This window comes from Sus scrofa, chromosome 2 (assembly GCF_054392235.1).
Source record: "Sus scrofa isolate SSC_HxYL_T2T_F1_AM1 chromosome 2, Sscrofa_HxYL_maternal_Yorkshire_Landrace_v2.0, whole genome shotgun sequence".
Lineage (NCBI taxonomy): Eukaryota > Metazoa > Chordata > Mammalia > Artiodactyla > Suidae > Sus > Sus scrofa.
In genome coordinates this window covers 10,637,785-10,707,755 of record NC_139384.1, presented here as the reverse complement: position 1 = coordinate 10,707,755, position 69,971 = coordinate 10,637,785, and the positions used below count along the sequence as shown (strand labels likewise).

General features: G+C 50.4%; 3 protein-coding genes across 34 annotated transcripts in view; 2 read left to right on the top strand and 1 right to left on the bottom strand.

The window, feature by feature from the left end:
• Nucleotides 1-7,910, top strand: part of CD5 (CD5 molecule) — a 23,617-nt gene extending 15,707 nt beyond the window's left edge. Inside the window, 7 exon segments of the mRNA NM_001244800.1 lie at nt 1-77; nt 2,615-2,908; nt 3,839-3,964; nt 4,525-4,578; nt 5,682-5,801; nt 6,328-6,419; nt 7,481-7,910. The exon segment at nt 1-77 is cut by the window's left edge and continues 259 nt beyond it. Coding sequence (NP_001231729.1) covers nt 1-77; nt 2,615-2,908; nt 3,839-3,964; nt 4,525-4,578; nt 5,682-5,801; nt 6,328-6,416 — 760 coding nt within the window. The 3' untranslated portion in view covers nt 6,417-6,419; nt 7,481-7,910.
• A 5,467-nt stretch (nt 7,911-13,377) lies between these two features.
• Nucleotides 13,378-42,628, bottom strand: VPS37C (VPS37C subunit of ESCRT-I). Of its 31 annotated transcripts, none has more exons than XM_085010027.1 (9): nt 42,572-42,628; nt 34,008-34,114; nt 24,625-24,734; nt 23,879-24,093; nt 23,590-23,788; nt 21,608-21,706; nt 17,758-17,929; nt 16,913-16,995; nt 13,378-15,717 (listed from the first exon to the last, which is right to left on the bottom strand). In XM_085010027.1, the coding sequence occupies exons 6-9, from the start codon at nt 21,698-21,700 to the stop codon at nt 14,989-14,991; spliced, it is 1,077 nt and encodes a 358-aa protein (XP_084866153.1). In that variant the 5' UTR covers nt 21,701-21,706; nt 23,590-23,788; nt 23,879-24,093; nt 24,625-24,734; nt 34,008-34,114; nt 42,572-42,628; the 3' UTR covers nt 13,378-14,988. The 31 variants fall into 31 exon arrangements, with proteins under 31 accessions (XP_084866153.1, XP_084866147.1, XP_084866142.1 ...); XM_085010021.1 differs by having other exon boundaries at nt 23,731-23,788; XM_085010016.1 differs by lacking the exon at nt 24,625-24,734 and having other exon boundaries at nt 23,731-23,788; nt 23,879-24,106.
• Nucleotides 42,629-56,630: 14,002 nt separating this feature from the next.
• LOC100524300 (pregnancy-associated glycoprotein 1-like) lies at nt 56,631-64,478 on the top strand. Of its 2 annotated transcripts, none has more exons than XM_003122659.4 (9): nt 56,631-56,784; nt 57,892-58,057; nt 58,863-58,980; nt 59,071-59,189; nt 59,590-59,789; nt 60,710-60,826; nt 62,577-62,718; nt 62,806-62,904; nt 64,145-64,478. In XM_003122659.4, exons 1-9 carry the CDS (start codon nt 56,732-56,734, stop codon nt 64,295-64,297), a joined length of 1,167 nt encoding a protein of 388 aa, XP_003122707.1. In that variant the 5' UTR covers nt 56,631-56,731; the 3' UTR covers nt 64,298-64,478. The 2 variants fall into 2 exon arrangements, with proteins under 2 accessions (XP_003122707.1, XP_084866137.1); XM_085010011.1 differs by having other exon boundaries at nt 56,662-56,784; nt 60,710-60,778; nt 64,145-64,477.
• The last annotated feature ends 5,493 nt before the right edge of the window (nt 64,479-69,971 follow it).

Sequence of the window (69,971 nt, the reverse complement as noted above, 5' to 3'; positions counted from 1 at the left end):
GTGTGTCACCCTGGAGGAGTGCTTCAGGAAAGTCCAGCCCCAGGCGGGTGGCCAAGTTCTTGGCCTTGTCTGTTCCGGTGAGTGGAACCGGGTAGAGCCCCGGGGTGGCTGGGGGAGGCGGGGGGCGCCCCCAGAGGGTCACTGCACGTTCCTGAAAAGCCTGCACACAGCACAGGACACTAGTGATTCGGAGAACACTGGGGAAGTGGGCCGGGGGTGCTGAGCGCTGGTGTATGAGAGGGAGGGCAGCCGGCAGGTGGCAAGGCCCCACCCCTGCCCAGTGCATCAGGAATCTCTGCAGAGTCATGCAGAACAAGCCCAGAGCCCCCCTTGCTCGGCAGCCACGAGGGCAGGCGGCATCAGGAGGGTGCTTACAGGGGAAGGCATGGCCTCAGGGTGGGTTTGGTGGCGCAAAGCAGAGAAGGCTTTTAGGTGAGAATCGTGGCTTGGGGCAAGGGCCTGAGCAGGATGGAGCATTTAGAGGGGACTAGCTTTGCAGGACGGAAGTTCAGACATCCCGGAGCTGGATGAGGTTGGAGCGATGGTGGCACATAGGAGGTCCCCGAGGCACAGCGCAGAGGGAGAGGCCAGAGGGGTTTCCTGCAGAGGCTCCCTGGTCACAGGCCGCCAGCCTGAAGAGACTGGCGATGCCGGTGTGGTTGAGAGCAAGAGCCTAGAGGCTGGTCGGGGGGACCCCAAAAGCAGGATCAGTGGAGTGCAGGGAAAGGGGCCACAGGTCAAAATAAGAACAACTGCAGCCAGTCTTGGAGGTAGTGGGCTCTTATGACCAAATGTTCTAATGAAGCCCACACTGAAGTCACACTCCGGGCGTTCCCGTCTCGGCTCAGTGGTGACAAACCCGACTAAGATCTGTGAGGACACAGGTTCCACCCCTGGCCTCGCTCAGTGGGTTAAGGATCCGGTGTTGCTATGAGGCTGGGGTGTGAGTCACAGATGCGGCTCGGACCCCACGTTGCCGTGGCTGTGGTGTAGGCCAGCAGCTGTAGCTCCAGTTTCACCCCTAGCCTGGGGATCTCCATATGCTGTAGGTACGGGCCTAAGAAACAGCAAAGAAAGAAAGAAAGAAAGAAAGAAAGAAAGAAAGAAAGAAAGAAAGAAAGAAAGAAAGAAAGAAAGAAAGAAAGAAAGAAAGAAAGAAAAAGAAATCATATTTAGGGTTCTCTGGTGGCTCAGTGAGTTAAAGATCCAGCTTTGTCACTGCTGTGGCATGGGTTTGATCCCTGGTCCAGGAATTGCATGTCATGGGCATGGCAAAAAAAAAAAAAAAAAAAAAAAGTCATATTCAGTGCTTATATCATGCTGGGGACCATACAGGGTATTCTGTCATTTTCATAGCAAGCTTGAGAGGTGGGTGCTATTACCCCCATTGCACAGCTAAGCTGAGGCTCAGAGAGGTTGCATTTCTCAGCATCGTAGAGCACTAGCTGGGATTTCCACTCAAGCAGCTTCCCTCCAGAGCTGGTCATGTCAGCCTCAGCTGCTCCACGTGTGGTCTTGCACCAGCAGCACCAGCTTCATCTGGCTGGTTTGAAATGCACAGTCTCGGGCCCCACCCTCCACCTACCAACCAAGCTCTGCATTGCAGCGCAGTCTCAGGGATTCATGTGCACAAAGCTGGGAAGCCTTACTCTGGATCACCCGACTCTCCTACAAGCAATGATGCCCTCAAACCGTTGGATACATGGTGCAAATTAGTAAAATGCTGCCCCCTCCAGGCAGAAGCAGCCCCCAAGGGTCTCTTGGCCTGAGGAGGGGAAAACCTGGCTGGCTCTCAGGCCCACCCACTGCTCTGCTGGGAGCCCTCCTGGAGGCTACAACCTGCAAAACCATACCCAGAGGTCTTGCCTTTGAGTTTTTTTTTTTTTTTTTTTTTTTCCTAAAGAGAAGACTGACTGGGGCTTTGAAGATGGATGTTGCCATAGAAACTGGCCAAAGCTGATGAGATCACAGCTCCCTCTCACCTGAGCACACGGGGGCCTCCAGGCTCAACCCTGACAAGCAGAAATGAATTCAGTCTCTGTTGGGCCAGGCCCTTTTATGAAAGCTGGTCCCTCCAGGTTCAAGGCCTGGGCAGCAGGATTCCTGGGTTCGATCCCACCTGTGACTCTCTAGGGCTCAGAGGAGAAGGTACTTCCCATCTCTGGGCCTCAGCCTCCCCTTTCTGCAAAGCCCTGCCACCTCCCAAAGAGCAGCCGGAGAATGAGAGGATGTTCAAAGAGAGAAGTGGACCCAGGTAGAGCCTAGTCTTACCCTTCTTTCTGCCAGCTGGGTGGGGACCAATTTGCTGGCGGCTGCTGACCGGCACTGCCAGCTTGCCAACCTCTTCGGTGAAAGTACCCAAGCTGTTGCAACTGCCCAGAGGTGCCAGGGACAGAGCTTGATGGTGAAAATGGCAGAGAGGATGCAAGAAGAAGGGAAAAGCAGAAAGGACGGTGGTCCTGCATGATACCCAAACCCCCAAGAACTGGGCTCTGCCGGGATCCCCACTTTGCCAGCCTCACTAGGTCCCGGTGGCCAGGCATGCAGCCTGGGGCACCCAGGGAGCCCCTGCCGAGCCGGCCACCTCACCTCCCTTTGCTTCCCCTACCCCTAGATTTCCAGCCCAAGGTGCAGAGCCGCCTGGTGGGGCACAGTGGCACATGTGAAGGCTCCGTGGAGGTGCGCCAGGGCAAGCAGTGGGACACCCTATGTGACAGCTCCTCAGCCAAGAGCATGGCGAGGTGGGAGGAGGTGTGCCGGGAGCAGCAGTGCGGCAACGTCAGCTCCTACCAGATCCTGGACGATGGGGAAAAGACCTCCCGGGGGCTCTTCTGTCCCCCAGGGAAACTGTCCCAGTGCCACCAGCTTCTGGAGAGAAAATCCCACTGCAAGAGAGTGTTTGTCACATGTGAGTTGGCCACAGCCCACGGTGGGTGGAGGGCACCTCTGGATTTTCCTTCTAGGACTCGGTCAATGAGCACATTTCTGAAGAACAGTCCCCAGGAACTAAACAGAGAGCCTTAGGAAAGGATGGAGAGATGACAAATCAGGGGAGAGGGTGCAAGAATGAGCAGAAGCCATAAATAGGAGCCTGGCCATAACAATTAGGCAGCTAATGAATGATGGCTGTCTTCTGCTCTTCTGGACGGAAGAAAGAAAAGCAAGGGATAGAGGCTATACTAATGGTAACTGACTAACAGAAAAGGGAGAAATGGGAGTTCCCATTGTCGCTCAGTGGGTTAAGAACCCGACTAGTAATCCATGAGGATGCAGGTTCGATACCTGGCCTTGCTCAGTGGGTTAAAGGGTCCAGCATTGCTGTGAGCTGTAAGTCACAGATGCGGCTCAGATCTGGTGTTGCTGTGGCTGTGGCGTAGGCCAGCAGCTGCAGCTCTGATTCAACCCCTAGCCTGGGAACTTCCGTATGCTGCAAGTATGGCACTAAAAAACAAAAGCAAAAACAAAATTTTTTTAAAGAGAGAAATGGATGGGTGGATGGATGGATAGATGGATGGATGGACAGATGATGGTTGGATGGCTATTTGTATGTGATTGCAAGGTGATCACTTATAAGTAACTGGAAACTGGTGGAAAGTTAGATAGCTAATAACAGGAGCGGCAAATGACAGCCAGATGATCAATTGTTAGAGAGTAAATGGTGGATAAACGAATGGGTAGCGGAGAATTTCAGAGAGTAGAGAGACAGCCAGGTGGAAAATTGCCTTCTGCACATGCTGGCGAATTACTGGGAAGCCAACCAGCCAGCGGGTAGCTTCCCTCTTCAGGGACCGTTTTCATGCCTCCTGGGCTGAGACTGACCGAACTCTGCCTCCCGCAGGCCAGAAGTCCAGCCCAGCGGGCCTGGGCGCAGGCACCGTGGTGAGCATCATCCTGGCCCTGGTGCTCCTGGCAGTGCTGCTGGTCGTGTGTGGCCCTCTTGCCTACAAGAAGTTGGTGAAGAAATGTAGGTGCCGGTGCCCTGAACCACCTCCCTTTCACGTGCCTGAGTGGGCAGACTGGACGGGCTGCCCGCGAGCCCCGCAAAGGAGGCGCCTCTGCTTCACCACCCAGCTCCACCCCTCTCCTGCCCACCAGCTTTTCTCTGCTCCAATCAGCAGAAAGTCAGGGAAGCCACCGATTCGCACACCTCCAAAGCCCAAAGCAAGGGTGAGACCATTCCTTAGATCGTAGTGGGTCCAGAAGGTCATGGGCTCCACCTATGACCTCAGAAGACAGGTGTCTCAGACCTGGCTCCACCACTTAGCAGCTGGGAACGTAGGGGGTATTATCCTGACCCTGCAGAACTCGGCAGAAAATCACTCAAAGACAAGGGCAGTGATAAGAGAGGCTGGAAAGAGAGGCCCCGGAGGTGGGCAGTGGCCACAGGTCCCTAGCACCCTTCCGGGTCTTAATTCTGGTTCTAAACACCCTGTGGTGGCTTCTCCTGGAGAACCAGCCCCTCAGCATGAACCTGCCGCCTTCTCCCTCCCCGCCCCTGACATTCCTTTCCTGTCTGTCACCCAGTCCGCCAGAAGAAGCAGCGTCAGTGGATTGGCCCAACGGGAATGAACCAGAACAGTAAGTAACCCCGGAGGTCAAGGTCCTCCCTTGACCCCAGCCAGTGTCCACGGGGCTCCAGAAGAAGGCCGGGGAGCTGATCACGGGTCACGGCTGACCACGGATGGCACCCGTGGCTGCTTGAGGCCTCTGATCTCCACTGTACTTATCTAAGCTGGGACTGTGGCCACTGGCGTCCACAAGCGGTTCTCAGAAAGGAGGTGGCCATTACCAAATAGACTCAGAAATCAATGAGTTAAGCAAAGCCATTCTTTACATCAGGACTTGTCAGAACCTTAATGGGCATTTTTTCATTGTTCATCTCCAAAGCAGACACACACATTAAGAAGGGTTGTCCAAGCTATAGATTTATCATGGGATGTCTTTATCATGGAACAGCTTTAGGTGACCAGCCTTTAAGACATTTTAAGGCAGCCAGCCCAGCCCTCACCCCTGGTTTCTGTCCTCCCTCCTTCTGACCATGGCCAGAGCCCTCTTCATGGGTAGAACCACAGCCCTCCTCCTGCCTCCGCTCCTTATTCTCTTCCTCCCAAACCCACCCTGTGCATGTCAAGGGCCAAATCCTTCAAGAAGTGTCTGTGTTGTCAAGTCTTTCTTACAATATAAAGACTGGAGTTCTCCTGCAGTGCAATGGTTAAGGACCTGGCATTATCACTTCAGTGGCTTGGGCCACTGCTGTGGTGCAGGTTCCATCCCTGCCCTGGGAAGTTCTGCACGCCACAGGCACAGCTAGAAAAACAATCAACCAACAAACAAACATCCCTCAGCTCTGGGAGGGAAGCGACCATATCTGCCCTGTCACTGGTGTTCTGGTTCCCTGCTTGATAAATGTTTGATGACTGACTGACTGACCGACTGACTAAAGGCCTGACCGCCAATCAACGTGCCAGCCAACCCAGAGCTGCTTGAAAAGTCTGAGCCTGGCTGGAATGAACCTCCCCAGGAAGAAAGGAAAAGAGGGACACGCTGAAGGAGCTCTGGGGACCCCTGCTCCCACCCCATTACATAGTGGGAACAGGGAATTTGAGTTCTGGGCCTCTTTGGGAGAGGAGGAGGGGCACAGAACAGCACCTCTGACCACACCATCTCCTGCATCTTCTCAGTGTCTTTCCATCGAAACCACACAGTGACTGTCAGGTCCCATGTTGAGAACCCCACGGCCTCCCACGTGGAGAATGAATACAGTCAGCCTCCCAGGAACTCCCAGATCTCAGCCTATCCAGGTAAGCGCGGGCTGGCCTCCGATGAATGGGGCAGAGGGCCACGTGACTGCCCCGAGAGAAAAGGGAGGCCCCACAGGGACGAGGAGGATCAAACTGGCCCTTTGACAGCCAGTCCCAGCAGGTATGGAAGGGATACAGCTCTAACAGGCCTCTCAGCTAGAGAGAAGAATGCGCGGGGGTGCCATTAGCCCAGCACCGCTGTGCCGGAAAGGACCCGTTTCTCAATAAATGAGGCCCCATGGATTCCTTCGAGGCAGAACAGAACCATCCATCAGTGGCCCGCAGAGCCCTGTATCGAGCGCTCCCTGACTGGCACTGACAATTAAGCCCCAGGGAGCCGGGTGTCCAGCATCATTAGTGGACGCTAGCTGGTTTGATCACAACGGAGACGGGGCGGTGGAGCCACCAGCTCAGAAAGTCCCTGTGATCTTCCGAGCCCCCGAGGGGCTCTCGGCTCTGAAGGGCTCTCTATCGGTGTAGCCAGGAGGAATAACCCTGCTGCACACAGCCTGCTTTCTTTCCGCAGCTCTGGAAGGGGCCCTGCATCGCATCTCCACCCAGCCTGATAACTCCTCCGACAGCGATTATGATTTGCACGGGGCTCAGAGGCTGTAAGAGGTGAGCCTGGCCCCCAGTTCTGCGCCTCTGCTCCCCTTGAACTCGCACGGGGGGAGGGATGGGGTGGGCCTGAGCATCTTGACTCTCGTAAAGGCCAGGAATAAGCACCAGCAGTTTAGGTGATGGGAGCTGATGTGGCTGTTTGAGCAGAGGGATCTCGGACCTTAAACTCCACCTCGGAAAACCACATAAATGAGCCCCTAAGAGCAGGGGAAGATTAAGAGGAACAAACTGCTCTGTCTAAAATAAATAAGCTGTGAGGACATGTGGTACAGCACAGGGAATATAGCCAATGCTTTATAATAACTATAAATGGAGGATAATCTAGAAACATTTTTTCAAATTTTTTTCATTTTTATTATTATTATTTTTAATGGCTACACCTGCAGCATATGGAGGTTCCCAGGCTAGGGGTCAAATCGGAGCTGCAGCTGCCGGCCTACACCACAGCCACAGCAACGCGGGATCCTTAATCCACTGAGAGAAGCCAGAGATCGAACCTGAATCCTCACAGATTCTAGTCGGCTGAGCCACAGTGGGAACTCCTAATCTATGAACATTATGAATCGCTATGTTGTACACCTGAAACTAATATAACGCTGTAAATCAACCATGCCCCAGCTTTTTTTTTTTTTTTTTTTTTTTTTTGTCTTTTTTGTGTGTGTGTGTGTGGTTTTTTGGGCTGCTCCTGCGGCTTATGGAGATTCCCAGGCTAGGGGTTGAATCGGAGCTGTAGCCACTGGCCTATGCCAGAGCCACAGCAACTCCAGATCCGAGCCACATCTGTAGTCTAAACCACAGCACACGGCAATGTCAGATCCTTAACCCACTGAGCAAGGCCAGGGATCGAACCCATAACCTCATGGTTCCTAGTCGGATTCGTTAACCACTGAGCCACAACGGGAACTCCTGCCACAGCTTTTTAAAAAGCACCGCTAAGAGCATCCTGATGGACTTAGGAAGAAGACACCCCTGTCCCTGTCATTAAGCTAGGCCTTTGGGCCTGTCCCCCACCCCTCTGAACCTCCTCCAGAATGTGACGTTTCCTTCTCACCCCACAGAGCTGGGAACAAACCAGGAACAAACGTCAAGAGCCAGACCCTCTGTCCCCAGAGCTGCCTGCAGTCACCGCTTGGAAACGATGTCCTGCCCAGCGGGACCACGGATGTGACCTTCTAACACGGCCCACTGCCAGCTCTGCCATCTCCCCACTGAGCCCAGCCCGGGTGGAGACCCCACCCTGGCTCAGTTGGCTGTTCCAAGTGCAGACGCTGTGAAAGGACCGAGCTCGGAAATGAGCAGCACCCCCAGCAGAGACGTTCGGGGTCCTGACCCAGGCAGCCCCTCCCCCATCAACAGGATCGGCTCTCTTCTCAGACTCTGGCCCCGTGAGAACCCACGAGGAAGCTCACACCTGGGGGTGGGGAGGGCTGATTTCTCTCATGTCTTTTTAATATGCTCTTTGTAAATAATGCTTTTTCTGCTGCCTGAGAACTAGAGGGCCCTGCCTCCTCAGTCCAGGGTCCCTGCCCACCCCCCCATGGATCCCTCGGCACGGGGTGGGGGGGTGTCAATGAGAAGGGGGACCCAAGGGGGGGACAGGGACCTCTGCAGCCTCATGGTCAGAGGGCTGCACATCTGACACAGGACGGCCTAGCACAGCACATGTGGGCGCCCAGAGCCTCGTCACCAGCCCCCTCCCCATGTCCCTTGCTCGACAGAGAGAGAGCGGGGACCGCTGGCCGTCAATCTCACCTCAGGGCCCTGCACAAAGTGCTACCGGGTACATCCCAGCCAGCTTGGGGTTTAGGTCCACACAGCAGCTAAAATTCCGAAGCTAGAGCAGTTCCAACTGATCCATTAACCTTCTTTTTATTTATTTATTTATTTATTTATTTATTTATTTATTTATTTATTTATGTCTTTTTGCCATTTCTAGGGCCACTCCCGCGGCATATGGAGGTTCCCAGGCTAGGCGTCGAATCGGAGCTGTAGCCACAGGCCTACACCAGAGCCACAGCAATGTGGGATCCGAGCCGCCTCTGCGACCTACACCACAGCTCATGGCAACGCCGGATCCTTAACCCACTGAGCGAGGCCAGGGATCGAACCTGCAACCTCATGGTTCCTAGTCGGATTCGTTAACCACTGCGCCACGACGGGAACTCTGATCCATGAACCTTCCAACCCGAGAGTCAGAGAACGAGGCTGAACATCCTGTGGGTTGAGTCGTTCCCTTAACTGAGACCATCTCCTCTGCTCCCCTAGGAGCCCAGACACAGACCTAATCCTGCAGGGCCTGGGTTCCCTCAACGACGAGCCAGATGAAGACTTTTGACTGGAACCTAAGAGTGTAGTTAAGGGAGAGGCCTCACCGGGCCTCTCTGCGCCCCAGGTGTGGGACAGTCCCCTGGGAAGACGCCCTGGGCTGGGGCCCGCTCCACACGACTTGATACCATATCCACTGGGAGCTGCCCACATCAAACGTCCAAGCCTCAGGAGCCAACTCTGGAAGAGCAAAGGGAAGTTACGAGAAGGATACGGCCGGGGTGGGGGGTGGTACTCACAGAATAGGGGAGCTGGGGGGGGGCTCGAGCTTGCCAGAAGGGCCTGGCCAGCACTCTGCCCCTGCCAGCACCCTCCAACCAGACCTCCCACACGCACCCCTGCTCAGGACTCAGTCCCGAGAGAGCGAGAGCCCAGGGCCTCGCTCTGCCCCTGAGCGTGCCGGGAATCCAGCAACAGAGGCACCCAGTCCCTTTCTATACTTAAGAGGCCCCTCCAAAGGGAACTGGGAGGCTGCTCTCAGGGAGGGGCAAAGGGCCTGAGGAAGCAGGTGTCTCTGACCAGCACCCTTCTGGATGAAAACTCTTTCATCTCTATTTTGGTCACCACTCAGTGGCCTCACAGCCACCATGGCCTGCTTTAAAAACACATGGCCCCAGGAGTTCCCAGGAGTTGGGGCTCAGTGGGTTCAGAACCCGACTAGAATCCATGAGGACACGGGTTCGATCCCTGCTCTCACTCAGCGGATTAAGAATCTGGTGCTGCCGTGAGCTACAGTGTAGGTCACAGATGTGGCTCGGATCCCACGTCACTGTGACTGTGGGGCAGGCCGGCAGCTGCAGGTCTGATTTGACCCCTAGCCTGGGAACTTCCATATGCCGTAGGTCCTACCCTAAAAAAGAAAAAAGAAATAAATTTAAAAAAATATTAAAAACACACCTCCCCCAGAAGAGCTGCGTTGAGCAGAAAGTCTCTTTCTAACACTGTTTCCCAAGTGAGCACTTCCAAAAAGATTGGTGTGACTAAGCAACTTAATAGGAACTATGTCAAGTTCCAGCTTTGGTGGGGAGACACCAGCCCTCAGGCCACTGGTCAGCGCTGCTGCCTCTGTCTCCCTCAGCCCGAGAGGATGCCCTGCTGTGACCGGGGCCCACCCTGCATCCACATTCTGGAGCAGAGGACACCCCCTCTACCTCAGCTGGTACCTGGGTATCCCCACACCCCGGTTCACTCCCCAGAATCATGCTATCCACCTGACCCTCAAGAGCAACCTGATTCTAGCACATTCTCCTCATGTTAAGCCAAGGAAACTGGGATGGCCCCAAAGGAAACCTCACTCAGACGACCAAGGCCTCTTCAAACTGTCAGGCCTCTAGGGTCTGAGAGTACTGAGCAGAACAAACTTGAAAGGCCATTTCAAACGGCCTCATCACAGCTAACAAAGCTTCTCACCGATTCTCTGTGAGGCTCTGAACTTGACACTTTGGGTCTGTCCCCGTGTAGCCCATATTGTGGCAAGAGGCCCACTGTGGTCTGACAGAGGATGCCCAGTGATTTTATGCAGCGGATGTGGGGCGAGAGAGAGGCGTGGGGAGGGCCTGGGGAGAAGGCAGCTGCAGAGCCGCGGGGGCGGCGTGCACTGAGTGACCAGCTCCAGCAGCTCTCCACCAAGCTGCTTAGAAAGTGGCGCTTCCTCCCTTCAGCCCCTGGGGGCTCCCTGCCACCATTCTGGAACCAAGTCCCCCAAAGCTCAGGACTTAACTGTGCCCCCTGCCCCCACTCTGAGATCCTCAGCATCTTCCTACAAAGCTGAGTGGTCTCCGAGCTGTCCCTGGTGTCCTGCGTCCTCGGCCTCCGACACACTTGCAAGGTAAGGTTAGAATTCAGGAGGGGGCGAAGGGCAGTAATCCTTTAACTGGAGCCCAGGAGGATTCCCAGATTAGAGTCCTCAAGCTGTTCTTGAGACTGTGACCTCTCGAAGCCTGATGACTTCTGGTGCCACAAAGGCATCTCGGAGAAACCCCTGCAGCCAGATGGGAGGTGGGTGCCAGTCTGGTCCCCACCCCTCCGGCTGTAAGACCTGGTCACTGAACCACCCACCCTGCGGTCTCCTCCTCTTGTTTAAACTTGGGGGTCGAAGGGCTGATGAGGGGACCCTGTGAACTAATGCACCTCAAAGGTTAATACAAGTTGCATCGCCATTGACTCTTCAATACTGGTGATTCTCAGCATCTCTGGGCCTCATCCACAAGCAACCTGCCCTTGGCACCTTGAAGGAAAGGAAAAGCAGAAGGGCTGACTCGAGTGTCCTTTAGAGACCTGGTCTCTTGATTCCCCTGAAGCTGCCCTTCCTGCTGAAGGCAGAAGATGCCCTCCCAGCAGTGAAGAGCTGAGCTCAGGGGAAGCCAGCGAGGGAAGCAGGCTGGGTGATGGCTGGAGAGCACTTGGCTCCACAGCTAGTTTAGCAGCCTCTATCCCAATTTACAAACCAGGTGAGACGACCCGGACCCCAGCAGGAGGTCCTGGACAGACTAACAAGCTGCAGGTCTTGGCCAGTCCAGCAGGTGGCAGGAGGGAGCCCAGCTGGTGCTCGGCTGAGGCCTGCACGCCCCCTAGTGGGAATCTGTGGCCTTGCATGGCCCAAGCTCTGCACCCAGGACGGGGCAAGATGCAGGCTCCAGAGTGAAAATGCTTCAGATGGAAAGAAATCCAGGGCAGGGGAGGAAAGGAAAACGCTGTAAGAGCCAGGCCCAAGGGGTGAAGGAGCAGGGGAGGACCACAGCTCAAGAGACAATATCCAGAAAGATGGGACTTTGTGAACACAAATCAGAGGCCTTTCAGCAGAGCAGGACCCCGAAGGCTGTGGAAGAAAAGGCAAAATGGAGAACTGCTGCCCATCATCCAGATCTACCAGGATCAAGTCATTAGCCAGTGTAGTCGCTGACCAACAGTGCACCGTAAAAGTTATTCGGGACAAAAAGTGGGCTACGGCGCTCTGTGCTTTGGAAAAACAGGCTCCTTGAATAGAGACACCTCAGGAAAAAATGTTAGTGATGCCAGATTCTTGCACTATCCCCTAAGGAGAAAAGCACTAAAATCACTAAGATATCTGATCCTTGCAACTAGCAGTCACTTTTTACCGGGATGGATGCTTGACTACATACATTCCTCAGCCAAAATCACATATGTACTGGCTTCTCAGAACTACTGACAGGCTGTTTTTCTTTCACTGACCACAAAGGGACCCAGAGCAGACCTCTCTCTTTTACCTGAACCCTCCAAGGATCTGGAGCCCTGGTACCAACAAGGGCCCCTTGTGCCCATCTGCCTCCCCAGTTGGCCCAGATGACTGGGTGAGTCTCCTTCGGGTCTTGGCTCTCCCATCTTAGTTGATAATCCTGGGTTCAGTTTGGTGGTGGATTAAAAACATACTGGACTTCTCTGTTGAAAGATACTGAGAAAGTACTCATTCGAAAGACATTGAGAAAACTGCTGTTGAAAGACAATGGGCAGGTTTGGGCTGGGTGACTGGGTAGGAGACTGGCCTGAGAGCCATCCTCAAATTGGCAGTTTAACAGAGTTTGTCAGAATAAAACTAAAGATACCATATGAGAGCTTTCTGCTCCAAAAATAAGGGATACAGTCACAACTTCCTCAGGCAACTGAGAAATTACATGAGTGGTGGAGGCGACTCCTCATAACGTGTAGCCATCCCATAGGGAAGCCCACTCATTCTTTTTAAAAACTAGCTTGTCTGGGAACCCGCACATAGGGATTGGCCATCTACGGCTCTGTGTGTCCACAGCGTTTAGACCGCCAGAGGGAGACACTGAGACAAAAAAAAAAAAAAAAAAAAAAAAAAAAAAAAAAAGAGCTGAGAAGACTCTAGGGCGACATCTAGAGGTGCCTTCCTGCACATACGCCGCAGCCAAAATCCTGCATATACAGGCTTCTCCACAACTATTTGGAGCAGGTTTCCAGAGCTATTGAAAGGCTGTTCCCCCGGCTATAACCCTGCCTAAGGTCTCAGAGTAAAACCGAAATCCACGGGAGTTCCTGCTGTGGTGCAGGGAGTTAAGAATTCAACTGCTGCTGCTCTGCTTGCTGCTGCAGTGCAGGTTTGATCCCCAGCACAGAACAGTGGGTTAAAGGATCCAACATTGCCACAGCTGCAGCATAGGTCACAGCTGAAGCTCAGGTTCAGTCCCTAGCCCAGGAACTTCCATACACCACAGGTGCAGCCATTAAAACAAAAACAAACAGGAGTTCCCGTCGTGGTTCAGTGGTTAACGAATCCAACTAGGAACCATGAGGTTGCTGGTTCAATCCCTGGCCTTGCTCAGTGGGTTAAGGATCCGGCATTGCCGTGAGCTGTGGTGTAGGTTGCAGACATGGCTCGGATCCCATGTTGCTGTGGCTCTGCCGTAGGCCGGTGGCTACAGGCTCCAATTAGATCCCTAGCCTGGGAACCTCTATATGCAGCAGGAGCAGCCCTAGAAAAAGGCAAAAAGACAAAAAAACAAAAAACAAAAACAAAAACAAACAAAAACAAAAAACCCCCTGAAATCCACAACTCTTGTGTTTTTTTCTTTCAGTTGAAAAAGATCGATGCCCCACCCCACCCCTCAGGCAGCCACATCATCAGTTCTCACATTCACCAGGGCCGCAACACTGCTTGTAACTCAAGTTTATTATGGCAATTAATTATACAAACACACTAGCGATAGTTCATCCAGTTCAGAAGCACTCAAACCAGTAGAGTCCATTAGTGATTTCTCTGTATAAATAACTTATGTGAAGCAAGCACAACTGGTCAGGGCTAGTCGAGCTTCGCGTCGCACGCTCCCACTGATGGCACACAGGCCGGGGAGGGGGGCAGGCACCAGAAGGTCGAGTTTCCTCGTTGGCCCCCGACACCCCAGATGCTGGGTACTCGAGTAGTGGACATTTCAAGGCACATATGACTTCCTAACCAATAGCAGCTCCAGAGTCTGCCCTTGAGACCTGGTTCACACCTGGGACAACCAAGTTGATGCTTTGTTCATCACGCCCTGCTTTGGTCTATTGTCGTTTTTTATCACTGAAGGTGCTGAAAACCCCCATGTGCTGGGGGCTGCATGTGGCACAGAGTCACGATCCCTGTCCTATACATTCCGAAGACAAGAGAGATGCAAAGAAACAGACTCTGCCATGGTGATGGTGTTTTGGAAAGCACCACGGTAGGGTATCTTTTGATGTCTGTCTTAGGAGGGCTCTGGGGACTGGGGGAGAGTTACATCTAGGAGTCAGAGGCAGGGGATGAAGGGAGAGGGCTGCTGTGGATGAGATTCAAGGCACTAAAGGAGTGGACGGATGGGGTGGGCCTCAGAAGTCAACCAGAAGCGGAGGGCCCCAGACAAGAGGTCAGGGAGGTGGCGCAGCCCTCCGCTCCTAAAGGAGCCCCTGATGTGACCACAGTCTGCGGGGCCAGGGCTGCTCCCTCACCTCGAGCCGGAGGGTCCAGGCAGCCCCCGGATTCTCCAGCCAGGCGAGCAAGGTCTGGGGTCCACCTGCACGGTCCCCAGTCTGCTCGCCAAGCTGGCTCTGCTGCCGTCATTCCAACAGGACAAGCTTACCTGACGTCAGCCTATCAGAGTTCAATTATGGCTTTTAGGTCACTTAAAAATCGGTAAATGTACGTGTTTTTCCTAATTCTGCTCTCTCCCCCTGATCCAACCCTGCCATGGAGTGTGGAGCAGGCCATCTTTGAATGGACCAGAGAGACAGAAAAACCTAATACATCCCTCCCCGTAGAGTGGGGACCACGTGGAAAGTGCCAGATCCCAGAGAGGGAGGGGCTGGGCGGGGCCAGAGACCCGGGCAGCCCATCCCCAGGATAACTCCGCCTTCTGTTCAGATGTCCTCGAGGGAGTACAGCCACAAGGAGCTGTCCACAAACGCACGCATCCGCTCCTTCACCAGGCACCCACGGAGAGGAATGGCTACCCCGCCTGGCGAGCACCAGAAAAGCCGAAGCCAGTCACTGAAACCAGGCGCTCCCTTCCCCGGGGAGGCCGGCAAGCGCTGGGACCATCGGGTGCGGCCCAGCTGGCCACACCGCCCTGCCCGGTGCCTTTCCCAGCGTGTGCACTCCCAGCCAGGTCCCTACACCAGTCCCCCGAGGGGGACACAAGTCCACGGGGAGCCAACTCCACTTCCAATTTAACCTCGAATCTCAGCAGGAGGTGGGCCGGAGGTTGTGGTACAGGTGGACGTAGGGACGGGCCAAGGGCCAAGACCGTGTCTAATAGCCCGGCCAGGTGGGTCCCTGAGGCGGTGGAAACCCATAGGGAGGGGCGGGCCCAGGGGGGTAGGGAGGCTGAGGCTGGCCTGCGAAGCCCGGGGGCTGGGGCTGCGTTGGGTATGGCGGTTTTCCTCCTGGCGAGAGGTAGGGGGGCTGTTGAGGATAACCAGGACTGGGGGCCCGGCCCCCCGCCACGGGGTACCCAGGGCCAGAGGCACCAGTGGGGGCCACGGGGTAGCCCGGCCGGGGTGGCGTGCTCCTCTGCGGGGACCAGGAGTAGCCCGCGGAAGCCCTGGGTCCCGGCTGGGCTGATGGGTACGGGGGCCCCAGAGGCCCACTGTAGGAAAAGGAGGGCTGGGAGACCACGGGGAAGGGGGCCGGCTGGAGCGCTCCGTGGGCGGTGGGGCCCACGGACATGCCCGGAGAGGGGCTGTAGGGCAGAGGGTAGGGAGGGACCACTGATGGCTGGGGCGGCGGTGGCAGCGGTGGTGGTGGCTGCCGATCTTCAGCCACAGGGGGTGTCGCCTGGGGGCTGGGACGAGGTGGGGGAGGTGGGCGGGGAGGAGGGGCGTCGCCAGCCGGCTCCAGGGACGCCCTGGGTTTCCTCATTATATCCTGGAGCTTCTCCACGCGAACCCGGCGCAGGTGGGACAGCATCCTCATGGAGGAGAAGGTCTCCAGAAACGTCTCCAAGGGCACCTCGCCCTCCAGGAACTTCTCAGCCATGGCCTGGAAGACAGAGGCCGCAGTGGCAACAGGGGTCTGCCGGGATCCAGGTCACCTGAATACCCCCGGGTCAGAGGTCAGCTGTGGCCCTTGCACCCCGTCAGGCTCAGGAACTGCCTGCCTTCGTGGCCCCCCGTGGCAGGAATTTCTCTCTACGGCCCTCATCACTGCTGATGTGTTTTTGTTTCTTTGCTTTTGGCTGCACTCAAAGCATATGGAAGTTCCCAGGCCAGGGAGCGAATCGGAGCCACAGCTCTGCAACCTACACCATAGCTGTGGCAACACTGGATCCTTGGGCCACTGTGCCAGGCTGGGGATTGGACCCGATCCTCTGAAGTGACCCAAACCACTGCAGTCGGATCTTTTACCCATTGCACCACAGCAAGAACTCCAATTTTTTTTTTTTTTCTTTTTTTTGGCCATACCCGTGGCATGTGGAAGTTCCCAGGCCAGGGACTGAACTCAAGCCACAGCAGTAACAAGGCCGTGTTTATTTATTCTGTCTCCCTCACAAGGATGTAGCTCCCACAGGGCGGGGTCACCTGTCATGGCCACCAGTGTCCTGACCTCAGCATCGTGCCAAGCTCATAGCAGCTACTGCACGGATGTGCTGAATAACTGAATGAACACTGGCTCCCCAGCCCAGGGGCTGTAAGACCTGGCAGCATCTTCCACCCAGAGCACAGACATGTGGAGAGAGCCAGTCTGCCCACAGAGAATGAACAGAGGGAAGTGGAAGGGAGAGACCGGGCAGCCTGGCAGAGGGGAGGGGCGGGGGGCCTGGTTCAGTCCTCGAGGGCCCCTGCTGCACCACTGCCCATCCAGGCCTGCCAGCTGCCCCGTGGCCGTGCCCTCGTCGGCCACGTCTGCTTCAGCCAGCCACACGGGGTGACTGTTCTCTGCATCCAAAAGCCTCTGTTGGGGATAACGTGAGAAAAAGAATGTCTATGTGTGTGACGGGGTCACTTTGTGGTACATGAGAAAATCGACAGAACACTGTAAGCCAACTATAATTGAAAAAATAAAAATCATTAAAAAAAAAAAAAAAGCCTCCACTGGGACTGCGGCCGAGGCGTCATTCGCCTTCGCCACCTGCCAGAGCCCTACTCCCCGCCCCGCAGACATCTGTACTCAGGACCAGGGTCCCAGCTCCAGGGGCCGAGTCCTCAAGGAAGGGGGGTGTCAGTGGCCATCTCACCTCAGATTCCTCTTCGATCTTCATGCCTTCGATCTGCAGGAGGTCCAACAAGGTCCCTAGCTGCAGTGCTGAAGAAAATTTCTCTGGAAGGGAGGGCAGAAAGGGTGACATTTCCAAAGTGTCTCTCAATCCGGTGTCAGAGGCTGAGGTTTTCACGAGGCTCTCAGAGGGTCCTGCGTGCTTGGGGTCTGTGGCAGAGCCCCTTTCTGTCCCCTGAGGTCACCTTCCTGAGCAGAGAGGAGTTCGCCCGAGCCCAGCCCAGCCCAGCCGCTGGCTTCCCGCCTCGCCTTGCCAGCCTGGGAGGAAAAAGGCCTCGAGGCCCCCCCCACCCCCCAACCTCCCTGATCCTGTTCTTCCCTCCAGGGAGTTACTGCCGCTGCCTGAGTGTCAAGTCCTCTACCTGCAAGACCAGGGCAGCCCCTCACCTTCGCAGATGGCAGGCTGGGACACAGAGAGCCTGGACCAGGTCCACGACGCGCTGGCTAAGTGGCCAGCAGCAGCGCGGGGTGCGGGTTCTCTGGATTCAAAGCCCAGCCCTGCCTCTGTGCAGCCGAGGCGCCCAGGCCAAGTTCCTGCACCTCTCTGAGCCTCGCTCCTCTCATTGCTGACACGAGAGTGATGCTGTGCCTACCCTTAGATGGCTGTTAAAGCACTTAGCCCAGGGCTGGGGACATGGTGACCCTCAGTAACTGCTGGCCCCGTCCTGTCCTGAGGAGGGAGAGGGAATCTGTCCTTCCACACAATTCCAGCAGCTCCCCCCAGTGCCCCCCCACCGCCCCCAGGGACCGGGACCCTGAGTGAACAGAGGCGCACCCCCCGCATACATTCCCAGCCCGGCCGCCTACCCAGCTTCGCCTTCTGCTCCTGGCAGCGCTCCACCAGCTTACGAAGCTCCTGGTACTTGTCCGAGAGGTTGGAGCGGCTGATCTCCAGGGGCCCCTGGAACTCCAGGTTCTGCTCAGCCAGGCTCCGGTTGGTGGCCAGTGCCATCTCGCGCTCCAGCTGCAGGTCCTGGACCTAAAAGCACAGGACACTTGACCGGCAGGCCCACCCCAGCACCACTCAGCTGGCAGCGGGCTGGACCAAGGGCTTCTGGGACATGTCACTCACGGTGGGAACCAGGCCATGCTCGGTTCCCAGACAGACCCGAGTTCACACCCGGAGCAAAGCCTTCCAACCCAGATACTTTGCCGAATCCTTAACCCCACAGCCTATAAGACAGACACATGGGGGAAACGGGCAGCGAAGGGCCACGTGACGAGCGGGCAGAGACCTGCCCAGGCTGTGCAGAGCTCCTGGGAGCGGGCGGAAGGAGTCAGAGGCTTTCTAGGAGGGAAGGGACCCAACATCCCAATCACCTGTCGCCAGGATTCAGAGTTAAGGGACCTACGCTGAGGTGCCCAGGCCAGACCGCAGGCCGACACACAATGAGGGCCCCAAATAAAGTCAGTCTGAGGAGTGAGAGAGCCAAGGCCAGACTGTGACACCTGAGAGACCTGTCCTTGCTTCTTCCACAGGTGTGTCCTGCAGAGAAGCTGCACAGGTGAGCTGAGGGTCCCCATAGCCAGCAGAGGACTCCCAGAAGCACAGGTGACCCCCCCCTCCCCCGGCCCCAAGGCCCTGATGCCATCCTTTGCGCCTGGACGTGCCCCTGGATGTGACCCAGCTGAAAGCAGGTCCCCAAGCTGAGCGGTGCTCTGCCCCTCAGCCAGGCCCTTTGTTGTCACCAGCCAGCGAGATGGCAGCCTGGGGAACCCGTCCCAGACCTGCTCTGACCTGAAGCCTCCATCTGCCAGGGAGGCCTCTTCAGTGACAGGGGGGCGGAGAGTCAGACCCACACGCTGAAAGAGTGGGGACAACACGCCAGCAGCACCATGTGGCACCAGCAGCTACTGTAGGGCTCAGGACACAGCCTGGCAAGACCGGCTTCCACACGGGAGCCACTGGGCAGCTTCGCCACCATGGTCAGCACGTGGCGAACCAGCCTGACTGGCTCATCCCCGACCAGACCCAGGAAGGCCATGGGCTTCCTGGAAGAGGGGGATTCGGGGGGCCTGCCCTCTTGCCGACCACCAGGCACAGGGCCTGCGCTCTGGAGTAGGTCTGGGCCTGCTCTTTGTGCTCCGGACTGGAAAGAACGATGCCACAGCTTCCAGAAATCGTGGGGCCTGGCCGCGGCCTCTCAGGTCTGCCCCACTTCTGGGCCGGCCGGCTTGCTGCCACAACCCCCTCGGGAGCCACCCAGCAAGCGCCCTGGCTCAGGGACGCCTGCAGTGCAGTTTCAATCTCATTTTCACCAGCTGTGAAAGCTTTTCTTTCCTTATGTGCTGACACAGAGCAGGGGGCCTGAAGCCCTCTACTCAGCTGCCCTGTAAGGATCTGGATCCCCAGATCCTCAGCAGACAGGTCCCCTCTCCACCTCCCCTGCCTTTTCCCTGGGGCTGAGCCGGTCAACCTAGGACATATTACTGTCCCCGAAACCTGGTCCCGCCTGTTTCTGCTCCTGCTCCCCAGAGCCTCCCCAAACCTTTCCCCACTAGGGGTTCACCATGAAGCCCTTGACTACCATCGTAAGACATCGACACCCAGACGGGCTCGCCCACACGCCTGGACCCCACCATTCACACTCTTCCACGTGGAGAAAGCCCCCCCCCGCCACTCTTGTCTCCAAGCAGCGTCTGCATCCCAAACCCAATCGGCTCCCATCCCTTCTCCCAATCCTGCAGAGACTCAATTACGGTTTTTGAGCCCGGGGTAGACACCCAGTCCAGGGGCTCCGAAAGCCTACAGAGCTCTCCCTCCTTCATCTCCCCTGGATCCCATCAGTGTTCCTCCCCTCAGAGAATTCAAAGGGTTTAGTCGGATGAGACGGCACAACACTCAACTTGCCTTTTGCCCACGAGGTAGCTTCTGCCTACATTTCCTGTGAGTCTGTGCTTCGCCATGGCTTCCGTCAGCCCGCCCGGCTCGGAAGTCCACTGTAATTATGCAATTCGGCCTGCTTCTACAAAGTTCCGTGCGCTTGAGAGCAGGCCTTGGGGTTCCCAGCACACCGCGCTCGGGGCGCACTCAAGAAGCGCCTGGTGCTTAACACGTGGAAGGCGAGAAAGTGAAGGCCGGCATGGAGCCAGCTCAGGGCGGCCCCTGGCACAGGTCACGGCCTCACCAGCCACGGAAGCCGGCCTTGGCGCTTGACCGAGATGAGCTTTGCACATGTCCTGGCTGAACAAGCTCGGATGCACCACACCCTGCCCCATACTCTACGCCCCCGGCCCCAGCAAAGACTGCTCCTGCAGGCAGAGGGGCAGTGGGGACAGCCCGAGCACAAGCCAGGGAGGAGCGAGGGACCATGCCTGGGCTGCCCTGCCCCTTGGGGAGAGGCAGGTGGTGGGACGTGGAGAAGCTGGATGGCAAGTCTTCCCTTTCAGATACTGGGAATTCACAGAAGAGACAGGCCATCCCCGTTCATCAGCAAAGATCAGAACATCCCAGAGGCCACTCAGTGCGCTTGGCATTACTTGTGTCCGTGTCTCCCGAGCATTAGGGGCAGGAGGTGGCGGCTTGCAGAGCTGAGCACAGGCTGCAGCCGCACAAGGCGTGGCTGTGGGTGCGCCCAGCTCTGAGGGGAGTGCCAGGGTCAAGGTGGGAGGGCAGGGAGAGCCCTTTCTAAAGTGTGCGGCTCTGTACATTCAGAAGGAATGTTTTATTCCTGCAAGGGCCGTGATCGGGCGCTGAGATGGTTGGGTGCCTGATACAACAGGAAAGGGGTTTGACAGGAGATGAGCAGACATCACAGCCCCAGAACGGCTCCTTCCTGGAGAGGCAGGGCCGGACAGGCCGGCTGGGGAATGGCAGCTTGAAAACAGTACCGGTGCTTTTAGAAACTGCCTCCAAATCCAGGCTGGAACAACAGTGGGGGGATCCTGGGGCACGCAGGTCCCTGCAGATGCCCTGACTCGCCAGCACTGCCCCCTCAGAACTCCCAGAGGGCCCAGGTACTGGACTGAGACCCCAGAGGCTTCTCTGGCTGGGTCCAAACCTGAGTGGAGGCCACGGCAAAGGGGGATACTCTTGACCCGAACTCCCAAAAAGCCAGCGCCCTTAAGAATTGTCTCAGTCCCAGAAGTTCCCACTGTGGCTCAGCAATCATGAGCCCAACTAATATCCGTTAGGATGTGGGTTGGAGCCCTGGCCTCGCTCAGTGGGTTAAGGATCCAGCATTTCCGTGAGTGTGGTGTAGGTCACAGACGTGGCTCAGATCTGGTATGGCTATGGCTCTGGGGTAAGCCAGCAGCTACAGCTCTGACTGGACCCCTAGCCTGGGAACCTCCATAAGCCACAGGTGTGGCCCTAAAAAGACAAAAAGACCCAAAATAATAATAATAATAATATCTCGGGAGTTCCTGTTTTGGCTCAGTGGGTTACGAACCGGTCTAGTGTCCATGGGGACGCAGGTTCGATCCCTGGCCTCACTCAGTGGGTTAAGCATCTGGAGTTGCCATGAGCTGTGGTAGGTCGCAGAGTGCTCGGATCCCACGTTGCTGCGGCTATGGTGTAGGCTGGCAGCTACAGCTCTGATTCAACCCCTAGCCTGGGAACTTCCATATGCTGCGGGTGTGGCCCTAAAAAGCCAAAAAAAAAGAAGGGTCTCAGTCCCATCTGCCATCTTTGGCCCCCATGACAGCCTTCCTCTACCTCAGGGGACTCCTGGGCCAGCCGATCAATGGCCTCCGGGTCATTCTGCATCTTCTCCAGCTCCTCCAGGCTCTTGTCTTTCAGCGTCTCCATCTTTTCCTGGGAACACAGAGAACAACTGTGAAGTGAGGAGGGGGTGGGGGGGGGTCAGGGGGAAAGGGACCCCCGAGCCCACGGTCATTATCTGTCAAAGCCCGACTGGAGTTTTCCGGCGATGCTTCCACTCCACAGGGAGGGGCTCATTCCGGCCCCCCTGCCCATCCCTGTCTCCGGGGAGACCAAGAAGCCACCCCCAACCCCAAACCTGGAACAGCAGGATGCACAAAGGCCCTTTGCAGCCAGAGGCAAAACCCAGATTCCTGGCAGTGGTGCCGGAAGTAACTCCCCAGGGAGCAGATGGGAAAGGTGGGAGAGGGGAGGCAGACAGCCAGGGACTGAGTCTAAACTTGGCCCTAGGCTGCCTGCGAACCCGGAGCCAGCATGCCCTCTGGGGGCTGTTTCTGTCTGAGCCTGATACTTCATGCACCACCCTCCACACACCGGGGCTTGGCCGGCTCAGACCTCACCAGCCCATCGCTCGCCTGCCTGGTATGTTTAGGGCACCAGCCACCTCGGGATTCCCTCAGCACTGTCTGCAAGGACCGGCCTCCCCGTGAGCCTCAAAAACTGACTGTCACGGGCCGTCCTCATCAGAGAACAAAAAATCGACACCTAATTGGCCCCTGCGGCAACTGGACGGACCCGAGTAGGACGTGTGCTCTGACAGAAGAGCTGGTTTCAGCGGTCTTGCCCCATCACTCTGCCCAGAAGGACACAGGCTGATGTCTGTGTGACCCACGGGGCACAGCCAGGCCCAGGATGGAGCCCCAGGGAGAAGAGGAAGCACTGACACACCCAGGGCTCACTTCCCTCCTGCTGACAGGCGCCTCTGTTTCCATGTTTTTATCTTTGCTTGACATGCTAGTGGGAAGGGACACTCGGGGGGACGGCTGAGGCCGAAGGTGACCCCCAGGCCACTTCCTCGGCTGCACCAGGAAGGGAAGGCAGCTTCCAGGGCCACCAGAAAGGCGAGGGAGACACTGATAAACAGGGCCAACGTGACCCCATTTGCCAGGAAGGCCTCCTGTCCCTGGTGTACCTGTTAAAAGTGCCCCCTTTTGGGCTCAAAAGTGTCCCAGTTTCACGAATTCTATGGTTACCCTACTGATAAAGAGCATCCCAAACAGGGCCACCACTACTTTCTGTTCCCTACTGAAGGCTGAATGTCACCCCTAACCTCCAAGACAAGGAATTGCAAGTGTCAGTGCACACCCGAACCCTGGGGGATGCTGGCTGAAAAGGCAGGTACCCCTGGGCCGGCCCCCGCTTCAGGGTCCCGCCTGGCCAGGCTATTAGACCCGGTCCTGGCACTTGGCCCTTCCCTCCTTCAAGAGCCCAGGGCACACTTTTTAGTCTAAGAACGTGTCACTTTTTTTTTTTTTTTTTTTTTTTTTTTAATGGCTGCACCTGCAGCATATGGAGGTTTCCAGGCTAGGGGTCGAATTAGAGCCACAGCCACGAGCCTACACTACAGCCGCAACAACAAGGGATCAGAGCTGCATCTGTGACCTACACTGCAGCTTGAGGCAACACCGGATCCTTAACCCAGCGAGAGAGGCCAGGGATTGAACCCGCATCCTCACAGACACGATGTCAGGTGCTTAAGCCACTGAGCCACAACGGCAACTCCAGGACTTGCCACTCCTGACATTATGGAGGACACCCCAAGAACAGAGTTTTCATTTATATGGACCTTAGCTATTGACATATGTCACAATTAGAAGTGAGAGATGTTTCAAACACAGAGATATGAAAGCGCACACACACACACACACACTAGCTCTTAGAAGGATGCCGTGTACCCTCTGAAAACTCCCCTGCACACTCATTCAGGAAAGAGGAAAAAGGAAAATGATGTCTTAGGTTACGAAAATCGTTCTGACCTCATGGACAGCCTGAAAGGGTCACGGAGACCCCCCCCAGGGGGTTCCTGGAACACACTTCGAGAACCACTGGCCTAGATGGTAGGAGAATGGACTCTGGAGCCAGGCTCCCTGGATTTGAAGCCTGGTGCTGTCACTTACTAGCTGTGTTATCTGATCTCTTTATGCCTCAGCTTCTCCATCAGGTAAACAGCAGTGCCTGGAACACAGTAAGCACTGCCTAAGTCTTTGCCAAGGTTACCAAGACCCTCCCAACCATGTTACACAGCCAGGACTGCTTCTATCCAACCTTGAGGACGAGGCTCTGAGAAGTGCCAGAGGTCCCCAGGCCAGGAAGCAGCAGGGCCTCAGCCAGTCCAGGTGGCTTCTCGCCGTGTGTGCGGGAACCGCCCTGAGTCCCTGTTTGAAGCCAGAGAACTGGGTCCTCCTCCCAAGCCAGAACTTCAGGGTCTGCAGGGTTCTTTCGTTCTTCCTTCCCTTCCTTCTAGTTTTATTGAGCTATAACTGACACACAGCCCTGTGTAAGTTTAAGGCATAGAGCATAATGATTTTTTTTGCTTTTTGCTTTTTAGGGCCGCATCCTCGGCATAGGGAGGTTCCCAGGCCAGGGGTCAAATCGGAGCTACAGCTGCCGGCCTACACCACAGCCACAGCAACGCCAAGATCCGAGCCACGTCTGCAACCTACACCACAGCACGTGGCAACGCCGGATCCTTAACCCACTGAGCGAGGCCGGGGATTGAACTCACAACCTCATGGTTCCTAGTCAGATTTGTTTCTGCTGCGCCAAGACGGGAACTCCAATTTTTTTTTTTTTTTTTTTTTTTTATGGCCACACTTGTGGCACCTAGAAATTCTTGGGCTAAGGGTCGAATCGGAGCTGCAGCTGGGGCCTAGACCACAGCCACAGTGACACCGGATCTGAGCCCCATCTGAAACCAACACCACAGCTTGTGGAATCGCTGGATCCCTAAGCCACTGAGCGAGGCCAGGGACCAAACTCACATCCCCATGGACACCATGTCAGGTTCTTACCCCGCTGAGCCCCCAAAGGAGCTCTGGCATAACGAGCGGACTCACACGCATCATGAAGTGATCATCACGGTAAGTTTAGTGACTGTCCATCAACTCCTCTAGACACACAACTAAAGGAGGAGGAAAACAAGTTTTGTGTGTGCAGTGACAACTCTTAGGATTTACTCTCTTTGGCAACTTTCATATACACAACAGTGTGGTGTTCATTACACTCACGCTGTTTTTGTAATTTCTTACTTTGTCTTTTTAGGGCCACACCCTTAGTTCCCAGGCTAGGGGTCAAATTGGAGCTGTAGTTGCCGGTCTACACCACAGCCCACAGCAACTCAGGATCTGAGCCGCATCGTCGACTACACCACAGCTCAGGGCAATGCAGGATCCTTAATCCACGGAGCAAGGCCAGGGATCAAACCTGTGTCCTCATGGATCCTGATCAGGTTCATTACTGATGAGCCACATGGGAACTCCCTATAAACTATATTTTTGTAAGTAAAATCTTACAAATTGTTGTTCTCAGTGATATTTATCGTGATGTATTCATCATTTATCACCCCTAGTGCTGATTTATCGTTATGACGGGAAGTCTGTACCTCCTGACTGCCTTCGTCTGATCCCCCTGCCTGTCGCTCCACCGCCCCCCAACCACAGATCTGATTTCTTTTTCTAAGAGTTTATTTGTAGGTTTGAACTACAATTGGCCGACAACACTGTTCGTTCCCGTTGCACAATGGAGTGACTTTTTTCCATGCTTTTCAAACTGAGCCCCAGGGTTACGGGAAGTCACCACACAAAGCTGGTACTGCCTTATTGTCCATACTCCCCACACTGTACATTTCATACCCGTGACTCGCTTATTTTGCAACTGGAAGTCTGTACCCCTCAGTCTCCCTCACCCATTTCTCTCCTCCCCCGACCCCACCCCCGCCTCTGGCAATCACCTCTTTGCCCTCAGTATCTATGATTTTTTTAAATTTTTTTTCTTTTTTTTTTTTTTTTAGGGCTGCACTCACAGCATATGGAGGTTCCCAGGCTAGGGGTCCAATCAGAGCTGTAGCCCCCAGCCTACACCACAGCCACAGCAACGCCAAGATCCGAGCCACGTCTGCAACCTACACCACAGCGCGTGGCAACGCCGGATCCTTAACCCACTGAGCGAGGCCAGGAATCGAACTGGCAACCTCATGGTTCCTCGTCGGATTTGCTTCCACTGCACCACGACGGGAACTGCTTTTTTGAAATTTTAAATGATTTTTATTTTTTCCATTATGGTTGGTTTACAGAGTTCTGTCAATATTCTACTGTACAGCAAAGTGACCCAGTCACACATACAAATATACATTCTTTTTCTCACATTATCCTCCATCATGCTCCATCCTAAGTGACTAGATATAGTTCGCAGGGCTACACAGCAGGATCTCATTGCTGATACATTCCAAAGGCAAGAGTTTGCATCTATTAACCCAGACTCCCAGTCCACCCCACTCCCTCCCCCTCCCCCTTGGCAACCACAAGTCTGTTCTCCAAGTCCATGAGTTTCTTTTCTGTGGAAAGGTTCCTTTGTGCCTTATATTCGATTCCAGATATAAGTGATATCATATGGTATGTGTCTTTCTCTTTCTGACTTACTTCACTCAGGATGAGAGTCTCTAGTTCCATCCATGTTGCCATTTGCAGTGACTGTTCTGTTACCTCTGTTTATTTGTGTTTTTTGATCCCACACAGAAGCGAAATCAAAAAGCATTTGCCTTTCTCTCTCTGACTTACTTCGACTGGCATAATGACTGAATTTCAGTTTTTAATGACCTTTCCATTGTTACTAAGCTACCCAGGTCAAGCCAGTTTGGCATCTGTGGGCTTCCTGCCCGTCCCCCAGCTTTTTGTGGGAACTCAGGTGGGTGAAGCCTCATCTAACAGAGGAGAAGCAAAGACCCCAGGAGAGGAAGGGATCTGGCAAGGAGTCCTGGGAGTCCCTGCAGAGGCAGGACGAGAATCAGGCCTTTGGGGGTTGGGGGAGGGGGGCAGCCCCAGCCCCTCGGGCCTCCCTGACGCGGCCTGTGGGCAGTGTGGCTCTCCTGGCCTTCTCAAAGCCTGATGTTGTGGTGGGCCTGCTGGACGTAGGGACCTCCTCGTGGGGTCAGCAGAGCCTGGGAGGGGTCCTCTCCCCACTGTAGCCTCAGGTTCTGCTGCTCGGTCCTAATGCTGCAGTAGGGCCTTAACTTGGTGGTGCTTGCTGGATGTCACGGGGCTGCACATCTGGAATTTAAATCCTGGAGTGCCCCGTCGCTGTGTCTACACGGGCCCGGGCAATGGGCACCTGAAGGAAAGTGCCTGTGGGGTCCCGGCGGAGACTCAGGAGAAAGAGCACAGAGGGACTGAGCCCCCGATTCTTGTCCTGCCTCTGCAGGGACTCTCTGTTCTTAACCCACTGAGCCACAAGGGGAACTCCCTAAGTTGGTTTATGACTGTGGGTCTATTTCTGCTGTGTATATAAGTGTATCTGCATCTTTTTTTTTTTAAGATTTGACATATAAGCAGTATCATAGGGTATTTGTCTTTCTCTCTCTGGTTTCCCTCGCTTAGCATGATACCCTCTAGGTCCATCCATGTTACTACAAGTGGCGTTAATTCCTTCTTTTCTATGGCTGAGTGACAGTCCATAGTGTCGAGGTACCACGGCTTCTTTATCCTCTCCTCTGCTGAGGGACACTGAGGGTGCGTCCACGTCCTGGCTACTGCAAACCACGCTGCTAAGAACACTGGGTGGATAATCCTGAGTCTTTCAAGGCTGCCGGAATTCACCCTAAGGTGGGCAAGGAAGGAAACACACAGCTCTCCTCATCAGACCACCCTCTCCCTGGATCAGGCCCCTCGCCGGGGAAGGGAATTCTGTTCCATGGGGTGATGTGCTGGTTTGCGCCAGAGCCTTACACCTGGCGTTTGTGCCCATCTGTGATGACCATCTCTGCCACTCCGACTGGGAAAGACGGCTGCCCCGAAATCCAGAAGAAAGACCATCTCCGCCCCGGGGTCATAAAAAGCCTTTCTCCTGGTGTCAATTCTCTCTCATTGCAGACTTCAAAGCAGGCCACACATGGTTGCGATGCCTCAAGAACTTGAGGTATGAAACACCTCCATTTCATACAGGCCAGCCCCCGTGAGAATGACCTCGCAAGTTCAGCCCGCAGCTTCCGATGCCCTTGATACTCCTGGAAACCAACCTCTTGCCATATGGCATGTTTTCGGGTGAGATCAGCCATAGCAGGCTGCGGGCTGCGGGCTGCAGCAACTTTTCTTCTAATTCCACCTTTTCTGGAACCTCACTCAATATCCCTCTCAGCTCTACCATGCCCCGTTCATGGGTGGCGAAATCACGGTAGAGTGGTGTGTAACTTGCCTATGGCGACAAGAGACCTAGGAGCCCTGACCTGGCCTGCTGCGCCTTCCACCAGGCTCTGCCCAGCCAGTCGCCTCCTCTCACCCTGCCCCACGAGGCGCTGCAGGCTTGTCTAAGAGCCACACGTCCCCGTTTCTTCTGGAATAGGGCGTTCAGGGTCCCACACCCAAAAGCGGCCCCCTCAATTTTCCTTCCTTACAAAATGGAACCCTGATGGTCCCACGGCTCCTTTCTTCTGAGATCAAAGGCCTTCGCATACTCTCCCATTCATTTATATAATCAGTCTAATACATAAAGTGGGTCCAGGGCATCGTTACCCCTATTTCAGAGATGAAACAAAGGGCAGAGAGAAAGAGGAAGGGTACCGCCCCAGGTCCCGTGAACGGCTCTGTCACCCAAGGTCCTACAAACCGTTGGCGTCAAACTCCCGGAGGCCCAAGTCCCTTCCCATGTCCGGTATTCTGAGTTCACAAACGACACGAGGGAGCGATGAGGGGACAGTTCAGTTACAAGGTCATCCGAGACGCAGAGATCACAAGGCCATGAAAAGCCACTGAGTATCTGTGTGCTCCCCAGCGCCTGCCTCCCAGGTGGAGGCACCTCGAACGTGGCCCGCCGACAACATCACAGGCCCGAGGAGCAGGCAGGTTCCATCTTATGAGATTTATGGCTGCATCACCACCCCTGGAAGTGAGCAGTGCCTTTCTTTCAGGAGTCCACAGATGTCACCTGATCCTGAGTCCCCCTGAGGCTGAAAGCAGCAAGCATTTCACTGGGTCCATAATTTGAAAATGGAAAAGATCAAGACAATATTCTACCCAAACCCACAGAGCAGGTGCCCTGAAGTCTGAGCATCTGCCACCATCAGCGTTCTGCCACCAGATCATCCATGGTGGCAAAAAGATCCAAACCAGCACTTCTCAGGACAGCCCCAATGTCCTGGGACGCCACCAAGTAGAGAACCAGGGGCCAAGGTGGTGGGGGGTGCGCTGGAGCTAAGACTAAGAAACAATTCAGTCCATAGGCTAAAGCACCAAGTCTGTAGGCTTTCGTTTCTGGAGGCCTGAGGAGTCCAGGGACTTCATCACCCCTGGGCACTCAGACCCTGACCTGGACCCCCTTCCCCTTCCAGGTGCCCAGGAGGATGCTGGGTAATTCTTGGGCAGTGCCCAGAGTCTGCCCAGGGTCTGGGGGACCAGGAGAGAAGAGCTAAGGTGAGGCAGGCCCTGCAAAGGCAAGGAGAATTTGGGAAGTTCCCTGGGGCACAGCAGGTTAAGGATCTGGCATGGTCACTGTAGCAGCCTGGGTCACTGCTGTGGTACAGGTTCAGTCCCTGGCCCAGGAACTTCCACATGCCAAGGGCACAGGCAAAAAAATTTTAAAAGGCAAGGAGAATTCTTGTTCACCTTTGTATTCCCAGGACCCAGCAAGGGCTGGTACCCAGACTGCTCAGGGTGATGCGTGCAGAAAAACAGACGGAGGCAGGGAGAGAACCAGGCTGTCACACAGGACACAGGGCTATGAGGACATGGCTTCTCCTGCTTTTTCAGCCTTCACTCATTTCTTCCTGCTTCGCTAAAGAAACATTTAATGAGCAGTTACTATATGCCAAGAACTGTGCAGGGTCCCAGATAAAGGGAGGAGGGATAAATGGGGACAGAGGGACGGAGTAAATATTTACTGCCGTCTATGTGCCAGACACAGCCTTGGGTGCAGACTGATGCTAACTCCCAGGGAACTCGGTTTGCTTTTAAAAAAACAGAACACTTCGCAGCAAATCACAGTGAATACAAGTGAGTCTGGAGGAAGAAGTGGGGAGGGGGGCATCTCTGGGGGGTGGGGAGACGGGGTGGGGAAGGCTGCGAAGGCGGGGAGGCAGCAACGCCTCGTTCACAGGTACAGAGACAACACCTCTGCGGGGGTGACACCACCAACCGAAAGTCAGACCGAGAAGGAGGTGGGAGGCGAGCAGGTGCGAATCTGTGTTCCCTTCACTAAGAAGAGGAAAATGTGTCAGCTTTCCTCACAGGAAAAAAGCTTTCTTTCCTTTTCTTTCTTTCCTTTTTTTTTTTTTTTTTTTTTTGCTCTCCCCTGCAGCTTTCGCCTCCACAGAAGCCCAGGCAGGTGAGTCAGACACCGTGTCCCCTGAAAGCACAAGCTCCAGCCCATGTGCCATCTCCCCATCTTTAAACTTCAGGAACCAATTCAAAGTTGTGACCAACACGGCGTGGGCTGTGGTTTGTCACCTGAAATCAACACCCATCCCCTCCATGAGAGACACAGGTGAGGGGACAGACTCCACAGAGGAGGGGGCGGAGGGGGACAAGAGGGACGAGAGGGTCGAGGTGACAGACATTTCAGGGGTGTCCTGGAGCCCACTTTCTGTCACGAAGCACGGTGTGGGGATGGATAAAGCTGGAGCAGTGCCAGCCAGAACCGAGGGGGCGGTTTGCAGGTGCGGCCCCTGGGCGGTGGTATCCTGCACACCACAGTGAGGGGACATGAAGTCTCCAGCCAGTGGCCCCTGCTGCTTGCATCTCTTGGCCTCAACTTCTTTCCACTACTTCCTATCTTAACAAAATCAAACTCACATACCTCGAACAGGGAGAACACGATCTAGTGGAAGATAGTGTGGCCCAGAGGCGACTACACTACACTCTGTGGGTGGAGGCCGGAGGCAGGGCCCTTTCTCACGCGCAGCGCTGGCCCCCGAGGGGAGGCTGCAGAGACATCACAGTGGGGACCTCAGGGCAGCCCTCCAGATGTGTCCTCAACAGAGGGGGGAGAAACAAGGTATGGATGGCTCTTGCTCAATGAGCAACTTTCTCAGGATTGTTCAGCTCAACAACAAATAGCTTCAACTCATACCAGATCCCATGCAAGGATAAACTCAGGAAAAAAAAAAAAAAAAAAAGAAAGAAAAAGAAAACGAAAACAAGTAAAGACTGAAAGCACAGTGCAGCATTTTCTAAGCATGAGGGCGCTCAGAGTAAGGTAACCAGTTCCGAGGCGGCCTGCTGTGCCCCTCACCCATCGCTGCTGCCTAAACAGTCAGTGCCAGCTCTCCCCGGCTGGGTGCAGTGGAGAAACGCACAGAATCTGGGGACAGATGTCCTGGGTTTGCACTTTGGCCCTCAGTTCTTTAACTGTGTGGCTTTGACCAAGTCCCTTAACCTCAGTTTCCTGATCTGGAAAATGGGCACTCTGATGATAATCCCACCTTGGGGAGCGTGTGTGTACCTAAGGCCCCGAGAGGGCTTTGCAAGCTCCTGAGCACTGAACAAGTATTCATTATTTTGCCTCCTGTAGGGGGCAGTCTGATGATGAGAGGTGAGTCCTGACACCCCTGGAGGCTCAGGATTGAGTCAAGCAAAATGACTGCTACTACTGAACCATAACAAGGAACTGTGACTGAGCCAGGTGCTTCCGTTTCCTGGCTCCTCCAGGAGCTAAGGCACTGGCTCGAGTTACTCACCAGGCCCAGCCAACCCTTCCTTGCCAGCTACTTCAAGCCTGAAATCATACTGTAAGGAGAGTGGTAAAGGCCTCTGGTTTCTTGTAAGTTTCCCACATCTACCTAGGGTAGCGTGGGAAGCTGTTACCATGGCAACCTGCCCAGGTCAGTCAGTCTGCGGATGATGTAAGGAACTGGCCCCATCCCGCCCCTCAGGTCAAATACACCTGCAGTTGCCTTAGAAACCTTCCTAAGCCTGCTGCTTAGTGAGGAAATACGTGTTGAAATACGTGTTGACCTGATCTAGTTTTCTTTCCCCAGAGTGATTCCACCCATACAATCAAGTAACCAGACTGTTCAGTCATCTAACCTCCCATGGGAGTTAATAAAAGCGAACCAAACCAGCAAGTGTTTCTTACCTGGCTCCAAACTCCATCGAAAAGTTGGACATACTAGCTCCAGAAGGGAGACTTTTTTAGTTTTCACTCTTTCTAAGGAACTTCTGGAGTTGGGACTGGGGTTGGAGCTCCCTCCCCATGCTAAATAGTCAGGGCAGTAGGAAAGGCAGCGGAAAGAGCTGAGGACTCGGGAGCCCAACATTCAGGATTTAAACCTCAGCCTGACCTTCTACTAGCTACAGGACCTTGGGCAAATTATTCAGCCTCCTCATTCTGTTTCTCATTGGTAAAATGGAACTAATTCTACCAACACCAGGGGGTGGTTATAAGGATTTCACAAGCAAACTCCTGAGGTGCTAGGAACACTACCAAGCCAGGGGTGAGCATTAATTCATACGCTCTCACATCTTATTAAAACCTACTGTGAAAAAGGATGGATATATGTGCATGTACAGTGGATTCATTTTGCTGTACACCTGGAATTAACACAACACTGTAAGTCAACTATTCTCCAATAAAATTTAAAAACAAAACTGGAGTTCCCATTGTGGCTCAGCAGGTTAAGGCCCCGACACTGCCTTTGTGAGGATGTGGGTTCAATCCCTAGCCTCACCCAGTGGGGTTAAGAATCTGGCATTGCCGAAACCTGTGATGTAGGTCTCGGATGTGGTTCAGATCCGCCGTCGCTGTCACTGTGGTGTAGGCCGCAGCTGCAGCTCCAGCTCGGCTTCGACCCTTAGCTTGGGAACTTCCATATGCCGCAGGTGCAGCTGTAAAAAGAAAAAAAAAATTAAAATTAAAATTAAATTAAAAAACCCAAAACACTTATGGTTGTAAAATGTGCCCTAACCTTGCTGGCACCCAGCTTGGCTCATGTGGGAGGCTCTGAAAGAACAGGTCCCAGAGGGGTGCAAAGGGTGTGGCTTTCCCCAACAGGCTGCAGACCAATCTGAACCAAGGCCCACAAATATGAGGGGCCATACATCTACTGGGGGGGGTGTACAATCTCTCAGGACAAGATATATACATGGAACATACACATATACTTTTTCAGATTCTTTTCCATTCTAGATTATTTTGAGACAGCGAGTTTGTTCCCTGTGCTATACAGTAGGTGCTTTATCTAGTTTATACAGCGTAGTGTGTATGGGTCAATCCCAAACTCCTAATTTATACGCTCTGCCCCATCACCAGGTTTTATCTCGTCACTGCTCCAATGTCTTTTAGGTGCAGACATCACTGCTTTTCCACAAACTCCAAATGGGTCTTCCCACCACCAAGGTGCCAGGCATCTCTGGATGAATTTTTTTTAAGAAAACTCTACTTCCAACTGCATTTTCCCTGAGGCAGCCATCTCTCCCCTACCTGTGTCCCCAGCTTATCGCCACCCCACCCCCTACTGGGAGCAGTCTGCGCACAGCCTGACATGCTGTCAGGACATATGCCATCTCCATCCTCTTCTCCCACCTGCCTGGTGTGCCCACTCCTGTCATTTTCCTAAACTTCTTCAACTTTTTTTTTAAAAAAGGAGAACAGGAGTTCCCACCGTGGCACAACAGAAACAAATCCAACTAGGAACCATGAGGTTGCGGGTTTGATCCCTGGCCTGGCTCAGTGGGTTAAGGACCCGGTGTTGCCTGGAGCTGTGGTGTAGGTTGCAGATGCAGCTTGGATCCTGCATTGCTGTGGCTGTGGCGTAGGCTGGCAGCTATAGCTCTGATTAGACCCCTGGCCTGGGAAAGCTCCATATGTCAGGGGTGCGGCCCTAAAAAGCAAAATAAATAAATAAAATATAAATTAAGATAGTAAAAAATTAAAAAGGAGAACATTTTTTTTTTTCCCCCGAACAAAGCATCAGAACCCCCCAGCACAAAGAACAGATCACAGAGGCCATGCTCTGGGCAAATGGGTAGCGGGAGAGCCCTATTCACCCAGCTCAGTCTTCTCCTTGACCTCAAGGGGGCCCCCAAGCATCTTCCCAGAAGGCAGCTGGAAAACCACTGCCAGAGCCCCTCCCCTCGGCAGATCCCAGCCCTCCCTGCCCCGCCCTTGCGCAAGCCCCCCTCCTCCAGCTGTGAAGCCTCCCCAGCTGGGTGGGGGGGCGGTTCTGCAGCAGTAAGTGCTATGTGGTACTCACAGAACACGTGGGGGTGGGGCAGGATGACGCTCTGGGAGAGGAAGCAAGGAAAGGCAGAGGCCGGTTACTTCATCTCTCCATACCTCTGTCTCCTCTGTAACACGTGACTTTTAGAAGGATGAAAAGAGTGAGTGGCCGGAAGTCTAACACCCAGCTCTCAAGCCAGGCTCAATAAAGGTCGTCATTCTCATCACTGTGGCTGAGCTCACCCACCCACTCAGCACACTCCTACCTCTGCAACTCAAGCCCTTCCCCACGTGGACACTAAAGAGACAGAACTTCAGATTCCTCCAGAGACCACATTAGCGAACAGAGAGAATGAAAGTCAGATCAACAGCATTCAACTTCAGTTAACACCATGGTCAAGAAATAGGTCATCTAATAAGCAGGTCACCTAATAAGCATCTAATCAACTTGCTGACAGTAAACCCCAACCCCGCCACTTAAAGAAGCCTCTTCCTGTCTGGTCCCTGGCTCTGACTTGAAAAGAAAACAATCCTAAGCTACTTCCCATTGAACTCCTGTTTGTTCCCATCTGTCCCAACTGTTAGGATGACTCAGAAAGGATCTCACTCTGCAGCTGTCAGTCCTCCACCCTACCCCACACTTTCTAATCTGCAGATCAAGCTGAACAAACAGGTTCAGCCTCCCTTAAGGAAGGATCAAGATTAAGATCAAGCCAAAGACACACTCAGGCAAGGCAAATAACCAAGAGTCTGTATGCGGTCACTCAAGGGTGTCTGCTCAAAGTCCAACAGGATGAGATTTGCTCTTCTCACTGATCTGGAGCCACCCTAGGCTGGCATAAAGTGGGGCAACTTTAGGCCCTACCCTTGCCAGTGATGTCTGACCCTACAAACTTCTGGGTCCAGGAGAGGCAGGTAGATGTTCTGAGGGTAAAAGTGCATCCACAGAAAAAGAAAAACCAGGCCAGAGCCTCCTCAAATCTACTCTTGACTGGGGCATGAATCTTCAAAGGCCATCAGCAAACAGGTGAGAGGTGGCAATGCCATCCCAGTGTCCACGCTGAGTTCTGGACTCATTTCCATCCTGATGCAGAATGTCCAGCCTCTCCAGCAGCTGCCCACCAAGTTCAAACAGACTCAGCCCTCTCCAGCCCTCTTCCATATTCCCCAATAATCTCTAGAGAGAGCAGCCAATCAGAGCCCTCACATCTTGTTTAAAACCTTCCCCCCCTTAACCCCCCCCAACAACAACAACAACAAAAAAACCCAACAGTACTTTGATATCACATCCAAAATCTTGCGCTCCTTGGCTTGGCATACAGGGCCCTGAACCAGCGGGACCCCAAGCCCCTTCCAGCTAGGCCCCCTCTCCCTTCCCCCATGGGCTGTGGACTCCACCCTGACACTCTGTTTTACCTACTAGTCCCAGAGCAAACAACATGCTTCTGGTCACTGATAAATATTCCACATCTATAAGTCTTGGGAGCTCCCCAAAGCCCAGCACACAGCTCACTCATGTCTGCAACCCAGCACCTAGGTCAACACTCAGCCACAGGAGATGCTCAGTGAGTGCTGACTGCACAGGGACCTCGACTTTTTGGCAAACTTAAGAGGAACAGGGATCAGATTTACTCTCCTGCCTCAGACAACTACAAAGCAGACAAAAATCAATGAAACAACAGTTTTCAGACACTGGACATCAGGCACCAGAGGACTGATTCCTGAGATGGGGGGAGCAAATGATGTGGGCTCTACAGTTGCCCCAACTTACTGTCTAGAGAGAGTCTGCAGGCCATGGCACAGGGAGAGGGTACCCAGGCAGAGCCCAACAGTCTCCTCAAGTTGTGAATAGAGAGGTAGAACTCTAGGGAGGCCAAGGAAGCCAGAGTTTACAGGGTCAAACACCAGAAAGGAAAGAATTACACAGAGAAACTATGGAAATTGGCAGTGAGTTCCCCTCTTTTCAGTGGACTGTTGACAATACTGGTGAGGATTAGAGGAAACAATCTTTGCACCTCAGATTGAGCCCAGAATAATCTGTGTCCCCAGCAGCCAGTGGAAATACCTCATAACTCACAGGCCATCAGTAGGGTACTGAAGAGGGTACTAATGGTAGCCTGGTCTAAAGGCTGATCTGTCCCAGCTAACAAAGGCTTCAAAGGAGCAAAGTGTTTCCAAGTAACTTAACAGTGTCCTCAAACAATGCCAAGAATATTTACAGAAGTCAAAAATATCCAGCATCCAACACAGTAAAATTTGCAACATTTGACATCTAATCAAAAATTACTAGACGTACAAAAAAGCAAGAAAATATGATCCATAATGAGGAAAAATATCAATCAATAGAAAGAGACTCCAAAAAACAGATAAGAGAATTAGCAGGCAAGGACCCAAAAAATGGTTACTGCAGCCACATTCCATATAGTCAAGAAACTAAAGAAGATAGAGCATGTTAGGTAAGGACATGAAAAAGATAAAAAAAAAAAAAAAAACAACATCCAAATCAAACTTCTAGAAATGGAAATCACAAATGTCTGAGATAAAAAGTATACTGAATGGGAATAACAGCAGATTAGACACTACAGAAGAAAAGATCAGTGAACCTGAAGAAACAGCAATAGAAATCATGCAAGATGCACGTGTGCACATGCACACACACACACAAGACCAGGGAGTAAAAACTGAGCGTCAGAGAGAACTGTGGAATGACTTTAAACATACTAAAATACATGTACCTGGAGTCCCCAAAGAAGAGGGACGAACAGAGAAAATAGCTGAAGAATTACTACCAAAAGATTTTCCAAATTTGATGAAAACTTTAAACCCACAAGTCCAAAAACTCAATTAACCCCAAGCACAAGAAATATGAAAACTATACTAATGCATTTTATAATTAAATTATTTAAATCTGTAATAAAAGACAAATAGCCAGAAGGAAAAAAGACACATAAAACAGAAGAACAAAAATAAGAATGACAGCAGATTACTTATATGAAACAACACAAGCTGGAAGACACCAGAACCACATCCTAAAATGCTGAAAGAAAAATAACTGACCTCGAATTCTATACCCAGGGAAAACATCTTGCAAAAACGAAGACAAAATAAAGACATTCTCAGACATCCAAAAGCTAAAAGAATTCATCACCAACAGACCATTGCAATAAACAATTTTTTTTAAATCTTCAAATCAGAAGAAATGCAAAACAAAAATGAAAATCTGGATCTCAGAGAAGAATAAAATCACTGGAAATGACAAACGTAAATTTAAAAAAAAAAGAGCTTTTCTTTTTAATCTCTTCACAAAACAATTGACTGTTCAAAGCACAAACAGTAACAAAATAGTAACAGTGTATTGTGAGATTAAAATATATGTAGAAAGTGAAATATGTGATCACAACAGGTTAAAGGCCAGGAAGGAGGAAATGAGGGTATACTATTGAAGGTTCTTGTACTATATGTAAAGTGATATAATATCACTTGATGATAGACTGTGACAAGTTAAAAATGCATACTATGAATCTCAAAGCAACCACTTAAAAGAGTTACAGCCAATAAACTAATAAAAGAAATAAAATGGAATCATAAAAATTACTCAATCCCAGAGGTTAGGAAAAAAAGGGAAATGGGAAGAAAGAACACGGGAAAGACTGAAAACAAATAGCAAGATGGTAGAATTAAACCCACCTACGGTCATTAACCTTCCAGGCATAAACTCAGGTCAGAGACAGAGCCTGGGCCCCAGACACTGGCAGAGTCTCCAAATGCTGTGCTCCAGAGCAGAGATGGAGCCTGCCAGATCCCAGTACCCTGTGTGCCTCAGAATCAAGGCCTGCCCCTCAGGTGACTGCACCCTGCTGAGGAGCCTCTGGCAGGATGGCCCACCCGGGCACATCTTGGACTCAGAGAACACTGTCAGCAGGAACTGCAAGGGAAACATCCCAGATGACATGCTCATGTTAAAATAAAATGCATGATCTGGAGCAAGATGTTGAAGCAAAAGGACCCTGAGGGTTAAACCCAACTACACTACTAATCACATTAAATGTAAATGATCTAAACATCCCAATTAAAAGGCAGAAACTGTAAGGCTGGATTTTACAAAATGCAAAGCTCATCTACATGCTGCCTTCAAGAAACCCACTTTAAAGACACAAATAGTTCAACAGTAAAAGACTGTAAAGAAATATACCATATTAACACTAATTGTTTTAATCCCTATCCATTTTTAAAATTGTGTTAAAACATACATAAAACGCATCATTTTAACTGTAGTTTTGTGGCATCAGTACATTCACCCTGCTATACAAACATCACCATCATATCTCCAGAATGCTTTCATTATCCCAAACTGAAATTCTGCACCCACTAAACATTCACTCTCACTCCTTCCATCCACCAGCCCTTGGCAACCACCATTCTTCTTTCAGCCTCTATGAATTTAACTACTCCAGAAAGCTTACAAAAGAGGAGTCATGCAACATTTGTCCTTTTGTGATTGACTTGTGTCATTTAGCGTTATTTCTTCAAGTTTCATTCATGTTGTAACATGTGTCCAATTTCCCTTCCTTTTTAAAGCTGAATAATATTCTATTGCATGCATGTACCACATTTTGTTTATCCATTCATCCATCAGTGGAAACACTTGGGTTGCTTCTACCTTCTGATTATTGTGAATAAAGCTGCCAGAAACACTGGTGTACAAATAACCGTTTGGAGTCTCTACTTATACTTCTTTAGGGTATATCTCCAGAATTGGAATTGCTACATCACATGGTAATTCTCTTTAATTTTTTGAGGAACTGCCATACTGTTTTCCAGAGCAGCTGCACATTTTCCATTCCCTCCAGCAACACAAATAAAGATTCCAATTGCTCCACATCTTTGCCAAAACTTCTGGGTTTTGTTGTTGTTGCTGTTTGTTTGTTTGTTTGCTTTTTAGGGCTGCATGCAGCAGGTGGAAGGCTAGGGGTCAAACTGGAGCTATAGCTGCTGGCCTAGGCCACAGCCACAGCAACGTGGGATCCAAGCCACATCTGCGACCTACACCACAGCTCATGGCGACATCAGATCTTTAACCCACTGAGCAAGGCCAGGGATCAAACCCATGTCCTCATGGATACCAGTTGGGTTCATTACTATCACCAATGGGAACTCCTTGGATAACAGTTATTCTAATGAGTGTGAAGTGGCATCTCGTTGTCATTTTGATTCACATTTTCCTAATGACTAATGATGTTGAGAGTCTTCATGTGCCTACTTGTCATTTGTACATCTCCTTTGAAGAAATGTCTATTATGTCCTTTGCCCGTTTTAATCAGGTTGTTTGTTTTTTCATTGTTGAGTTGCAGTTCTTTAAATATTCTGGATATCAATCCTCTAGCACTAATTTTTTTGTAAATTGGATTGGCTGTATTAAGACCAAGGGGACAAAGCAGATTTTGGAGCAAAAAAATATTACCAGGGATTAAAAGGGTCATTTTATGATAAAGGAGGTCAATTCACTTAAAGAACATAACACCCTAAAATGTTTATGTATGGAACAGAACTTAAAAAACACATGAAGCAAAAACTGATAAAACTATAATGAGAAACTGACAAATCCACAATCATAGCCAGAAGTTTCAAGGCCCCTTTTTCAATAACTGATAAGACAAGAAGATAGAAAAGTAGTAAGAACACAGAAGACTTGAATAGTGCTACCAACCAACTTGACCTAACTGAAATTTATAGATCAATTCACTCAACAGGAGCAGAAAACATAGTCTTCGCAAGTGCTCACAGAACACTTACCAAGATAGACCATATGCTGGGCCATAAAACAAGTCTCAGTAAATTAGCACAATTCAAATCAAGCAAAGCACATCCTTTGTTTACAAAGAAATTAAACTAGAAATCAATGTTCACTGGACAGAAGATGAAAAAGTAATACTATAATGCTGACTTTGCCTCTTTTACTACTTGTAATTCTGCCCAGGAGGAAGCAGATAAATTAGCAGCATAATTAAAAATACTTACATGTCCTCAATGCTAGGTATACCTAACCTGGGTTATCTGTTTAACCTTCCTGGTTCAATCTCTCCTCCCCCTCTCTGGACCATCCTAAGCCTCAGGGACTCTACTTGTCAGCCCCAACTAAATCATGACAAACCTGTTTGGTATTTGCTCAAATATTTCACATACATCAGTGAAACGGGAGAAAGATGCAGTGGAAGAAAAACCTGCTAAATAAACATGCCCTTCAAGCTCCCAAAACCTCAGAGACTATTGCCTTTACAGAGATCTCTCTGTTAGAGAGCATCTATTTGGGAACAAACTGAAACCTTCTGAAAACTCCAGACCCAGGGGAGAAACTGAAACAACTCCTGAACAGAGAGCCAATCAGATTAAAACAAGGTCTTTTCTGAGCTGATTAGGTCAGTCTGGAAAAACCCTACTAGGCTGGCCAACAGTATCCAGAGATGATTCATCCAGCTAGTTACCCCAATACCCTTTTAACAGCAAATTTATGGATTAGCAAATTTCACAGCAATAAGCAAACAGATAACAAGAATTCCTTGAAATAATTTTACTTCCAAGCTCAGCAAATCTAGATTCCTTAAAGCAGTGCTTCCCAATAAGAATCACCCAAAGCAAGTGTTAAAAATACAAATTCCTGGGTCCCTCTCCAGAGTCTAAGCAAGAATCTCCAGAAGTGGTTTTTTTTTTTTTTCTTCTGTATTTTTTCTTTTCTAATCCGAGCCACAGCTTCAATTTACACCACAGCTGCAGCAACACCTACTGCACTGGGCCGGGGATCAAACCTGCACCACTACAGAGACAATGCTGGATCCTTAAACTGTCACATCACAGCAGGAACTCTGGCTCTGTGTTTTCAGCAAGGATCACATATGATTCTTTATTTTTTTTTCTTTTTTTCTTTTTAGGGCCACAGTTGTGGCATATGAAGTTCCCAGGGTAGGTGTTGAATCGTAGCTGCAGCTGCCAGCCTATGCCACAGCCACATGGGATCTGAGCCACATCTTCAACCTATGTCACACCTTTCTGAAAGGCCGGATCCTTAACCCAGTAATGAGGCCAGGGATTAAACCCATGGCCTCACGGGCACTATGTCAGGTTCTTAACCCACTGAGCCACAAAAGGAACTCCCAGTTGATTCTTAACATCCAGCAAATAAGCTTTGAAATGAGACAAATGGGTTAAAAATCAACTTGGCCACTTATTGGTGGTGGGATCCTACCTAACATCTCTGCAACTCACTTCACCTGCAGAATGGGCTCACCACCTACCTTGAAGTGTTCCTAGAATCCAGTATGTTCACAAAACCCCTGGCACATGGCAACCAAACAAGAAATCAGATCTACTGCTACCTTAGGAAAAAACAAAACAAAACAAAAAACAGCCACCAAAAGCCGCCCAGATGAAGTCTATAATGAAATTTTTCTACCTAATGGAAATTACAAAGGCACCAAGCCAGACTTCTAAGATAATCTAGGAATAAAAGCTTTTCTGGGCACTATGACTGCCAAGAACCTTCACTTTAGGGTTGCAGTGTCTCATCCCAAGTCTTCAGTCCTATCCAGAATCAGAGTTCAGGCCTGTGCAGGGTCTCGGCTTTGGACAATAGCCAAAGAAAGTCTTTCCTTCCCAAATCCTTGTCACCACCACCTCAAGCTCTAGGGCTGACCATCACAGACCCGAGAGCCCGGTGGCAGCATCCTGGCTGCACCAGTAGGAAATGGGACTCCTGGAAAAGAGGCAAGGAGCCAATGAAGACGGTGGAAAAGGCCTGAATCAGCAATGGTATTACTGGGATACTGAAGTGAAAGGAAGTGCTTCTGTGAAGTTTCCAGAGCTAAGGGTGGACATTCCAGGGTGAGTGAGCCTAGACAGTGGGTAGCTGAGAAAGCACTGACTCGTCTCAGGGGCTGAAACCCTGAGGTGTAGAGTCAACTCTGCCAATAAACACAAACACACACACACACACACACACACACACACACACACCACTGCTCTCTGAACTCAGGAGAACCAGGTACATACTGGAGATACACACACACCAATGCCCTTTGCACCCAGCAGGTGCAGGACTATGCACTGGTCAGTGATGCTGAGCAGTCTAAGTCCAGGTCCAGAATAAAGGATAAGAACGACCCCAAGGCTGAAAAGCCACATTCTCACTGCCCTAGAGAAATGACATAGGCCAGGGAGTTAAAGACCTGAGCGCCCCTCAGAACCCACTAAGCGGCACTCCTGCTGGCAAGTCAGATCCCACTCTTAGGCCTGTTTCCCCACCTGCACAACGGGTAAACCTGTTCTAACGTCACCAGACTGGTGACCAGCAAGACGCTCAAGTACGAGGAAGGGGGCGGGGCTGGAGGCGCAACCTGCGCGGGGAGCTCGGGCAATGCCTCTTTCCCTCCCTCCCGCCCTCCCACGGCGAGGGGCCGGGGCGCCAGCTCTCAGCGGGAGTCACGCGCCCCTTGCGCCCAATCACCAGCTTCTGCCGGAGTGAGGCGGGCAGGCGGGGGTGAGCTGGGAGCGATTGCCAGCGCCGCCCCCATCCCCATCCTTGCCCCTCCCCGGGCCCCAGCTCACCTACCCCTACCGCGGCCGCCGCCACCGCCGTCGCGGGTTAAATCGCAGCCGGAGTCCACACTTCCGGGGTCCTGGAGGCCCGCCCCCCCCGCCGGATGTGACCCCCCCTCCAACGTCCGGGCGCTGGGAGCGAGGCCAAGCCACTCGTCCGGCAACACGTCGGGCGCGCTGCGGGCCTCAAAGTCACCACGATACCGCACCCCCGCCCCCAACACATATACACTCGCTGCCAGCCGGGACCACACCCACGACAGGGCCCACGAGACCACACCCGCGCGCAGTGGACGCCCGGCCCCGCCCCCCACAGGCCATTGCCCCGCCCCCAGAAGGGGCCGCCCATTGGGCGGAACCCAGACGGCCCTGAGCGAGTGCGCCTGCGCAGGAGTCCAATGACTTTGCTGGCAGTCGCTAGAGGCTCCCCTAGATTTAACCGAGCTCGGCCTTGGGAAAGCCGCTAAAGCGGATCAAAAGAGCCCCGAAAGGAAAAGAATGGAATCCCAGCACCGAAGGGACTCCTTAGATGTCTGAGATCAGACTGCGGAACCCCAACGCAGACTAGAGGGATCACAGCCCTAGGTGTCCCCTCGCAAACAGCAGTCTCCTGCCAATATGGCAGGGTCCTGAAAACAACTCTGAGTAGTTTCTCCAAAAGTAACCTGTTTCCCAGGGCCGTAGGTTACATTTAGTCCATTCTGTGTGGACTAAAATAAAATAACAGACGGCCTTATACATCCTCACTTGCCCAGAATTACAAGGCTGATGTCTCGTGAAGCAAGGTCCTGACACTACTACCTCTCTCTTTCCTTGGCAGCTTGTACTGGACAGACAACCAGGCCTGGAGGCGAAGTCCATTACCTGTTTGGCCTCCCAACAGCGTCTGTTATTGCAGCTTTGTAAGAATAGGACCTCAGGAGGAGAGCTGCCATAGACCAAGGAAACCGTGCCACCCCAATTCAAAACCTTATTAGATGTTGAATTAAGACCATCGTTGCTAGTGACAGAAATCCAATTCAAAGCAGCTTCTGCAAAGTGTAAATTATTGTGTCACTTAACAATAAAATCCAGGGGTGATGGTAGTGCCAGGAACAGCAATATTCAAGGCCTCATTCTCCTAATTTGACTCTGTTCTTTTCCTTTCCGCAGATAGTCCCAAATTTTCTATTTCAAATGCTAGAGAGAACGGATCTGATTGGCTAAGATAATCCCCATTGCTCCAAGTGGGCAGAATTTACTTTCTTGCCTCCTCAAAGGCTGTCAGGCAGCCTATGAATTAACGACCATTGGGTCAGGTGATCACTGTTCTCCAATGAATGGTCACCTCTTAGAGTACAGGAGAGATCAGTGAGGAAGGCAGTCTCAGCTATTTGACCCATCTTGAGACACCAGTACCGCTTTTGAGAGATGCCATGACTGGTTTTGCAAACATTTATTTCACTTTGAATATGATGTCAGAGTGGCTCCCATTGACAACAGCTTCTGGAAAGCTGGGTTGAAACTCTTTCCAAGGGGTGCGGAGGGCCAGGGCAGATGACTTTAACCTTTAGTTATAAGCCCTTTTGTGCTATATACTTTTTAATCCTGTATTTTATGACTTTTTGGGGTAAAACATTAGAAAACAAAGATGGATTGTCTTGAGCTTATACTTCCACTTACTGGTACTGTGTCAGAACTTGGAACGTGGGTGTGATGGCTGGAGCTAGAATAGTCATCCTGAACCATGAGGCAACCATGAGACTAAGGGCATACCTGACCACGTAATAAAATAGAAGGAGTATAACACCATGGAGCCCAATGACACTGTTGGATGCCCACTTCAGGATTTTTATAGGAAAGGGAAATAATCCACCTTTGTAAGCTGCTGTTGTTTTGAGTTTTCTATCACTCACATCCTTTGGGTCTTAGACTCCATTTCTGGAAAGCTCCTCTCATATCCCCAAGACTGGGTAAGTGCCCCCCTTCTATGCTCTTCAAACACTCCATATTTTTTTCCTTTCTTAGAATTTACTACATTTTTCTGTAACGGAACAGTAACTCTCCCTGCATAGCAACTTCTATAAGGACAGGCAGAGACTGTTTTATACATCATTTGACACAGATGCTAGAAACTTCTAAAACAATAACAATAATAACTTGTGAATGGGACATACACAGAGGGTGTTGACAAACTACTCTCTGAAACAGTTGGGTCATTGCCAAGTCTTCTTATGGCAGGGGCGGGGAGGGTATGGTGATGATGCTAGCCCTTCTGAATAACTAAAGATAGAGAATTAGAGCAAAGGAGGTAGGGGGAGAAAGTGGTGGGAAATTCAAGTCATCTGGGGCAGTTGGCATTAAAAAGGTGTGCTCTTTCTGCCTTGTTTCTTTCTGGTTTCCCCTTCTAGCTCTTTCAGTTTCCTGTGGCTCTAGACCCACCCTCCCTGATCCCAGTCCCCTATCACCTGCACCCATGTCCCTATATACCATGCCTCGATTATACCCAGTTTCATCCACATTCAGAATGGCCCTGATACATGCAAAAAAAGAGAGAGAAAGAGAAGCCTGCCCCTTCCTCTCTTTTCTTGTCCTTTCATTCTATGTACTTTCACTGCATAGCTGTCCTGCTAAACCTTGTGGATATAAAGGTGAACACCACCATCTCTGGCCTCAAGGAAGTTGCATTCTTGGTTGGGATTTTAGAGGAAAAGGAACTCTACCTATTCCAAGACATCTCTTCCTGCAGATGACCTTGATCAAGAACAAAAAAAAATATTAAAGTAGAACTAGTCATTGTGTTCCTACCTGCTTCTAAAAAGTGCTTGTTTAGGCCTTGGCATTGGATCTTGTTGGATGCTGGTGGACTGGATGGAGAAGGGATGTTAACGGAAGTAAGGAAGGCAGGACAGGTAGGTCTGAGTGTGAGGTAATAAGGACAAGATATTGAAGAAGCCGAGGTATTGAGAGAGATTTAGGAACTGAGCTGGAAAAGCAGATTTAAAAGAAGTTTTGGGAATTCCTGTTGTGTCTCAGCAGTAATGAACCCAACTAGCATCCATGAGGACGCAGCTTCGACCCCTGGCCTTGATCCATGGGTTAAGGATCCGGCATTTGTCGGGAGCTGTGGTATAGGTTGCAGACACTGCTCAGATCTGGCATTGCTGTGGCCGTGGTGTAGGCCAGCAGCTACAGCTCCAATTTCTCCCCTAGCCCAGAAGCTTTACCATGTACTATGTATAATCTCCAATACAGAATTCAGGAGATCCTCAGTGAAACCTTTGTCTTTTTTTTTGGAACCACAAGTCAGATCTATCTAGTTGGTTTCTCACTCCTACCACCTTTCTCCTGACTGCCGCACTGTGGTTCAGCCTGCTTGATCCAGACAAGTTTTGTGTCTTTGAGGCAGGGGCTGGTAGCTGCCTACAAAATTATCTATTCTCTGTCTTTCCTTAAAAACAGAGTATGTTTTGTTATATAGCAACGTGCCCAGTAGCTAAAAGACTGAATTTCTCAACCTCCTTTGCTATTAGTTATAAATGGGTGACTTTGTGATATAAGCAGAAGTATAAGAAGAATTTCTTGGAAGACTGCTTTATTTATTTATTTATTTATTTATTTATTTATTTATTTATTTATTTATTTTTGCTATTTCTTGGGCTGCTCCTGTGGCACATGGAGGCTCCCAGGCTAGGGGTCAAATTGGAGCTGTAGCCACCGGCCTACGCCAGAGCCACAGCAACGCAGGATCCGAGCCGCGTCTGCAACCTACACCACAGCTCACGGCAATGCCAGATCCTCAATCCACTGAGCGAGGCCAGGGATTGAACCCGCAACCTCATGGTTCCTAGTCGGATTCGTCAACCACCGCGCCTCAACGGGAACTCCCTGGAAGACTGCTTTAAAGGAGCTGATTCAGCTGAGAAATGTGTGTCTTTGCCTTCCCCACCTTCTTCTTTTTCTTCCTTTTCTTTTTCTTTTTTTTTAATTTTATGGCTGCATCCATGGCATATGGAAATTCCCAGGCCAGGGATTGAATCCAAGCCATAGCTTCAACCTACACCACTGCAGCTACGGCAACATCAGATCCTTTAACCCACTGTACCAGGCTGGAGATTAAACCGAAATCTCTGTGTCAATCAAAGCCACTGCAGTCGGATTCTTAACCCACTGTGCCACAGCAAGAATTCCCCCACCTTCTTCTTAACTGCTGTCTAGATTTCAAGTGTGATGGCTAGAATACTTGTAGTCATATTGGACAAGGAGGTGACCTTGGAGACGAAATCCAGTCAAGTTCTGGCTGGCCCACTTCTAGATCTGTTTCAGTGGGAGAAAAAAAAATTGTTTTATCTTGTTAAGTTTATGGTTCTTTTAGGTTTTTTTGTAATGTGCATCCAAACTTAAACCTGATACTACTATGTGGTTAATATGGTACAATTTTTTTACTACTATTTTGTTACATTTGGTAAATGAGTTTATATTTAAATTTTTTCTTTCCTTTATTATTTTATTAAATTTAAGCATAAACTGCACATATACATAATCTTGTATAAATGCAAAATCGTGATTATAAACATGCTTTCTTATAGGTTTGGGATTTTTTTGGTTTGTTTGTTTGTTTCTCTCTCTCTCTCTCTCTTTTTTTTTTTTTTTTTTTGGCTTGGCTTCCCCACTTATTAACAACCTAGTATATGTCCTTTCATATAATCTCATTCAGATCTGTAACTACAGGCCAAAGGGGCTGAGGAGCAGGATGAGGAAAACCAAAGAACAAAATACAGGCACATGAATGAAGGGTAGTGGCCACTGCTACTTATCACCCTTCCCCTGCTTGTCTATGTACCCACAAACCCCAGGTTTGCCATGACCGTGGAATTTACTCTGGCCAATGGAAGATGATACATCACTTCCACATGGAACCCTTTAAGAATCAGAGTCCAATTTGCCACACACTCCTTTCACTCCATTCAGAAAGAACCTCCATTGGCTTTCCTCCCTGAGTGACAGTGATGAGCAGGGTTCTCTCTGCCCACCCACATCAAAGGCAAGTGAGAAATATACCTTACTTGTGTTGAGCCATTGAGATTCGGGGTTTTATGTCTTCAGAGCTCAGCTTATCTTCATGGAAACCGGAGGGTATAACAGGGACTGCTAAATGAATCCTCCTTCCTTTGGTAATTAAACCTCTAGTCTAGGGCCATCCAGCTCAAGTCCATTTCCTGGTCTTTCTGTCACCTAAAAATGCCCTTGTGACTTCATTATAGCCAATGAGAGATGAATGAAGTAATGTTATAACTTCTGGTTATGCCCTATAAGGAAACGGCATATTCCACTTCCCCTTCTGTATGTCCTACTAGCTGGAATGCAGATGTAATGACAGGAGCTAAAGCAGCCACTTTGGACCAAGAGATGAGGATCATACGTTGAAAATAGCAACAACAAGAGAGAATTTGGGTCCCTGTCACTGTGGAGTGATCTGAATGTAGGCCTCAGCTATAGCTCTGATTTGACCCCTAGCCCGGGAACTTCCATGTGCCACAGGTGCAGGCTTAAAAAGAAAAAAAATATGGCACTCACCCTGTGGTACTATAAGGATGGAGTCACTAGCCAACGTAGCCGCCAACCTTCAACACACCCTGAAAAGTGTTCAGGGTGGAGGACAAAAATGAAATACTCTGTGCTCTGGGAAGAACCGACAGAGCAGGCTTTTGGAGATTTAGATATCTTCAGGAGAATATTTTTATGAGCCATATTCCTTTCATCTTCTCATATCCTGAAAAGCACTAAGACCATTAACAGAACTATCTGCTCCTTGTGACTAGCAGCAGGCCTCTGCCAAAATATGTGCTGGATTGCATGTAGCCCATTTCCCACAATCACTTACACACTGACTTTCCTAGCCCCACTTCTTTGATGTATCCTCAGAGCTATCCGAGAGGCTGTCTCCTGGACTACAGTCCTCACTTTGCCCCAAATAAAACTTAGTCCACATTTCACATTGTGCTTTTTTTCATTTGACAACATTACATAAAACCCATAAAGCACTTCCAAGAATCAAATCAGCCTACACGTATTAACTCATTCGGTTCTGTTATTATCCACTATTTAAAGATGGGGGAAAAAAAGAAAAAAAAATAAAGATGGGGAATGTGAGGCACAGACAGAGTAAGTAACTTGTCCAACGTCCCACAGTGAGTAAATGGATAAGCGGGGATTTAAACCCAGGCTGTCTGGCTCCAGTACTGTGTTCTTAAGGGCTCTGCTATGGTCCCTCTCATTCTGTAAGCCATGTCACATACCTTTATCTTTACCACCAGTTCAATCTTCTCTCTCCTCTAGGCCAGAGGAAATTTATACCACTGCGTTGAATCCTGTGAGATTTCCAGACAATTGCGGTGTCAAAAGAAAAATGGGGGGGGGTGTGTGTGCAGGCACTGTGGTGTCACCATCATATCCATAGCTCCCCCAACCCCTAGCTGCAAGACAATATGTCAGGACCCTCTGTTCCTGGGCAGGTCACAGAGGTGCCCCTTCCTAGTCCCAGGCTGGAGGGGGAGGGCCAGGCCTCTGGAGGACACATGCTCAATGGTCAGACTCTGGTACCCACCGATCTCCAGTCAGCAGCTCTGCCCCTTCCTATAGATGTGACAGAAGAACCAGCCTCAGCCATGTATGGACACCACAACCCCTCTCTTGCCCAGAGAGAACTTTTTCCACCTTTCCATCCTGGCAGTTACTCCTCTGCCTCCCTCCCCATTCAACTTCCTTTAACTTCCCCTTCCAAACACCAGCCAGGGTGGGAGCTTTCTTTAGTGTAGTTCTAGAACACACCACAAAGCTTTTAACTACCTCCTCCTAGCGGAGAGTATTACCTTTCCATCCCTTCTTTCCTGCAGCTGTGAGAATAGGAAGGAAATAAACATTTCCGAATATTACACACACACCCTGTCTATGCAGCGTGATTGGCCAACAGTTCAAATAACAGAAGTTGTTAGCAAATTAGAGTTAAATCTGCCTTCCTACTGTTTCACCTTTGTCCCTGATCTATTCTGAAAATTCACCCTAGAGGAAGTCGAATCCTTGGTTTTCATTAAAAAGTTTTAGAGATTTGAGGTCAGCCCTTATGCCCCATCAAAGTCTTAATTCTCCAGTGTAAAGAACCCTCCAAAAATGTCTGTCCATGCACCCTCTCCCTGATGAAATAGAGGGTTGTAAGCTAGAGGCCATGACCTTCACTCAGTGTCCAAACATCTCCCCACCCCGTTTCTACAGCTTCTGGGGCTTTTAAAAATCTACTTCCTTCCCCTTAATGTCTTTCATCTCTTATATCCTTCCGATGTTTTAGCCTCACTTTCCTTTTTTCTCCTCCATTCTCCACAGTCTAACATCTCACTCACCTGCTCAAAACTCCCCAACACCCACAGGATAAATCCCACATTCTTGAACTTGGTATTCAAGCACCTCCCCCCCCTTCCCCTCCCCCTGACTCCCCGCTGGTCTTGGGTCTCCTTTTCTACATTGTACTGCATATTATTAGTGCTGTTGTCCAGATTTTCAAGTCTTCATCCTAAACTCACGCCAGATCACACTGCCATATTCTGCTAAAATTCAGGGTGGCGATGTGGCATGTTCGGACCAGCTAAATTCAAGTAATAGTGACACAGGTCACGCCTGGCTAATGCTTTGATAATGTTGACTGAGGGAAAAAAAGAACAACCTAAGAGAAACATGAGAATCTGAGAATGATGTGGAATTTGGGGGACTTTCTGAGGGCTTAAGCCCAGGAAGCAGCCTCTTGGATAGTTCTAAGGGACCACTCTGAAGAGGTCATGGAGGAGCCAGGATATATGGGAGTTTTTGCAACAAAGACCAGGTTGGAAAGTCAAAAGATTACTGCTAATTGAAGGAAACCAGATATCTCAAGTTAAAGAATTTAGCACTTTTCCGTGCATGGAAAGAGGCAAGAATCTGGGCTCCCTGAAATCATTCCTTTGACATGCACCTCAGCTGTCTAGGGCCGGTAGCCTGTGTTTTCTCATCCTGAGTCCCCTCTGGGTGCACTACTATGGGTGGTTGCAGTAGCTGAGGGTTAGAGGGCAGGCATCCTTTTTCCATCCTGAGTTCTCTCTGGACTCACCATTTGGAGTCAGCTATAAAGTGACGGCTTGAGGGTAGCAACATCCTTTGTTAACCGATATGGTAGGCAACATTTTTCATTCACATGAGTTGGCACATGCCCTTTCCCCTGTCATGACCAGCGACATTGCAGATGGTGAAACCTCCATCAGTGTGCATCACCAAGAGAAGAGGTCTCCAATCAGAAACCCAGACAACTTGTAATGGACAGATAGAGTAAGAGAGAAATGTTATTATTTTAAAGTTTGGTGATGCTTGTTACTGCCCATACTGACTAATACAATGTGTCCCTTAGACTTAGGCTTGCCCAGTAACTGACAATACCTGGAGTCACTATGATGCCAATGTTGTTCTCTTTGAGGGGCATGCCCTCCTCCCCCACACCAACTCAGTTAAGTCCTTTTATTCATTAACATGCAACTAAGTTGCCACCTCCTCCAGGAAGCCTTCCTGCTTTCCACCCAAGGCAGCATTAGACATCCCATTTCTAGGATACAGGAACACACCTCCATTACAGTCTGGTCACATTTCTTTTCTGACTTTTTGTTTCCTAGACTACAAGCCCACTGGGGGAGAAAAAGCTGGGCTTCCAGGGGGACGAGCTCCCAAGGAGACTGGCTAGTGGCAAGAGATCATGAACTAGACTTCAGGCCATCTTCCCCCTTGGTCTGGCATCTGGGTTCTGGACACTGTCCCTGTCCTCCAAGATCTATCTACACAGAAAGCATTTTTCGGACTTGGCTTAGAGCACTTTGAAGATGTGTTCACAGAAAGAATGACTACTTCCTGATAGATGAGACTCTTTCTCAGTTATCCCATCCATCCCTCCTGCTTCATGCCCTCTACATTGTTTCCTGGTCCTCTGGGCCAGGGACTGAGGAGCAGCTGGAATTTGCAGTTGGACAGACCTGGATTCAAATCTTGGCTCTACCACTCACAGGCCCTATGTCCTCAAGGAAGATGCTTAACCTCGCTCAATCTCAGTTTCAACTTATAAGCTCATGGAGGCCCGTGAAAAGCACCTGGAGAAATGCATTCAGTGTCTATGGGCTCCTCAAATAGGTCAGGTTCTGTGCCTGAGAGATTGGAGTGGCCAAGAGAAGGGCCTCTCTGAAGGGGAGACATTTGAGCTGACACTGAATTTTGAGAAGAAGCCAGACATGCAAAGAGCTGGGAGAAGAACATTTCAGACAGGGGAAATGGACATTGCAAAGGCTCAAGGTAACTCAGCTCCATAAATGGCTATTTTTACACCTCCAATCTTCCTTCTGGGGTTGGACACACTATTGTCCAGCAAGGGCCACCTAAGGCCACAAGTCAACCATGGTGACCTCATCATACACTTCACTTGCAAGTTACCAATGACGAGCCATGACTGTCCTTCCCAGAATGGCAGGCCCTGGGGCCGCCTGCAGCCTGACTGGGGAGGAGAGCAGTGCTATCTCAGGGCTGAATCTGCTCTGGGCCCAGAACTGTACGGAAGAGTAGGTTATCGCCAGGTGCATCAGATCCCAGGGCGCCACCAGTGACCCTGACCCTCTCGGTTTGCTTGTGCTCCTGGGTGGAACCCCTAGGGCTCTGAAAGGGCCAAGAAGCCCTTGTCTAATCTTCCCCTGTGTAATCCTGAGGCCCCCAGACCACATGGCTCTCTAGGCAAAATTCGTTTCCTCCATTCCTTCTCCAAAGGTGGCCAACATCATCACTGAACTTTGAGGCCTGGTGGCTGAAACTCAACCCAGAGTCAGTTGGGAATGCCCAGCCTTTCCCTGTGCATCTGCCCTGATCTGCCATTTTTCTCCCATAGAACAGAGATCCATAGATCCATAGAACAAAGTCACCATAGAGCATGAGTGGTTTCATCCTCATCTAAGACTTTGAAGCTCCAACGCCTTTCTTGAGCATCAAAGAGAGAGCAAGTCTCTTGAATCCAGGCTGGTCTTAGCATGCCCACCCTGCTCAGCCAGGTATTCCCTGAAGAAAGACTAAGATGTTGCATCTAAGTTGTGAAAGGTTGAGCAGAAAATGCTCCTTACTGTAAATGCAGGCAGATGTTACCCAACCTTGTGAGGGTCTGCATTGTACAAACAAAGAGGGGGACCAGTAAGGCTGCTGGGCCTGGCACCGGACCACTGCCTCCTGGTGCCATTCCACTTGGGGCTGCCCCCACTGGGCCTGGCACCCGGGAGAGCCAGATGCCAGCCGACTGGGTTGCTGGTGGGAACCCTGTTCTTGGTTTGCAAAGAACTCTCTTATTGCTGTGTCCTCACATGTTGGGGGGGTGGGGAGGAAGAGGGACAGGAAGAGAGACAGAGAAAGGTCTCTGGTGGCACTTATAAAGGCACTAATCTTATCATGAGGAGCCTACCCTCAAGACCACATCTCAACCTCAGTAACTCTCAAAGGCCCTACCTCCTAATTGCATCACCATCGGGGTTAGGGATTCAACATATGAATTTGGGGGTGAACACAATTCAACCCGTAGCAACTATACATGTATTTATTTATTTATTTATTTATTTATTTTAGGGCCGTACCTGTGGCATATGGAAGTTCCCAGTCTAGGAGTCAAATCAGAGCTACAGCTATAACACCACACTGACAGCAATGCCAAATCTGAGCTGCATCTGAAAACTATACTACAGCTCCTGGTAATTGCTGGATACTTAACCCACTGAGCGAGGCCAGGTATTGAACCCACATCCTCATGGATATAGTCAGGTTCATTACTGCTGAGCCACAACAGAACTCCCCAAATCTTTTTTTTTTTTTTTTTTTTGTCTTTTTGCTATTTCGTGGGCCGCTCCTGCGGCATACGGAGATTCCCAGGCTAGGGGTCTAATTGGAGCCGTAGCCACTGGCCTATGCCAGAGCCACAGCAACATGGGATCCAAGCCGCATCTGCAACCTGCACCACAGCTCATGGCAATGCCGGATTGTCAACCCACTGAGCAAGGGCAGGGACTGAACCCGCAACCTCATGGTTCCTGGTCAGATTCGTTAACCATTGCACCATGACGAGAACTCCCCCAAATCTTTTTTTGTCTTTTTGTCTTTTTTTTTTTGTCTTTTGTTGTTGTTGTTGCTATTTCTTGGGCCGCTCCTGCGGCATATGGAGGTTCCCAGGCTAGGGGTTGAATCGGAGCTGTAGCCACCGGCCTACGCCAGAGCCACAGCAACGCAGGATCCGAGCCGCGTCTGCAACCTACACCACAGCTCACGGCAATGCCGGATCGTTAACCCACCGAGCAAGGGCAGGGACCGAACCCGCAACCTCATGGTTCCTAGTCGGATTCGTTAACCACTGAGCCACGACGGGAACTCCCAAATCTTTTTTTAATTTAGATTCTCAGTTTGAAATTTTTTACCATTTATTCATTCTCACTGGAGTGTTCTAAGGACAAGATTATCATTTCACAAGGTATGTATAACCACAATGCTATTTTGCTCCAAAGTTAATCTCTAATATCTAGTCCATGTTCAAATTTCCTTGGTTCTCCCAAAAAATGCTTTTAACAGTTTACGTATTCAAATCAGGACCTAGAGAATGTATACATATGCTGCATTTGGTAGTCGTCTCTTGAGACTTTTAATAAGTAAAAATCTCGCCCCACTTTTATGCCATTTATTTATTTAAAAAGTGGGAGGGTTTGGGAGTGTCCATCCTATAGAATGTCCCAAGTATTGGGTTTAGAAGATTGCTTCCCTGTTTCTTCATCTATGTATTTCCTGAAAACAGGTAGTTAGATCTAGACTTGAGTTCCACAATTTTATAGGAATACTTCATATGTAGATCCATATATTTCTTAATGCGTCACCTCAAGAGGCTCATAGTTTGTAGTTTCCCCACTTTAAAGATGCTCAGATTGATCCATAGGTCTTGAAGCTGCCAAACTCATCCTTCCATTATAAACTTTCCCTTTGACTTTTTATCTTATGATTTTAGCCTCCATTGAGGATCTTTGCCTAGATCCATGGTTTCAATAAGACATGTCAAATTGTTTCTTAATTCAACCATTTCTTCTGAATTTCATTGGTGGAGTTCTTCAATTAAAAAAGAACATTCCACAGCCTCTCCAGAGCTTTCTTTTGTAAACTTTTTGACAGTGGCCATTCTGACCAGCATGAGGTGGTACCTCATTGAAGTTTTGATTTGCATTTCTCTAGTAATTAGTGATGTTGAGCTTTTTTTCATATGCCTACTGGCCAACCCTAGGACCCCTTTGGAGAAATATCTATTTAGGTCTTCTGATGACTTTTTGATAGGGCTGTTTGTTTTTGTTGTTGTTGAGTCCTACCACACAATGGGTCCTGCACAGGGTCCTGCACAGGGAACTATGTCTGATCTCTTGGGGTAGAACATGATAAAGTGGTATGAGAAAAAGAATGAATGTATATGTGGATATGATCACTACATGGTACAGCAGAAATTGATACAATGCTGTAAATCGACTATACTCTAACACAAATAAATAAATAAATAAATAAATAAATAAATAAATAAATAAAACATTTCTTTATCAACGCTGTGTAGTTACAAGAAATATACTTCACATAGGCAAAAATATTTATGATTATTTCCTCAGTGATCTAGGAACGGCCTTATCTTTCTGATCCCTAATGATTCCCAGGCTTATCTTTGGTTTTTTTTGTTTGTTTGTTTTTTTGTTTTGTTTTGTTTTTTGTCTTTTTTTTTTTTTTTTTTTTTTTGTCTTTTTACCATTTCTTGGACCGCTCCCACGGCATATAGAGGTTCCCAGGCTAGGGGTCGAATCGGAGCTGTAGCCACCGGCCTACGCCAGAGCCACAGCAACGCAGGATCCGAGCCGCGTCTGCGACCTACGCCACAGCTCACAGCAATGCCGGATCGTTAACCCACTGAGCAAGGGCAGGGATAGAACATGCAACCTCATGGTTCCTAGTCGGATTCGTTAACCACTGCGCCACGATAGGAACTCCACTAATGCGATACTTTAGATTCCACGTATAAGTGATATCATATGGTATTTGTCTTTCTCTTTCTGATTTACTTCACTTAATAGGAGAATCCTTGATTCTGGCGCATTAGACCACTTGGCCAGCCTAACAACTTTGTTGAAGCTTTTAAAATTTTACACTTACACCTCTTTTCTCTCTTCCACCGGAAGTCTTGATTCATAAAACCTTAGCATAATTACTTACTTGCTTTAACCTATAACATACATATGATAATTTAAAGTAACAGGAGCAACATCACCGACAGTAAGATTGTTGAATGTAGTTTCAGATTTCTTTGGTTTCTTACTTCATTTTCAGTTTGGTTTTGGTTGGGGTTTGGAAGGGGGAGGGTTTCTGTTTATTTGGGTTGTGGTTTTTTGTTTGTTTGTTTTTTTGTCCTTAGAAAATATCCTACTCTGAATGTAGAGTCAAAATTCATCATTTTAAAGCCACTTAAGTAATTTTTTTTTTCTGTGTGGCTGTGTCACCAATTTGATGCAAAGAAGCTAATCTGTTCTCAATATTGACAGATGTGTTTATTTTTTGATTCTGTAATACATTGACATGGTTGCAAAGTCAAATTATAAAGCAAGAAAAATCTCATTTCCATCTCTTCCCCTCCCCCATAATTATAATTTGTATTAGATTTTTGTTATTCTTCAACTGTTCCTTAGTGTAAATATGCATCTATGTGTACGTAAAAGCAACAAACTATAAGGATTGTTCTGTTCCCTCTTTTCAAAAGTCTAAACAGTATACTACATGTAAAATACATAACCTACCAGGATCTACTGTACAACTCTTCGTTAGTCCTTGCACTTTGGTTTAGTTGTTCAACCAAGCAGCAAGGAAGAGATAGATGTAGAAATCTCTGTATTCTGAGAATTTTCTAAATCCACTCCCCAAGGACATTGATATAGGTTAAGATCTTATCAGGAGGTCTGTATTTTTTATCAGTTCCATTAGTGGCCGACAAGGGAAAATTCGGGCATGTCAGAGCATATATAACTAGGAACTTCTAGCCACCACTGCATGCTCAGAACTCATTCTTTCCTGAGTACTTGGACCTAGTAACAAAACATGAAGTGGCTTGTGATCCTTGTGCTGGTGGCCCTCTCAGAGTGCTTAGTCATGTAAGTATGGGGACTAGAAGTGACATCATCTCTTTCTCTCTGGAATATTTCTTGTCATCCTCTTATTCTTCCACCCATTGGGGTTAGAATGGAATATCATCATTCCTGACAGTCTTAAACTTGAACTCTCACTTATCGTTAAGTACTTTGCCATGGGTACCATGGGGCCCAGGGGTCTTGAGGTAGGCTGGCAGGATTGCACAAATCTGGGGGGCACCAGTCACTTTATGACCTATGTGAAAAAATGGCACTCCTTGGATTTGTTCAGTGCACAACCTGTGCAACTGTCAGTGTGGTCCCATGGAACAGTGTTTCTCCTGCATTTGCTCCTAGGTCTTCTCTTGGCTCTCTCTTCATTTCTATATCTATGTGTCTCTGGGGCTTCATCTCTGTATCTCTCTCTTTTTTTTTCTCTCTCCACCTCTTTGGCTGTCTCTGCACTTGCAGAACACTCTGAGGTTTGGTTGATGTTCTTTTTTTCAATTTTGATTAATTCTCCATTCTCTTAATTTGCATAGTTTATTCCCTATTCCCTATCTCCTGGCTCTATCTCTCATCCCTTTCTTCTGATTGAGCCCTGGAGAAAGATCAGAAGGATTGCTGCTAAGCCTTTTGATCCCTAACAAGAATTATGACCACAGCCAAGTAATAAATTCCCTGTCCTGCATTTCAAATTCCTCCTCTGTAAAAAGAGGATAATGATCCCCTTTCTCTCTCCTTCCCAGAGCTACTTTGAGGCAGATACAATGGGATGACAATAGCGATGGTAATGGCTGTCATTGTTGAGACTTCTCATATATCAGTTACATTACATACATCATTTTACTTAATAGCCAGAACATTCTATGTAGGGTGTGGGTTATTGTATTCCACTTTTTAAAGATGATTGAACTGAGGCTCCAAATGGTCATGTGGCTTATACAAAATTAAACAAAAGAACCTGTATTCAAACCTAGGTCTTTGCCAGGGTCTTTGCAAGATGACACTCATAACAATGCTTGGAAAACACATAGCTCCATTGCAGTGCAAGGTGTGACAGTCATTCTACAACATGGACAGCTGTTGGCTATCTCTTATTTGTTTCCTTTTCCCAATGCACCGTGAAAGAATCCCTCTAATGAAGGTCAAGTCCATCCGAGAAAACCTCAGGGAAAAAGGTTTGCTGGAAAATTTCCTGGAGGAACATCCTTATGACATGATCCAGAACCAAGGGAGCCAGAATTCTACCTTTAAAAGGAAAGTCATTCGTCACCGCTTGAGGAACTACTTCGATGTGAGTGAAAGGGGCGGAAGGCCCCACAGCGCCCCCTGGTGATTTGGTCAAGCCTGGGGTTCCCCTGGAGGGGCCAGGAGGGATGTTGGGGCTGGGGCCCCTTCAGGAAGCAGCACCACAGAGAGATCTGGCGCCTCATACCCAGAGGAGAAGGTACTCCCACCCTCAATTCTTGGTCTGTGGTGACTCAGCCCAGCAATGACCAGGTGGCAGGTAAACACTTCTGTGTCAGAGATACGTCATTGGCGTGAGGAAGATTCTTCTCTTTGAACTAAGGTAGCTGCTGAGCTACAGATGAAGGGTGAGACAAATCAAACAATTAAGCCAATTGCAAAGAAAGTTGGAAACCCCAGGAAGAGTAAGTTCGCCTCCGAAGACCCAAAAATGATAACAGTAAAAAGTTATTGAGCCCCTTTAGTGGGTGACACTGCAGAAATGTAATACGATATGGTTATGGCTACCTTTCTATAAAAGGTCTTATCTCTATTTCCCAAGAATGCAGAGTCCAGCCTGAGACACAGACAAAGAATAAATGAATATCACATAAAAGGGCCAACTGCAGGATGTTGACAGGACAAGGTTTGAGTGTGGGTGAAGGAAGGAGAAGGACGTGCTCAGGCTGGGCCTTGAGGGGGACACTGGAGAGCTGCTCCAATGAAGCACTGGTCTGAGCAGAGGCTGTGAGGTGGGGCCGTGGGCAAGGGATTTTAGATTCCATGGGACAGCTCGAGGTTGGTGGCATGTTGAGAAACAGGGTGACCAGGACAGTCAGTTCTGCCCTGACCACCCCTTCCTGGCCCCATAGATGATCTACGTGGGCAACATCACCGTCGGAACACCCCCCCAGCAGTTCAGCGTGGTCTTTGACACGGGCTCAACTGACTTGTGGGTGCCTTCCGTCTACTGCCACAGCATGGCCTGTGGTGAGTGCACACCCCCTGCCCCTCTTGTGCTCCCCCCGAGCCCCTTCTTGGTCAAGCAAGCTGATGGAAATTCATCTCCTCTGTCTGCAGTTACACACAATATCTTCGACCCTTTTCAATCCAGCACCTTCCGGTTTTCGGCCACACCCATCCGACTAGAATACGGTTCTGGGATGGTGTCAGGATTTCTTGGCTATGACACCGTTCGGGTAATGTGGATACCACAAGCTCAGGCAGGGCCAGTCCTGGATGGCACTGTTATTTTCCAGATAGACACAGGATCCCTTGGGAGGGCCTGCCTTTCCCAAAGTCCCAAATGGCTGGCAACCTGCTTGCCCTTTGGGACGGTGTCTCAGTTCCCTGCCAGGATGAGGGCATAAGGCCAATCTAGTAACTGCAGACAGTGTTTGCAGAGGTTATGGGTTGAAATCCACAGCCTTGCACAAATGGAACCCAAATCCTGGTCTAGCTTGGCCTATGGTCAAGCCAGGGCTCAGGAAGGCCTTAGTTCTCTGCACACTAATGGCATCTCCCTTCCCCACCTCGACCCCAGCCCAGCCTCAATCCCGGTTCCCAAAACTTCACATGAGAACATCCACCTCTCAACAGATTGGGAGACTTATCATCATGGGCCAGGGATTTTGCATCACCTCGTGGGAAGAAAGTAAGACCTTTGAACATGCTCCCTTTGATGGCATGCTGGGCCTGGGCTATGCCAGCCTCGGGATCCGTGGGGTCACTCCTGTCTTTGACAACATAAAGAGACGGGGCTTCCTTGATCAGCCTGTCTTTGCCTTCTACTTGAGCACGTAAGTCTGAGTGGGATAAGCCCTCTCTACACATCAGCTGTAAGAAGGTTCCAGTTGCATGAAAAATTCTAGCCTATGTAATCCAGAAGTTCCCTGAGATATAGTGTACACTGGGGTCAAACCAGCTGTGACCCCAGGGCCATATCTAGCCCTGCCACAGGTTTTTATAAATAAAGTTTTATTGTAACATATCCATCCTCATGAGACCAAAGGCAGCATTTGGTCCAGGGAGGTGGAGGGAGGAGAAGGAGCAGTGGAGGGGTCAGGATACAGGTGGGAGGAGGAGAGAACGGGATTCGCTGACGGATTCAATAAGGAAGGAAGGACAGGGGTGGGGGGACTCTTTCTTCCTCACTCACATTTGACCAGGAGCCCAGGACCAGCTAGAGCACTGGCCCCTGCTGTAGGAACGTGTGGGACCCCTTGTGGAAAAAGCTTGAGTTTCAGGACAGAGATGGCAGAGGCATGGGGCCCTGCTGAACGGGGGGCCCATGGACAGCACAGGTCACAAGCCCAGGAACCTGGCCCTGGGTGAGCCTGATCCACGCCCTTGGCACCCTCAGGTCTCAGCTTTCCTGAAAATTGACAGGCTGGCCCAGTGGAAGTCCCAGCCCTCCAGTCTGGTGTCCCCTGAGGGACTCTCTCAGCAATCTGGTTGCAGGAGGGGGCCAGACCCTCTGGAAAGGGTGGGTGCTCAGAGCCTGGCTAGGATTCCCAGGTTCAAACCTCTTCTGGGCCACTCATTAGCCGGTCAGGTACTCAGCTCTCCATGCCTCAATTTCTGCATCTGCAAAATGGGATCATAGCAGTGCCTCTGATGGGTGGATAAGCACAGCCCTCAACAGTGCCTGGTATGTGGCTGAACTTGAGAAAAGCCACCCATTATTCTCCTACACTCACCTTCTGACTCCTCTCCTCAGCAAGAGTGAGCAGGGCAGCGTGGTGATATTTGGTGGTGTTGACCACAGATACTACAGAGGAGACCTCAGGTGGGTGCCCCTGTCGAAACCGCACTACTGGCAGATCGCCTTGGACAGGTAAGCCCCTCCCTCTAAGGGCCACCCTGAGGGATGTGCACACAGACACGGGAAGGCACACACCCCTGCATGCACAGACACACCATCACACACACACAGATACACACACACATATACTCCACAGACAATGACACACTAAGAAACACACACAGGCACACAGAGACACATAGGCAAACACACACAGCCACACAGACACACCAAGACACAAAAACACAGAGATACATGGACAGACACATGCACCTTGCAGAGATTTATAATCATCCAGGCCTCCTGACCAGGGCCCAGAGAAGCTTGTGCAACCCAGGGACGTGGCAGCTTCCGCGTCCCCTAAAGGGGGACCCTAAAGTGTCCTGAAAGGAGGATCAGGGAGAATTCCACGAGCCTGAGCAGGCTGGTGCTAAGATGACCAACCGTCCACGGCTACCCAGGCCCAAGCAGGTGATTAGGGCACAGGATTGCCAGTGGGAAAACAGGACACGTCCTGGACAAACTGGGAAAACGGGTCTCCTTAGGGAGAAGCTACCCAGCAGTGCACAGAGGTTGGCTGCATTCTTGAGTCTGGAAATCAAATCATGGAGTTCCTCTCATGGCTCAGTGGTAGCAACCCCAACTAGTATCCATTAGATCACGGGTTTGATCCCTGGCCTCGCTGAGTGGGTCAAGGATCCAGCATTGCCGTGAGCTATGGTGTAGGTTGCAGACATGGCTCGGATCCAGCATTGCTGTGCTTGTAGCAGGGGCTGGCAGCTGCAGTTCCAATTCGACCTAGAGCCTGGGAACTTCTATATGGGGCAGGTACAGCCCTGCCCCCCCAAAAGAAAGCAAATCATGCAGAGAGACACCTCCTGACCCTGACCCACCCAGCCCCCTTCCAGGCACACAGGGGGACAGGGACTATGACAGAGACCACCAGGGAGCTGGATCCCAGAGTGGCCTCAGAATGAGAGGCAGGAGTTGAGCCCCTCAGACAAGAGCTTCCATGTCCATTGGAGGCCCCTGGGCAAGCTCAGTCATTGCCTGCCTGGAGGGTCTCAGTGTCTGAGCCAGGCTGGGGGGTGGGGCTGGGCGATATAATGTCTCCCAGGGCACCCTGGGTCCCCCTCCCCACCACAGCGAGTGTCTGCTGCCCCAGAAAACATAGGAGGTCACTCTGGGTGTTGACCCGTTATTTCTCAGACACCAGAAACAGGTCCCTGGTTGTCCCCCATTCATGTCTTCATTCATTCATTCATTCATTCATTCAACAAACCCATGGTGTGGATCTGCTGTGTGCTGGGAACAGAGAATACCCCTTGCTCTTACAGACCTAGCATCTAGTAAGGTGGACATACAGGAAACGAGTCGCACGAAGAATAAATTACCACTTTGTGCCAGGCTAGACATGAGAAAGTCTGTACGGAGAATATCCAAGAGAGGAGCCTGATCAAGTCTGAGGGTGGGGAGGTGGAGGGGAGAGAATTTCCTGAAATGTGACAATTAAGCTGCAACCTGGATGTTGAGGAGAAATCAACCAAAGGGGATGGAGGCCTTCTAGAAATGTGACCAGCATGTGCCAGGGCCCTGAGGCAAAAAAGAGCCTGGTGCATTCAAGAACTGAAAGGAAGTCAAGGAAGGTGAAATGACCAAAACAAAGGAAAACAGAGTGGGGGATGAGCTGGAGGATGGTTCTGAAGACAGTCGAAGTAGTGGTTGCAGCAGTGGGAGGAGAGCAGAGTGATCCTGGTGCCCACTTTGTCCCACTGTCTGGCAGGATCTCCTGGAGAGGGTATGTTATTGCTTGTAAGGCTGGCTGCCAGGCCATCGTGGATACCGGAACCTCGTTGCTGCGTGGTCCAAATGCAGATGTCAGAAATATCCAGAAGCTCATCGGCGCCCATTACTTCCATCGTGAGGTAAAGGATCCTTGCCCAGGGGCACTCTGGGGCTCTTCACACAGTAAGGAACAACTAAGCCAACCTTTCTCCCTCTTTGGCAAACAGTATGTGATCCGATGTAGTGCCCCAGACACCCTGCCTGACATCGTTTTCACCATTAACAATGTCCAATACCCAGTGCCAGCTCGTGCCTACATCCGAAAGGTGAGATGCCAACTCTGGGGGCTGGTTCATAAATCCCGGACTTTCAGGAACCATTAGACTGCTTAGTGCTGGGAGGAAGGGGCCCCCTACAGGCCAAAATGCACTACTGCAGATGCTGTTAAGGCCTCCCCCAACCCCACCTCCACTGCCACCACCACCCCAAGCAGGACCTCCCTCAAAACCAGCCTCTTGAAGGCAAAGGGAAGACTAGGACAACCACCATCCTGAAATAAAGATGGAGACTCCACCCCGGGCAGGCACGGTGCCAGGCACAAGGAGAGGGGACCACTAAGGGCATCTGCCCTCAAGGAGCTTCCAGTCAACCAGGGCCCACAGATGGATGACACAGAATCCCTGTGATCATCAGGCTGAGGGACAAGGGGGTGGCTGAGGACACTGCCAGTGTGTTGTCCCGCCAGAGTGGTTCACAGTCTCCCTGCCCATCTCCAAAGTGCCCTGGTTTGGATGATGATTAGAGGGTTTCCCAAGTCCTAGGCTGCACCTGCCCTTCGTGAGCCCCAGGTCCCCCTCTGGGAGCTGGGACACCAGACCAGCCCTGTGCAGGGCTTGGAGGCCCTCCTGCATGAAGGGGACACAGTGACTGCACAGCCCCTGGCTCAGACTTGAGCTTTAATACACGTCAGCTCCCGATGGGAATTGAGAGGAGGCTGAAGGAGTTCAAAGAAGGCTGTTAAGAAGAGAGGGAATTTCAATGATTGTAAACCCCCAGCCTCATGGAGGGGTGAGAAGCCCCTCTGGGGTGGAGGCAAATCGACACTGGGCTCTGTGCCCCTGGACCCCTGGGGGCTATGCCAAGGGATGCCAGGGGCAGCTCTAGCTGATGAAGCTAGAGACAAGGGAGCACAGAGGCAAGTTACCCAACCCAGCATGGCGTGGCCAAGGAGGGTAAGCAGGGGTCCAGGAAGGCCACCCGAGTGGGGGTGGGGGGAGAGGCGCTGAGTGCAGCCTTAAAGAACAGGTTGTGGGGAAAGGGGCAAGAAAAGGCCTTCTGTGCAGAGAGAACTGCCAGCCTGGGGCAGAAGGAAAGAAACAGCAGGGAGTTGGAGGAGGGCTACAGACTGCCTGGTTCTTGGGTGGACAGCCCCCTTCCGCAGCTGCTCAGAGAGCCACATGGCTCTCACCTAAGGAGGGAGATGAAACCCAGAAGGTCAGCTCTGGATACAGAGGGCAGTGACAGGTGAGGGCTCTGGCTCACTGCTGTGTCTTTTGGTCTCCCCAGAACACTAACGGAATCTGCCTCAGCAACTTTAAAGGGCTCATAGGTCATTTCAACCGCGAAGCGATATGGATCCTGGGTGATGTCTTCTTAAGGCTGTATTTCACCGTTTTTGATCGAGGACAGAACAGGATTGGCCTGGCTACTGCAGTGTAAAAGCTGGGACTGCTTCCAGAAACAACCAGGCCCAAACACACATTTACTTCACACTTAGGGCATTCTTGCCCAGGGAGCGCAGTTTGAATGGGGTTCAGTGTTCTGCAAAGCCTTGTTCTCAGTAAAGAATAAAGGATTGCCTTTGCAATGGTGCTGATACCAACCAGCGCCTCTCATTGAGTCTGGGTGGTGCCTCATAATCTTTAGGACTCGACGACCTAGTCTGAACCACAACTGAGAGGAGCCCATCTCCACGAGATTTCCAAAGGAAGGGCAGACTTATTGGAAGGATACTGGGGATCCAGGATATAGGAACCAGAGCAGAACCAAAGATCTCAGTGACTGGACTCAAGACACCAGAAGCAATCTGCTCACTCTTTCCCTCCCTCGCTCTTTCCCTCCTCTCATCTTTCATTCTCTAGCCTCACAGTTTTCATTGCTCAGGCTTCTGAACATAATGGAGGGCTCTTCAGATGCCTGCCCCAGGGTTTTACATCCCATCAAACCCCTAGGGAAACAAGCAAGAAAAAGATCAGGGTACCAGAGAGGGTTCTTATTGGTCCACTTGAGGTCAGGTATCCAACCCTGGACCAACCATCATGGAGAGGGTCATGGGGTACTGTGATTCGTTTATCTTGGTCACATGGCCTTAACAGTCAGCATCTGATTGACAGTTTCCACCACAACCCTGTGACTGGAGCTGTGGAGAACTGGCCTCAAAGGAAGTGGCACAGGGATGTTCTATTTTAAGGAACAGTTTGTGGCTACCCCAGAAATTCTGTCACTTTCTCAGAGGGATGGTAAGGAGTAAAAAAAGTAGATGCTAGGAGTTCCTGGGTGGCCTAGCAGTTAAGGATCAAGGTTGTGGCTAGGGACACTGATATGGCGTGGGTTGAATCCATGGCCCCTCCACATGCCACAGGCCAGGCCAAAAAAATTTTATTTCTTCATCCCATCTCAGAGGACCACTGACAGTGGCCTCCTGCTCCAGAAGGGCTCAGGTTTAAGCCCTGCAAACTAGGATGTTCCCTTTGTCCCCATACCCCAATCACCAGCTTTCTTCCTTGCACACCTGCAGTGCTCCTTCCAGCCCCACTTCCAGAGTGACAGACCCATGTGAATGCCTGAGCCATCCCCACCCTTTCGAGGACCCAGTATGGCCCTCACCTTGGCCTCCAAGGCTGTTGAATGAACTGTCTTTCATGGAAAGGGGGGCTACCAGGTGAACAAAGACTTCAATATTTCAGAGCTTCTTTCAGGATCAGAGATACAGAACATCTGGTTCTGGCTGCTACCGTTTGGCACATTAGCAGACCCCTGGCATAGGCCCCGACTGGGGACAACTGGGGTTAGAGGAAAAGGGAGACCTAGATGGAAATAGGAGCAGAGAAGATAAATAAGATGGAAAACACACCCAACTCAACACAGATTTCCAATCTCTACTTCACTGAAGCAAGGCAAACGTCACCTAAAGGAATGCTTCCCTGCCTGGATCTATTCATTCAGTGCAAATTTCCTGAGCACCTACTATGTGCCTGGTACTGTGGTGGATAGAGGGCTGGCTTAGGAACCTAAAACCCAGTCATGGAGAACAGGTTGTCTGTGAAAACCCCCAGTGGCAAGGGCCAGATGGAGAAAACAGCAGAGGCATTGAGATCAGAACTGGTTTTTGGCTAAATGGAGACTCAAGCAAAGAGTTTGTGAGACACGTTTTCCAAGTGGTCCTTGTGGAGCCATAGGTATTGATGAAAAACCACCAGTAACAGTAATAACAGTAGCCCCAGGGAGTTCCCATCGTGGCACAGTGGTTAACGAATGAATCCGACTAGGAACCATGAGGTTGCGGGTTCCGTCCCTGCCCTTGCTCAGTGGGTTAACAATCCGGCGTTGCCATGAGCTGTGGTGTAGGTCGCAGATGCGGCTCTGATCCTGCGTTGTTGTGGCTCTGGCGAAAGGCCAGTGGCTACAGCTCCGATTTGACCCCTAGCCTGGGAACTTCCATATGCCATGAGAGCGGCCTAAGAAATGGCAAAAAGACAAAAAAAATAATAATAATAATAGCCCCAGTTGATTATACATGCAATCTCCCTGTTTCCTCATGAGCCCCTGCAGGGCGAGATCCCCATGGTACAGATGAGGGAAGTCTCCTCCCATCTTCTGGTTCCATTACCAGTGATAGGCACACAGTAGGTCCTCAATTACTCCATGTCGAGTGGGTGAATCAGTAAGTGCTTCCTCTAGAACACCCTGCAGCACCCATGTCGGGGATCATGCATGATGTCAGCCTGGCTTATTTCCATACTAGCAACCTGGAAAGGTCAGGCTTTACTCCCTACTTGAGCCTACGGGCAGGGCTGAACCTGGTGTCTGCTCATAAGCCCATGCTGTTTTGTGTTTCTCTATTGGCAGCCTGTGCCACCAACATGAGAATAAATTCTGATGTTCAAAGCAAACACCTTGTCCTACCCTCCACAGTTATCCTTTACTAACTGCAGACCAGAGACATTTGTAGGCTTCATTGAGAGGAAAAGTCAGAAAAAGACAGATCTAGAGCCCTTCTCGTAGGAATATAAATTGGTGCCGCCTTTTGGGAGGTGATGTGTCCTTAAAATGAGTATGGCCTCTCTCCCAGCAATTTTGCCTCTAAGTTTTATGCTAAAGCAATGATCAGAAACACCTACAAACATAAATAAGCAAGGATGCACTCCTGGGTATAGCTTACAAAAGGGGAAATTCTAGGACATCCTGAGACGCATTACACAAAGGGTACACACAGCACAGAGAGGCCATGCAGCAACTGCATTCAAATTATGCTTTTGGAGGATATTCAGGGTTGTGAGATATCATTCCAATATGGCACTGAGAGAAAAGAACAGAATACGAAACAGCATGATCCTGGGAGTTCCCATCTGTTTCAGCAGAAACGAATCTGACTAGTATCCCTGAGGATGTGGGTTAGATTTTTGGCGCTGCTCAGTGGGTTAAGGATCCTGTGCTTCCATGAGCTGTGGTGTAGGTCACAGATGTGACTCCGATCCCATGATCCTGTGGCTGTGGTGTAGACTGGCATTTGTAGCTCCAATTAGAACTTCCATATGACATGACTGCAGCCCTAAAAAGAAAAAAAAATTAAGTAAATTTTAACAGACCATGATACCCAGATTGATAAGCACATAGAAGATACTGCAGCATTCTGGGCAGTCAAGTGTCACCGGGAGATTTTCTGCCTGACTTCAAATCCCACTTCTGACACCCACAAGTCATGTGATCTTGACAAGTTCCTCTCTGGACAGCAGATTCCTCTTCCGTAAATTTAGGATGAGGATGGTTTGTTTCACACGAATCCTCAGGAAAAGGCAAACCAGGTGACAATGAGATATCCCCTCACACTTACTGGGATGGTGTTAACAAGGAACAGAGATAGAACGTGTTGATGACGATGTGGACCCGTGTGCTGGTGGAAGGGACAAGGAGGCAGCCACCGCAAAACAGAATGGAGGTTGCTCCAAAAACTGCAAAGAGTAATTGCTATCTGATTGAGCATTCCCATTTCTGGGCATTTATTCCGAAAACTTAGAAGCAGGCTATGAAAGGGATATTTGCACTGTCCTGTTCATTGCAGCATATTCGCAATAGCCAAGATGGGGAAACATTTCTGATCCATCTGCTGTTGCACGGATAAAGAAAACGTGGTAGAGACATACCAGGGAATAGTATCCAGCCTTTAAAAAGAAGAAAATACTGCCGTTTCTTTACATTTACATTATAGTTGATTTCCACTGTTCTCTCCACTTCTGCTGAATAGCAAAAGTTCCAGTCATACATATCTACACATTCTTTTTTTCCATATTATCTTCCATCATGTCCCATCACAAGTGACTGGACATATTTCCCTGGGCCATACAGCAGAACTTCGGGGCTTATCCACTCTACATGTAGTCGTTTGCATCTTCTAACCCCATGCTTTCAGACCATCCCACGCCCGCCCCCTACCCATTGGCAACCACATGTCTCTTCTCCATGTCCCTGTGTTTGTTCTTTGTTCTGTAGATAGGTGCATTTTGGCATAGTTTAGATTCCATATATGAGATATCACATGGAATTTGTCTCTCTCTCTCTCTGACTTACTTCATTTCGTATGAGACTCTCCAGTTCCACCCGTATTACAACAAAAGGCCTGATTTTGTTCTCTTCTGTGTCTGAGGGGTATTCCACTGTGTACATGGGCCACATCTTAATCCACTCACCTGTCGATGGACATTTGGACTGTTTCCATGTCTGGGCTGTTGTGAATGGTGCTGCAATGAGGATAGGGGTGGCATGTATCTTTTTGAATGAAAGGCTCTTCTGCTGATATGCCCAAGAGTAGGACTGCTGGGTCATGTGGTAGCTCTATACCTAGTTTTCTGAGGTAGCCCCATACTGTTTTCCATCGTGCTTATACCAATCGACATTCCCAGTGAACAGGAGGGTTCCCTTGCCTCCACAGCCTTTCCAGCATGTGGCATTCGTGGGCTGCTTAATGACAGCCATTCTGACTGGTGTGAGGTGGTGACTCATGGAAGTGAGGATTTGCACTTCGCTAATAAGTACTGATGTGGAGCACTTTTTCTTGTGTCTGTTGGCCATCCATGTCTTCTTTGGAGAAACGTCTGTTTAGGACTACGGCCCATTTCTCACTTGGGGTGTTTGTTTTTGGCTGTTCAGTTGCAGGAGACGTTTTCCTGTTTGGGAGACGAAGCCCTTGTCGGGTGCAGCCCTTGTTTGCTGCTGCTTTGTCCCATTCCAAGCTCTGTCTTTCCCTGTTTGTATGGCTTCCTTTGCCATGCCAAAGCGTGCCCGTTGACTAGTGCCATTGGTTTGTTCTGGGGTTTATTCCTATTGCCTTGGGAGAATGACCTAAGAAAACATCTGTACGGTTGATGTCAGAGAAGGGTGAGCCTCGGTTCTCTCCTGGGAGTTGGGGGGTGTTTTGTCTAATGGTTAAGGTTTAAGCCATCTTGAGTTTCTTTGTGTGCGTGGTGTGGGGAGCATTCCAGTTTCATCGATTCACGTGCAGGTGTCCAGTTTTCCCAGCACCGCTTGCTGAAGAGACTGTCTTCTCCCCGTTGTCTATTCTTACCACCTTTGTCGAATACCAGTTGACTGCAGGTGTCTGGGTTTCTTTCTGGGCTCTCTGTTCCGTTCCGTTGGTCAGTATGTCTGTGTTTGTACCAGTCCCACACTGTCCGGATTACTGTTGCTTTGCCATAGTGTCGGACATCAAGACAACAGCAGGGGTTATGCCTCTGCTTGGTCTGTGCTCCTCAGGATTGCTCTGGCAATTCAGGGTCTTTTGTGGTTCCCTATACATTTTTGGATGGTTTGTTCTAGGTCTGAGCAACATGTCATCAGTAATGTGGCAGGGATCTCATCCAGTGTGTCGATTGCTTTGAGTGGGTGGCATTTCAATGGTATTAATCCTTCCAGTCCAAGAGCATCGGGACCTCTTCCCATTTCTTCGAACCCTCTTTAATTCATTTGATTAATGTTTTATAGTTCTCAGCGTAGAAGTCTCTCACCTCCTTGGTCAGGTTGCTGCCTAGATGTTAGTTTTGTTTTGGTTTTCAAAGGCATTGTCTTTTTGTGTTCCTCTTCTAACCCTTCGTTGTTAGTATACAGAAAAGCAAGCAAT

Excerpts from the sequence above, each read along its gene's own strand:
- LOC100524300 (XM_003122659.4), top strand. The coding sequence starts at position 56,732 with ATGAAGTGGCTTGTGATCCTTGTGCTGGTGGCCCTCTCAGAGTGCTTA. Across the intron at positions 58,058-58,862 it reads GCTTGAGGAACTACTTCGAT|ATGATCTACGTGGGCAACAT; the intron begins GTGAGTGAAAGG and ends CTGGCCCCATAG. Across the intron at positions 62,719-62,805 it reads CCCATTACTTCCATCGTGAG|TATGTGATCCGATGTAGTGC; the intron begins GTAAAGGATCCT and ends TTTGGCAAACAG.
- VPS37C (XM_085010027.1), bottom strand. The coding sequence starts at position 21,700 with ATGGAGACGCTGAAAGACAAGAGCCTGGAGGAGCTGGAGAAGATGCAG. Across the intron at positions 17,930-21,607 it reads TGGCCCAGGAGTCCCCTGAG|GTCCAGGACCTGCAGCTGGA; the intron begins GTAGAGGAAGGC and ends CTGTGCTTTTAG. Across the intron at positions 15,718-16,912 it reads AGATCGAAGAGGAATCTGAG|GCCATGGCTGAGAAGTTCCT; the intron begins GTGAGATGGCCA and ends TCTGTCTTCCAG.